This window comes from Diabrotica virgifera, chromosome 2 (assembly GCF_917563875.1).
Source record: "Diabrotica virgifera virgifera chromosome 2, PGI_DIABVI_V3a".
Lineage (NCBI taxonomy): Eukaryota > Metazoa > Arthropoda > Insecta > Coleoptera > Chrysomelidae > Diabrotica > Diabrotica virgifera.
This window is the reverse complement of record NC_065444.1, coordinates 51,969,126-52,041,214: the sequence shown is the minus strand read 5'-3', so window position 1 is coordinate 52,041,214 and position 72,089 is coordinate 51,969,126. Positions and strand designations below refer to the sequence as shown.

The window sequence follows — 72,089 nt, the reverse complement described above, 5'->3', positions numbered from 1 at the left end:
CGGGCTCCTTTATTTTGATGGACTTACCCAAGTTTTTTATGTATTTTGACCCGTAGAACACGAATGTTTTGGGTAACAGTTGATCCGGATGTCGATAAGATTGTTATAAACAAAGAACTTGAGGAATTATATAACATCGATTTTTCGCAAAATAAAACATTTTTTTGTATTTCTTGGGCAATTCTAAGCAAAAAATGTTCTTACAAGTTTTTTCGTAGGATGCATAGTTTTCGAGATAAACGCGGTGGAACTTTCAAAAAATCGAGAAATTGCAATTTTTGAACGCGAATAACGTTTAATTAAAAAATAAAATAGCAATTCTGCTGACAGCATTTGAAAGTTTAAGTCAAATTATATATTTATTTATTTATTAAGCGCAACAGGCCTTGTAGGCCTAGGGCTAAAATGTTTACATTTCTGATTACATAAATAATATAGTAAATAACTTAATATAACTTACATAACTTATAAATTTTATTTAAATACACTTCAGTCTTTTTATACACTCCTTCACAACCTCTCTCCATCTCCTTCTGTCCAATGCTAGTTCTTTCCATCTCTCAATGTTACTTTTCTTCAAATCTTCATATACACTGTCCTTCCATCTTTTCCTTGGCCTGCCTTTCCTCCTCTTTTGTATTGGTCTTCGTGAAAGTACCATTTTTGGCATTCGTTTACTTCCCATTCTCTCTATGTGCCCCAAGTATCGTATTCTCTGTGCTTTGATCGTCGTCGTAATCGTTGGCTCTTGATATAGTTCTTCCAATTCTTTATTGGTTCTTCTTCTCCACTGACCTTCTATTTTCACACCTCCATATATTGCTCTTTGCATTTTTCTCTCCCATCTTTCTAACAGGTCTGTTTCTGACTTTTTGAGCACCCATGTTTCGCTTGCGTATGTTACTGTAGGTCTGATAACAGTCTTATAAATTCTTATTTTTGTTTTTCTTGATACGTATTTGGATTTCAATAATGTGCGTAATGCTCCATATTTTTTATTTCCTTTAGCTATTCTTGCCTTTATCTCCCCTTCTTCATGACCATTTTCATCTATTTTGGCTCCCAGGTAAATAATTTCTTTGGCTCTTTTAAACGAGTATGTTTTTTTTCCATCTATTTAAGTCAAATTATACCGGTTTTAATTATTTGCATTGCTAAATAATTTTTTTATTATTAAACAAAGCTATTTATTTATAAGCCAAAAAATTGTTTAAAAATTTAAAACATTGCTGGGGCCCCTTAAATAATCCGATTTTAATTCTGTAAAGTGTATTAGATAGGTACAGCACCTCTTTATATGTAAAAAAATTAGCCAACTTCTAAATGGTCTACTTTTTGTTGGGAAAGATTTTAAAAAATTTGAACTTTTTTAAAAACATTTAGATTGCAAATTTATTATGCAAATATTAGATTATGCAAAACTTATTCGGCCGATTTTAATGAAATTTGGTATACGATTTAAATATTTTACAAAGAATTTCCTAAGCGAATTACTAAGGTTCTAAGTGCCACCAAAGTGGTTAAAAAATATTGAATAACAACAGACTTATTTTGCCCCCTTATTTTGTATATATTGCTATATTGCAGAAAAGGTAATACCTTAAGACATTTTTTACCAGTCGTATATCATTCTGTACGACTTTGTTCCAAAACGAATGGTTTTAAAGTTATAAGCAAAGAAAGCAGAAAAAAATCGATGTTCTCGAAATTTTTAAATTTATTAATTTTTTTATTAATGTTCCGGGCATATTTGAGAAGGAGCATAAATCAATTATTATTACTGAAGGTGTCACCTAACTTTATCTGCAAAAATCCGAATGCCACCTCTCACATCCAAAAATAGACGTTTTTTCGCAAATCCTTACTGGTCTAAATGTAATTCCAAGGTACATAGTTTATTTCCATTAAGTACCTACATACTTGTTTAATACTGATATCGTCAATTTTATTTTACATCTGATTGGTTCTTTACTGATTACTATTGTTTTAGTTTTCTGAGATGAAATTGTTATATTGAATTATTTTGCTCTTATGTTAAATTTGTGGACTATTCTTTGCAGACTATCTTCATCTTGAACTATCAATAGTGCGTCGTCAGCGTTACAGGGTATTTTAACTTCTCTGTTCACCATTCTGCATCCTCTTCCTTTGTTGACGCTTTTGACGATCTCATCCATGATTAAATTGAAGAGCATAGGACTTAATGAAACTTTGACCAACAGATCAAAGAGCGAATAAAGTTCAGAAACTAGAAAGACAAGAACAACTTAACGCAACACCAAAATGGAGAGAATTGGAGAAGATCATAAGGAACATCACACAACAACTGGAGGGCGATACATCCTCTTACACTCTTAGAGAAATTCATGGATATCAAAAGAAATAAAGGCATTTATATCGGAAAGAGAAAACCAGAATAAAAACGAGCAATATAAAAACGTAAATAAAACAATCAAACAAAAAAATGAAAGAAGCGATGAAATTAGTATCAGAAAAATGAGGAGAAATAGCATGTTTTTAAAAACAACATGATAGCTTTAACATGTACATAGGTACAGGAAAATTGACAAAGTACATAGGTAGCTCTCATATATAGAGAGTGGGCCAAAGAAAACAGTCCACCTCGATATTTGGCAGTATTTATAAGATTTTAAGAAAAATGACGAAACAGGTCGATTTTTGATTTAAGGGGGACACATTTTCACGGTACATACATTTGTCATTTGTCAACCCCCTCAGTTCCACTTCCCCCACCTCTTATTTTTAAATAGGGAATAGGGGTCGTGTGCTAGCTCATTTAAAAGGTTATTCAATTCTCTATTCAGTAATATAAACATTAACATAATTATTTATACAGGATGTCCAAGAAAAAAATATTTTAATTAAATTAATTGACACAAAGAGAAGAATGTATGTAATTTATTTAATTCAACATACATTCTACTGCTGTCAAAAAAACTGAAAAAAATATTTTTTGATAAATAAACATGGCTTTTCGCTTAATTTCAATTTTCAAGTTGCCACCCATCTGCCTCTTGGTAGGTTAAATATTGAATTTAAGCGGAAAACAATATTTATTTGTCTCACAATAAAACACTGAAAAATGTTTGTTTTCTATACTTCCACAAAATTTATTACAACTATGTTATTACTCCAGCTGTTTCGGCAAAGTGCCTTTCTCAAGTGATATATTTTACAATGTGTTTGCCTTTATAAGTCTTTAACTGAAGAGGTTGAGGAGTGGGGAGCTCCTTAACGGTTACCAGACTACACAACAAACATGAGTTCTCCGTATATCATAAACCTACCCATACTGACACAACTATACACAATTCATCATCCCATCCTACACAACACAAATTAGCAGCCTACCATAGCATGATACATAGACTGACAGAAATTCCTATGACAAAAAATAACTTCGAGACAGAACTAAATATCATTAGACAAATAGCAGTAAACAAAGGCTATAACGAACAAACAGTTAACAACATTTTAAACCAAAAACTCCATAAGAAAGCCTTGAAATTAGTGTATCCACCACCACAGAAAGAACCCAGTACCTTCTGCTCTCTCACATATACTGGCAAAATAACAACAAAAATAGCCAGATACATAAAAAAGAAAGGAATAACACCAGCTTTCAGAACTAACAACAACTTAAGCAAACATATTAAAAACAATAAAAGCCGAAAGAGAAAGCAACTACAGAGTGGTGTGTACAAACTAACTTGTGACTGTCCGAAAACTTACATCGGTCAAACTGGCAGAACTTTTGACAAACGGATAGCAGAACACAAAAGGGCTTTCAAAAATAGAAAAACAGACACTTCTACATACGCACTTCACCTTCTAGATCATAATCATTCTTTCAATGAAGAGTTTCAAATTCTACATATTCAAAATAAAGGCCTTAAGCTATCACTTTTAGAATCAATGGAAATTAATAAATTGAAAAATACAGATATAATTCTGAATGACCAACTCGAGACAAACAGCTCCCCACTCCTCAACCTCTTCAGTTAAAGACTTAAAGGCAAACACATTGTAAAATATATCACTTGAGAAAGGCACTTTGCCGAAACAGCTGTAGTAATAACATAGTTGTAATAAATTTTGTGGAAGTATAGAAAACAAACGTTTTTCAGTGTTTTATTGTGAGATAAAATGAACTCCCATCAAGTAACGGTCGAATCCATCAAATATTTATTTGTCAAATAAACATTTTTCTCTGTTTCCTGTCAGTAGTAGAATGCATTTTGAGTTAAATAAATTATTCTTCTTTTTGTGTCAATTAATTTAATTCAAAATAATTTTTCTTGGACATCCTGTATAAATAATTATATCAATGTTAATACAACTGAATAGAGAATTGAATAACCTTTCAAATGAGGTAGAACACGACCCCTATTCTCTATTTAAAAATAAGGGGTGGGAGAAATGGAAGGGAGGGGGTTAACAAATGACAGATGTATGTATCCTAAAAATGTTTTCCCCTAAGATCAAAAATCGACCTGTTTCTTCATTTCCTTAAAATGTAATAAATACTGCCAAATATCGAGGTGGACTGTTTTCTTTGGCCCACTCTGTATAAAAAAGAATGTATTGGAAACATAATGGGGAAAAATAACAAAATAATAATTGAAAATATAAAGAAAATAAATTGATGGGAAGAATATATAAAACACCTATTTGAAGACGACAAGAAAATAAAGATAATAGAACCAAGACAAAGAAATTGGTAGTCGGCGAGTGGCCGAATTAATCACTACTCGATCAATTAACGGAAAGTGGCGAATCAATACTTGGTCCCACAGGCAGGACTGTTTGGCCTTAGATCAATATTCCAAAACCCAGTTTATAAGCTTTTACTAAATCAGTACTCCAACCAGGGGCGGCTTGTGATAGTACAAGATGGTGAGGCACACTACACTTGAGGATTATTATTATTATGGTTAGATTTTCTTTAATAGCCGGAAGGTCGATTTTGTGACGTCATAACGTCACAGAACGGCACCGTATTTATTTTAAGGCTTGCAAACGATATTAAATAACAATTTTATTCGCAAAAGAATAGCTACGAAAGTTCTAAGTCTCTAACAGGTTCATACTCATAGTAGCTGTTTTTTTAGCTAAAAATAATAATTAATATGATACCACATATCAAAGCAGCATGAATCAGATGTTTCGTCGTTGGCTCATCAGCGTTGAACACTTGAACAGCCATATTAAGCAAAATTTACATTATATACTACATGAAAACAACGGACAACTGATTCCAGTGGCGTAACTGGGGGGGTTGGAGGTTATAAGCCTTAAATCCTTAAAGCCTTAAATCCATACCCCCAGAGACCCACCAGTTGTAGCCCCCCTTAGGATCATTCTGGTTTGGCCGTTGACTGATTCTGTTATTATTAATCACTTGCCAAAATGAAATTATGGTACGCAAACAATATACCTGCAAACACGTGATAATTTCATTTTAGAACCAATTTTATTATATTGTAAATGTATTGCATATATGCAAATAGAAACAAGCAAGTAAGCAAATTACGGTTATATTATAAGATTGTTTTTTTATGTTAAATAAACTAAGGGTTAAATTTAATTTTTTTGGTTTTTTATTTATTTTATAAACAGCGTACTTAAAAGTAAATGAATTATTATGAAAGAAATCATAATTTCTAATTTTTTTATTAATTTATTTATCTAATTGACATTGGCAAATGACTTTCAGCCAGTCAGAGCATAATAACATATTCTAAACATCTATTGTATCTCTTATACTAATAGTAAGTACACGTAACTAGAACAAACTGCTCTAACAAACTACCTAACTGCAAAACCACGCTAGAGGCATATTTTTGCCTGCCTCCTGCCTCTGAAAGGATACTTAATCCCGCTTCCAAAAATTATGCTCAGTCATGCTGCCGGCCGATCTCCGTCGGCTTCGTAATATGCTAGACGAGGTACCATCAGAGGCAGTGCCTCTAATCTAATGGTACCTTGTAGAGTAGGTATATCGGTGTGTTATGAAGAACGGGTCAGGGCCGTACTAATTTTTTTTTATCATAAAAATGAAGTTAATAAAAAAAGTTTTATAATAAAAATTAAATTATTTAGCAATTTTCAAAAAGTTAAATTGTATTTAAAGAATTATTGATGATGATATAACGAAAATAAAGTTATTTAGCAAATTTCAAACAGTTAAATTGTATTTAAAGAATTGATGATGAAATAACGAAATAACGTAAATAGTCGATTGGTATACTGGTGAGGCACTGCCTCACCTGCCTCATAGGACCAGCCGCCACTGACTCCAACTTGAACTCCCAGAGCCAGAGCGGTTGGTCCTCGGACAATACCCAAGGGACAGGTAGAGTTCCCACCAGATCAGTACTCTGGTAGAACTCGATTCTCTGTTTTATAAATTTGTCGGTGTTTCATCTCTAGCGCGCGTCAAGTAAAAGTGATAAGGTTTTCCAGGAAATTTTCTTAAAAAATTCTGAAATAAAAATTTTGAAAAATTGATCATAACTTGTAATTTGTATTACAACAAATTGTGTTGTATTCACATTTAAAAATATTCATTAGATAATTGTGGGGAAGGGGAATCACTTGGAGAGAGAAAAGTAACGAATACCAATATTCCAATATATCAAAAAAGAAAACCCCACGGCTTCGAGAGGAAGTGAAGATAAAATGTGAAGAAAAGAAGAAAGCCTTTTTACAATACAGAACACAACAAACACAACAGGCATACAACCACTATAAACGAATTAGAAACGAAACAAACACTTTAGTCAGACAAATAAAAAGGGAACACTGGGAGAGCTTATCAAAACAGATGGAACACAACTTCTACGGAACACAAAAGGAAATATGGAGAATGATCAGAGGACAAAGAAAAGAGACGAACGAACTAATAAAAACGAAACACATTCAGAAGGAAACCTGGGCAGACTATTTTCGATCTCTGTTTGCTAGAGATGACGATAACGAACCACCAACACCTGAAGTGACAACAAACGAAGAAATAAATATTGAAGAAGGAGAGGTAACGGAAGCATTAAGGAAATTAAAAAATAGAAAATCACCAAGAGAGGACAGAATATCGAATGAAGAGTGAAATACGCCGATAGCATAGGCAACACACAATTCAGCAATAGTAAATTATTGAATAAAACATCGTGTACAATTAAATATGGGAGACGACAGCGAACAAAAACTGAATAAAATGATGAAAATGTTGGAAAACCTCATAACCGAAATTCGGGAAATAAAGCAGGAAAATTCTAAACAGATAACAGAACTAATTGATATGAACAGAGTTTTAACTGAAGAAAATTTCAGAATGAAAAAAGACATAGAACTGCTCGCAACAAAAGTAGAAAAGAACGAAAGAGACAAAAAGAGAAAAAACATTGTCATTACTGGTATAGAGACAGACAACGTCGGTAATAAATGTCTAAAGGAACAAGCCAAAAGTATCATGACAGATTTGCTAGAACTGCAAGTGGACCTGAAAGAAGTATATAGCATAGGGAAAAACAAATGCATCATAGAATTAGAATCATTCGGAGACAAACTGAGAGTAATGGAAGCCAAAAAGAAACTGAAGAACCATCCACATAAGAGAATATATATTGACCACGACCTCACTAAAAAAGAACTAGAAACGCAATCTATAATAAAAAGGAGGGCATCAGAGGAAAGAGAGAAAGGAAAAAGAGTGAGAATTGGATATAAAAAATTATGGGTTGATAACATACAATTCGATTGGATTGAAAATGAAAATAGATTAGAAAAACACTCATCTACGGAAAAACAAAAATTTAGGTCAAAAAACTGATGACAATAGACGAAGAAATGGACCGACAAATGGCAACGAAAAAGGAAACGAATAAGGATATGATCTTAACAGACACAACAACGAGCAACACAAAAATGAAAATACTGAAAATAGCAACGTGGAACATCAGAAGTATCAACGATAAAGAACGAGAACTCATACAGGAATTTGAAAGCTACAAACTAGACATCCTAGCAGTAACAGAATTAAAAAAGAAAGGACAGGGAACCATAGAACAAGAAGGGGGACATTTACTGTTATACAGTGGAGTAAAACCAGAGCTACGAGCGGCCGCAGGGGTTGGTTGCATTATAGCAAAAGAACATATAAAGCACATGACAAGATGGGAATTTATATCTGAGAAAATATTAAAAATTGAAATGAATATAGATCAAACTAGTAACACAACAATAATAATTGTATATGGACCAGGTGAAGATGAAGTTGCAAGTAAAAAAGATGACTTCTGGGAGGAGCTGACAGATATAGTGGAAAACGTAAATGGCAGACTAATCATCATGGGAGATTTTAACAGTAGAGTAGGAAAAGGAAATGACACAATAGATGTAATTGGAATGCATGGAGAGGAGACCAGAAACAATAATGGAAATAGGTTGATCAATTTTTGCATGGAGAACAACTTGATAGTAACGAATACGTTTTACATGCACAAAGATATACACAAATATACCAGAGAAGTTAGAAGCAGAAATGAAAGATCAATAATAGATTATGTACTAATCAACAGACAAAATCGAAAAGAAATAACTGACGTGAAAATTAATAGAGGCGCAGAAATCTACAGTGACCACTACTTATTAGTAGCTAAGTGGAAAATTGAGGATAATAACCATCAAGAAATAACAAAAATGACAAGCCAGAACAAGAATAGGAACGAATCAATCAGATCCTATAAGTTACAAGACAAAAAGATTGCTGAACAATATAAAAACACTACAGAAACACACATCGAAAACAGAAGACAAATATGGCGAAGTCTGAATCTAGAAGAACTCTGGCTAGAATTTAAGGATACCATCCTAAAGGCAGCAAAAGAAACATGTGGTACAATAGTAGTAAATAAAAATATAAAACAGACAAGGTGGTGGAACGAAGAAATTAAAGATCAAGTGAAAAGAAAGAAAAGTTTATGGAAACAATACCTCGGAGACAGAACAGATAATAATTACACGCTATATAAAGAACAACGTACTAATGTCAAAGAACTAGTAACCCGAGCCAAACAGAGATCCTGGGAAGAATTTGGAACAAAATTAGAAGAAAATAGCCAAGGAAATCAGAAGTTACTCTACAGAGTTTTGAAGAACCTACGAAAGGACAAACAACCAAACATAAGACAGATCAAATCAAAAGATAATGTACTACTGACAGATGAAGACGAAATTATGAAAAGATGGAAGGAGCATTTCCTAGATCTACTAAATGGAACAACCACCAGTAATGAGTCACATGAACAAACGACCACCCCCAACGTAGAACACGACGACGAAGACGAAAATATCGATAAGAATGAAGTACTGGAAGCCATCTCGCATCTAAAAGTAGGAAAATCAGCAGGCCATGATAAGATCACACCAGAAATGCTGAAAAATCTAGGGGTGTCAGGGGTAGAGATGTTAACAGAAATTCTCAACAAAGCATGGCACTTGGGTACTGTACCAGAAGATTGGAAAACAGGAATTATATTGCCCATTTTTAAGAAAGGGGACACAAGAAATTGCGGCAACTACAGAGGTATTACGTTGTTAAGTGTGGTGTCAAAATCGTACGAATATATTTTAAACAAAAAACTTAGTTCCATAGTTGAACACAACCTAGCAGAACCACAAAGTGGGTTCAGGAAAGGCCGGAGTACCCAAGACCACATCTTTACGATCAAACAAGTAACAGAAAAAACGAGAACTACTAAAACTGAAGTATATGCAGCATTTATAGATTTAGAAAAAGCATTCGATAAAGTTTCACAATACAAAGTATGGGAAAGTCTCGAACGAAGAAATATTGATCTCAAACTGAGGCAGGCTATACAAAGCTTATATAAACGTAACAAATGCTACATCAGGAAAGATAATACCCATTCTGAAACTTTTGAGATAAATGATGGACTGAAGCAGGGAGGAGTACTGAGCCCCACACTATTCATCGTACTCATGGATGACATCATAAAAGTAATGGAAGCAAAGACACGCAAATTACACATTGGTTACCACAGACTAGAACCTATAGGAATTTCAGTATGTGCATTTGCAGACGACCTGATGTTACTAGCACACAGCGAAGATGACCTCAAAAGGAACCTAATAATGTGGAAAGAGGAGCTGGAAGAGAGAAATATGAAAATAAACATGGAGAAAACAAAGATAATGGTCATGGGGAATGAAGATAAACAAGTAAATATAGAGATAAATAACAAGAAACTAGAACAAGTAACAACATATAAATACTTGGGTGTGAAAATAGAGAATGGAGGAAGATCAGAAGAAGAAGTCAACGAAAGGATAACCATGGCGTCCAGAATGTACCACAGCTTAAACAGAACATTCATTGGAAAGAGAGAAGTAAGCAGCAGGACAAAGATGATGGTATATAAAACAATCTTCAGGCCAATCCTTACCTATGGTAGTGAGAGCTGGGTGCTAACACAATCATCGAAAAGCAGAATAAACTCCATGGACATGAAGTACCTAAGAAAAGTAAAAGGAATTACAAGACGTGATAGAATAAGAAACAGCAGTGTGCGAGAAGAACTACAAGTCGAACCAATAACACAAATATTAGATAGGAACAAGCTTAAATGGTTTGGACATTTGTGTAGAATGAACCATGATAGACAGGTAAAACGCATATGGGAGGCAAAAGTACAAAACAAGAGAGGAAGAGGGAGACCAAAGAAAACCTGGAACGATGAAGTGGTAGAAATTCTGAGGGCGAAAAATACAACGTGGACTGAAGCGAAACGAAGGGCCAAGAATAAGCAAGATTGGAGACGATTTATATATATGATGTAGATGTATGAAATGTATTTGTAAACACCTTACACCGTTAGGTAGAAAGGTTTAGATTATATATTATATATTGTTGTGATCTTGATTATTGATATGAGATAATAATTTTATATGTCATTTAATTTAATCAATGCTTTAATAATAATCTAATTAATTTACCAGATCACATATCAATATGTTTTCAATCTCAGGGCTTTTTTATAAAATTAATTACTTACATACGTGGCTTCTAAGTATTTCTTAATGGTTCCTAATCGGGATAGGAAAGAAAAGAGTAGAATAATAACACATATGGGTTACAATTGTAATCAAAATATTGTTTATTTTATTTAAATGGCAATCACTGCTTAATATTTGCTATATCTTATTATTCTTAAACATAACATTTATACATGGGAATCTTATTTCCTTTTGATTTCCAATTGAAAGTTTTTATTAACATTTAACTATTATGATTTATCAGCAACAATTCTATTTAAGTTTGATGAAGCTTTTCTGATATTATTGATTATGTTTCCTCAATTTTAAATGTGGTATTTACTACGAAAAAACCCATACATTCATGTCCAAACAAATGAGACTGACCTTTTTTTTGGTGCACTGAGAATGTCTTCACATAAGACCCGTTTCCTGCTGTCCTTGGCTGCAATCAAACCTCGTCCTGGCTTCCAGTAATGTTCTCCTCTGAAACTAACTCGTATAGCTCTCGTTTCCTGCTTCTGTTGTGATGCTGTCTTCTACCTTTTTCGAAACTGCAATCAGCTACCGGGAACTCTTGGCTCAAGGAGGTTCTTTTACTCTCAACCTGGCCTACCTCTCGTTCTACGATAGATACTCCACACTCACGGAACTACACAGGCTTTCTCACTCTCCGTACACTACCGTCTACTACTCGACTTCACTTCTCGACAGCTCAAAACATTCTGATCTCTATTTGTCATTCATTCCCCTCCTTTCTAAATATCCCTTCCAGATTCACAAATCAAAATTCCACCACCAACTCTCATTCGCAGTATTCCTCAAAACCAATTTTTAAACTTTCTAAATATGCTTAATGGATTTCAAAGAAAATAGTTAATTCCCATTCTAAAAATTACTTTCTACTAATTACAAAATTTAATGATCTATTATCTACTTTCACTAAGTCTTCTTTAGCATCGGCTAATGATTGAACCTTCCGCGAACAACGATAATGACCTATTTTCGATTTCACTTTAGTTTTATTTTAAGCGCATTGTTCCGAGTATCGTTTTAATCACTTCTTAAAATTAAATATAACAATTTGTTGTATACAGGTTGTTCTAAATTTATATGCCCGTGGTTGAGAAAATTAAAAATATTTTATATTAAAGTGACTTTTGTTTATAATTATCAAATTTTAATTTTTATATCAAATAGAAATATAACAAATCCCCGCCTTGTATTCGATAAAATTTATCTGCATTTTTAAATAAATTTTCTCGAGGCAAAACCAACTCCCTGTATATTTCCTTACTTTAATCTACGTCTTATATCCTAACTTACTATCTACTTCATGTAATTCTGTCTTTCATTCGTGATATTTGTATACATCGTGAATATTATAAATTCCTCGGATCTTTTCCGAGTTCCTGTGCCTCAACTCATAACTATTTATCCCATTTTCATTATTCACGATGTACGGGCCTTCGAAAACAGGCATCAACTTTGCGCAAATGCCCCCAGGAAGATTTGATACTCGTAATGCCCTCACGAGTACTTTTTCACCCTTTTGGAAAGTCACTGGTCTTCTTTTTCTATTTTGTTCCTGTCTTTGGATATATTTTTCGTTGCTTCGCCGTAATCTTCTCTGTACGGTTTCAATCACCTGTTGATATTCTTTTGGCTCTTGGTCTTCCCATGGCCTTATCGGCAGTACACCCTTCATGATGTATTCTGGGGTCTCTTTTGTTACTGTGCTCGGAATTGTATTTAGATACCTTTCTATTTCCGCCATTTTCCTGTCCCAGTGGCGATGTTGACCATCTGTTGCAATGCGAAGAAATTTCGTCACTTCCTGTATGAATCGTTCCGAAGGATTACTCTGTGGATGCCTGATGCTGACAAAATTTGTCTCTATTCCTCGTTCTCGAAGTTGTCCCTTGAAACGATCATTTCGGAAATACGTTGCATTGTCCAGTAGAATCTTTTTTGGTGTTCCTACTATGGCTATAAAATTGTCGATTTTTCTTAATATTTCCTCCCCCTTTGTGGTGCGGCAACTATATAATTTTACGTATTTTGAAAACACATCCACCATTACCAGAATATGTTTGTTCCTTTTAGTGGTCATAATTAGATCGCTTAACATATCTATTGCTACAATGTCTAGTTTGTTTCGGGCTTCAATATTTTTGGCAACATTTTCGTTTTTGAAATTCCGACTCTTATATTTTTGACATACATTGCACTTCTGGGTAATTTCCTTTGCAATGCGGTAATCCTGTCGGCTTATGTAATTTTCCCTAAAAACGAGCCAAACTTTTCTGCTACCGATATGCCCATTGTCCTCATGTAATTTCTTTATTATCTTTTCGGCCAATGTCTGTGTCACTAAATATAGTTCCTTTCCGTCTATTCTCTTAAAATATATGTTATTTTCTACTTCCGCTCTTCTTTTTTCTCTTTCCTCTAGGTCTTCCTGGTTTGTCCTTATCTCATTTAACGAATATATCCCTTCTTCTTGTATTAATCTATTTAGTCCCACCTGTAGAGTAATTGTTTCCTTTTTTCCGGTGTCCTCATCCCGTGTTAGAGCGTCGGCTATTATGTTGTCTTTCCCTTTTATATATCGGAACTCAAAATCATACTCCTGTAATAATAGAATGCCTCTATGTATTCTATTATTTACTAATCTATTCTTCATGATATGTACTAAAGCTGCATGGTCTGTTTCGATTGTGAATTTTGCTCCCAATAAGTAAAACCTCAATTTGTTTACGCAATATAGTACACTGGCAAACTCCAATTCTGTAACACTATATTTTCTCTCATGTGTTTTAGTCACTCGAGATATAAAACATATCGGCACTTCTTGGTCGTTTTGTATTTGAGACAGAACTCCTGCAAATTTTTGTATGGACGCATCAGTTCGGAGTATAAAAGGTAAATTGTAAATGGGGTGGTATATTTTCGTTCCTTTTGCGAATTCTCGTTTTAATGTTTCGAAAGCTTCCTCCTGTTCTTCTTTCCAATTCCATTTTATTCCTTTTTTAAGCAATTTTATCAGAGGGATTTCCTTTTGGCTCAAATCGGGAATCAGCTTTTTAAAATAATTTATCGTGCCAAGAAAACCTCTCAATGTTTTCAAATTCGTTGGTCTTGGATATTCATCTATGAGCTTGACTCTGTCTTCGGCTAATCTTACTGTTTTGGTGTCCAATTGAAAACCCAAATAAATGACTTCTTTTTGAAAAAATTGACATTTTTCAATGTTTAATTTCAATCCCGCTGTGTCCAATTCTTTCAGAATTATTTCTATGTGTTCCAGATGACTCTGAGTATCTTGTGAAAAAATTAATAAATCATCGATATAATGAACTATGAAATCTTCATGGCGATTCAAAATGGTATGTAGAGCTCGGACGAGTGCAGCACAAGCACTCTGCAATCCAAATGGCACTACCTTAAACCGGTAGACAATACCATCAATAGAAAAAGCGGTGTAGTTTCTACACTTTTCAGCTAACGGTATCAACCAAAAACTGTGTTTTAAGTCAATTTTCGAAAATATGTGTGACCCGGTGATTCTTCCAAAAATGGCCTCGATGTTTAGAGGTGATTCATATTGTGATACAGTGTGCTGGTTGATATTCCTGGCATCTAAACATAATCTCAATTCTCCATTGCTTTTCTTTACTATCACAATCGGGTTAACATACGGTGAATCACATCTTTCGATGATTTGATCTTCCAACATTTTATTTATTTCTTCTTTCACCTCTTGTCGATACTTGTATGGAATCGGGTAAGTCTTTGATCGAAAATTTCCCAAGTTTTTCACCTCAAATGAATGTTCGTACTTTTTAGCCACTCTGTTTTCCTCATTGATCAAATTTTCGTAGTTTCTTAACATCAACCGCAATTCTTTTTCTTTCCCTTCTCCACATATCAATTTTCTGTCTTTTTTCTCAGATTCTTCACACATGTTTACCGTGCATTCTGCATCCTCGTTTGCATATACCTCCTCTTCAAATACCGCTGTTTCAATCATATTCTTTTCACTTTCATTTTTTAGCTTTATTTCTTCTTCTCCTGAGCCCGTCTCTTCTTTTGAGGAATCCCAGGTTTCCTTTGTTTCTGATACTCTCAAATTTTCTTCTTCTGGGCTCAACTCTTCTTTTGAGGAGCCACAGGTTTCATTTTCTTTTATCTTTTTCTGACCTTTTCTCCTTTTTCTTCTTTGTCCTTGTTTCGCTGCCAAATTCATTTCCACTGTTTGTTCTTTACCTGATTCGTCCGTATTTTGTTTCTCATGTTCCTTGTCCTGTTCTTTTTCTTTTTCTTCTGTTAGTTTCATCGTATTATTTTTAAAATCTATCACTACATGTTTTTCTGCCAATTCGTCCACTCCTACTATCATGTCATGTGACATGTTTGGCATTATTACACATTGTAGTGCATACATATTCTTGCCCAGTCGTACCATTACTCGTATGCCTTCATTTATAGTTGCCAATGTCCGTTTGTTTGCGCCCACTAAATTTACCCTAGGTATTTTATAAATTAAATTTGTTAAGTTAACTTCTTCTATTAGTTTTCTGTTGACCAATGTTATTTCAGATCCAGTGTCTATCATAATTTTAATTGGTTTCTCGTTGATAAATCCATCCACAAATTTTAAATTAACTCCATTTTTCTTTTCGTTGTTTCCTGCCAATTTAATAAACTCCTTGGGGTGACAAAAGATTCCTGTTTGATTTTTGGTTTTTAGTGAGCGCCGTCGTGAAAAAACGCCGGTTGCTCATCGTTGTTTATATTTTCGTCATAATGTCTCTCTCCGTCATATTCATCTGTCTGGGTATTATTTACTTCTCTTCTATTTTCTCTTGGTCTGTCGGATCTGTTTCGGTTTTCTCGATATCCCTGTTCATTTTGTCTACCATTATTTCTGTTTTCTTGATTTGAGCGTGTGGTGTTTCTATTCTGGTATTCTCGATTTCTGTCCTCATTCCATTGCCTATTTCTTTGTTCATAATTTCCTCTTCCGTTGTCTCTATTTTCGTTTTCCCTTCTGGGATTAAAATCTCGTCTTGTATAGTCCCTCCTATTTTGATTTCTATCTCTGTAATCTTGTGTTTCTCGGGGCCTGTAATCTTCTCGCGACCTTCTTGATTTTCTTTCTCTTAGACGTGATTCTCTTATTTGTAGGAATTGGCATAAACTATCTATGTCTTTGTAATTTTGCAATGTGATATGGTCTTCCAGCGTCTCCTCGAAATGTCTTGCAATCAGTTCGACTAATTGTTCCGATGAGTAATTATATTGTAAATGTTTTGCATTATTGTAAATTTGCAAAGCATATGTCCTTTCTGATACACCCATCCTATCATTGTATTTCCCATTTTGCAATTCCTTGTTAATTTCCAATTGTTGGACTTTTCCCCAGAAATAATTCAAAAATTTTTGTTCAAATTGTTGCCAATTGCCGAATTCTTCTTCTTTACTATCGAACCATAGGCTTGCTTCATATTTGAGATGGTTTCTGATAGTTTCTTTTGCTGTTTCGAAATTTCCGATGTGTTGTATTTTCTTTTTCAGGCTATTTATGAACGGCACTGGGTGTAATCTTCTTACATCCCCGCCAAACCTTATCTTCACGTCATCTGTGCTATGTATAACCATTTCTCTTCTTTCTCCTACATTTTGTTGCGTCCGGTTTTCGGTGACTTGTTTTTCTATTTCTGTGATTCTTTTTTCCACTTCTTCTCTGTCTACTTGAATAGCATTTTCCAACTTATTTTCCAAATTTTCTATTTCCTTTTTCTGGCAATTCGTTATTTCCTTTATTTTGCTTTTGATTTCTTTAATCTCTGTCTCTTGTTGTCCCATATCGTTCTTGATCATTGTCAAACATCCTTTTACTTCCTTTTCATACTTTCCTATGCGTTCCTCCATTTTCTTGTTGTTCTCTTCTATTGCTTGTTTCATTTTTTGTTGTGTTTCATCCATTTTTTGATCCAATTTTTGTTGTGTTTCATCCATTTTTTTATCCACTTTTTGTTGTGTTTCATCCATTTTTTGATCCAATTTTTGTTGTGTTTCATCCATTTTTCGATCCACTTTTCGTTGATTGTCATCCAGTTTTTGTGACTGGAGTTGCATCAGTTGTAATAGTTTATCTATTCCTGATAATTCTTGCTGTTCTGATGCCATGATTGTCGTGTCTAAAATATCTTCTTGGTCTGAATGTTCTTTTTGTTTTTTGTTGTCCTTGCTTTGGCTTCTTGTCACAGACATTTGTTTTCAAGAAGTACTGTCCCCGCCAAATATGAAATTTTACTAGTATGTTACCAAGACGACTTTTTCTCACCCAAATATTATAAATTGTCAATAAATATATCAAATGTAATATCGTAAAAATAAAATATTAAATCAGTTATGTAAAATTTGTACCTAAAGAGATCTAAAATTTTATGTTATCAAATGTAATTATCTCACTTTTTACCACAGGCATATAAATTTTCAAATACCGGCTTTACTCTTTCTATCCTTCAAATTTGCCACTAGAAATACTTTACAATGCCCTCCACGTTGGACGACAGTTGTTGTGATCTTGATTATTGATATGAGATAATAATTTTATATGTCATTTAATTTAATCAATGCTTTAATAATAATCTAATTAATTTACCAGATCACATATCAATATGTTTTCAATCTCAGGGCTTTTTTATAAAATTAATTACTTACATACGTGGCTTCTAAGTATTTCTTAATGGTTCCTAATCGGGATAGGAAAGAAAAGAGTAGAATAATAACACATATGGGTTACAATTGTAATCAAAATATTGTTTATTTTATTTAAATGGCAATCACTGCTTAATATTTGCTATATCTTATTATTCTTAAACATAACATTTATACATGGGAATCTTATTTCCTTTTGATTTCCAATTGAAAGTTTTTATTAACATTTAACTATTATGATTTATCAGCAACAATTCTATTTAAGTTTGATGAAGCTTTTCTGATATTATTGATTATGTTTCCTCAATTTTAAATGTGGTATTTACTACGAAAAAACCCATACATTCATGTCCAAACAAATGAGACTGACCTTTTTTTTGGTGCACTGAGAATGTCTTCACATAAGACCCGTTTCCTGCTGTCCTTGGCTGCAATCAAACCTCGTCCTGGCTTCCAGTAATGTTCTCCTCTGAAACTAACTCGTATAGCTCTCGTTTCCTGCTTCTGTTGTGATGCTGTCTTCTACCTTTTTCGAAACTGCAATCAGCTACCGGGAACTCTTGGCTCAAGGAGGTTCTTTTACTCTCAACCTGGCCTACCTCTCGTTCTACGATAGATACTCCACACTCACGGAACTACACAGGCTTTCTCACTCTCCGTACACTACCGTCTACTACTCGACTTCACTTCTCGACAGCTCAAAACATTCTGATCTCTATTTGTCATTCATTCCCCTCCTTTCTAAATATCCCTTCCAGATTCACAAATCAAAATTCCACCACCAACTCTCATTCGCAGTATTCCTCAAAACCAATTTTTAAACTTTCTAAATATGCTTAATGGATTTCAAAGAAAATAGTTAATTCCCATTCTAAAAATTACTTTCTACTAATTACAAAATTTAATGATCTATTATCTACTTTCACTAAGTCTTCTTTAGCATCGGCTAATGATTGAACCTTCCGCGAACAACGATAATGACCTATTTTCGATTTCACTTTAGTTTTATTTTAAGCGCATTGTTCCGAGTATCGTTTTAATCACTTCTTAAAATTAAATATAACAATTTGTTGTATACAGGTTGTTCTAAATTTATATGCCCGTGGTTGAGAAAATTAAAAATATTTTATATTAAAGTGACTTTTGTTTATAATTATCAAATTTTAATTTTTATATCAAATAGAAATATAACAATATATATATATATATATATATATATATATATATATATATATATTTATTTTATAAACAGCGTACTTAAAAGTAAATGAATTATTATGAAAGAAATCATAATTTCTAATTTTTTTATTAATTTATTTATCTAATTGACATTGGCAAATGACTTTCAGCCAGTCAGAGCATAATAACATATTCTAAACATCTATTGTATCTCTTATACTAATAGTAAGTACACGTAACTAGAACAAACTGCTCTAACAAACTACCTAACTGCAAAACCACGCTAGAGGCATATTTTTGCCTGCCTCCTGCCTCTGAAAGGATACTTAATCCCGCTTCCAAAAATTATGCTCAGTCATGCTGCCGGCCGATCTCCGTCGGCTTCGTAATATGCTAGACGAGGTACCATCAGAGGCAGTGCCTCTAATGGTACCTTGTAGAGTAGGTATATCGGTGTGTTATGAAGAACGGGTCAGGGCCGTACTAATTTTTTTTTATCATAAAAATAAAGTTAATAAAAAAAGTTTTATAATAAAAATTAAATTATTTAGCAATTTTCAAAAAGTTAAATTGTATTTAAAGAATTATTGATGATGATATAACGAAAATAAAGTTATTTAGCAAATTTCAAACAGTTAAATTGTATTTAAAGAATTGATGATGAAATAACGAAATAACGTAAATAGTCGATTGGTATACTGGTGAGGCACTGCCTCACCTGCCTCATAGGACCAGCCGCCACTGACTCCAACTTGAACTCCCAGAGCCAGAGCGGTTGGTCCTCGGACAATACCCAAGGGACAGGTAGAGTTCCCACCAGATCAGTACTCTGGTAGAACTCGATTCTCTGTTTTATAAATTTGTCGGTGTTTCATCTCTAGCGCGCGTCAAGTAAAAGTGATAAGGTTTTCCAGGAAATTTTCTTAAAAAATTCTGAAATAAAAATTTTGAAAAATTGATCATAACTTGTAATTTGTATTACAACAAATTGTGTTGTATTCACATTTAAAAATATTCATTAGATAATTGTGGGGAAGGGGAATCACTTGGAGAGAGAAAAGTAACGAATACCAATATTCCAATATATCAAAAAAGAAAACCCCACGGCTTCGAGAGGAAGTGAAGATAAAATGTGAAGAAAAGAAGAAAGCCTTTTTACAATACAGAACACAACAAACACAACAGGCATACAACCACTATAAACGAATTAGAAACGAAACAAACACTTTAGTCAGACAAATAAAAAGGGAACACTGGGAGAGCTTATCAAAACAGATGGAACACAACTTCTACGGAACACAAAAGGAAATATGGAGAATGATCAGAGGACAAAGAAAAGAGACGAACGAACTAATAAAAACGAAACACATTCAGAAGGAAACCTGGGCAGACTATTTTCGATCTCTGTTTGCTAGAGATGACGATAACGAACCACCAACACCTGAAGTGACAACAAACGAAGAAATAAATATTGAAGAAGGAGAGGTAACGGAAGCATTAAGGAAATTAAAAAATAGAAAATCACCAAGAGAGGACAGAATATCGAATGAACTCCTAAAGTACGGAGGACAAGATCTGAACAAACATCTATTAAAACTAATCTGTTATCTTCTTCTTCAAGTGCCGTCTTCTAATCGGAGGTTGGATATCATCATCACTATCTTTACTCTATCCACCGCTGCTCTAAAGAGTTCTATAGAACTGTCACTCGTATAGTCACTTGTATAGAACTAGACACTCTCCTTCTTCCTATACTCCTTCCGCCTCTTATCATTCCCTGTATTATCAGTCTTAGCATTTCATATCGCGGTCCCCTCATTACGTGTCCCAGATATTGTAACTTTCTTATTTTTATTGTGTTTATTATTTCGCATTCTTTACCCATTTCTCGCAGTACTTCCGTGTTCGTTTTCCTCTGTGTCCATGCTATTCTAAGCATTCTTCTGTAACACCACATTTCAAATGACTGTAGCTTATTTATGTGTTCTTGCTTTAATGTCCAGCTTTCAAGTCCATATTGTAGTATCGAGAACACGTAGCATCTCAAAGCTCTTGCTCTCAGTTCTAAGCTAAGGTCTTTGTTGCAGAGAACTGTTTTCATTTTTACAAACGCATTTCTTGCTATTTCTATCCTGGTCCTTATTTCTGTTGTTTGATCATTTTTCTCTGAAATCCAGGTTCCTAGGTATTTGTATTTATCAACCCTTTCTATCGGTACATTTCCCAAATGTATGCTTGTTTGTATGTTTGTTTTCTTAGTTATTATCATGTATTTGGTCTTTTTTATATTCATTTTTAGTCCATATTCTTTACAGAAATTGTTTGTTTTGTTCAGTAGTAGTTGGAGTTGTTCAGCAGAGCTTGACTAATCAAAAACAAGCAGAGCTTGTTCAGCAGAGCTAATCTGTTATAAAACTGTTATAATTATAAATTAAATTATTAGAAGAATTTTTTTACTAAGCGACAACATTTTTGTTTAATTTATTAATATTTTGTATTTTGATAACGATGTCCGAGGTGGAAGTCGAAACGTCAATAAAATCATTTTTCAAGTTAAATTGTGGCTTATTTTCCAAGTAGAATATTAAATTACATAAATGCCACAAAGAAATAGCTTCAGAACCATTAGAGGTTTTATTTCTCCGGAAATAAAACTTCGAATTGTTTTAAGCAGATGTCGCTACGGCATCCATATCGATTTATTTGTTGTACAGTTCATCCAGAGGTAGCCATATATACCCCTATGAAGATCTCTAATAAGAGAGAAACGTACGTAAGGGCGTTTATGGTCCTCTTTGAACACACTGAAATATAAGGTATCTCTTAATTTCGTTTTACAGCGAATTATTTTAATAAAATAATAATTCCTTTGATCCCTATGGCCACATTTAGTCGCACGTCCTTGGAGTAGCGTAGAGATAACTGCACGTCGGTGTAAAATACTCTCCAACACTTCTACAAGGACATGCACATTAGTTACCTTCTCCATGTGAAACCTAATCTCGACTATGGAGAATTATTATTCCGCCGTCCCCGTACCTAATCCATTTTTCAAGTCTTGAGACCGGCGACATGACATAAATCTGATGTTAGATGTGTTTATTTAAGAATTGTTGGATTTTAGTTGAGCTTAGATCGTTAAGGAGATACCATTGTTGTGTATTCACGTTTTTAATTGCAGGAAACGTGTTTTTTATTTACAAGGAAACATGGATTATAGGCTTCTTAGATATGTAAATATAATTAATAATTTTAATAGTAGTAATTGGCTAAAGCTAAAAAGCTAAACAGTCAAAACCTAAAACTGCAAGAAGAGTCTTATCTCTTCCCAACTAACTTTTACTTCGTGCAATGTAAGGAGATCATTTACGTACAAAATTCTTGAATATTGTATCATAAAAATAAAATTAAATTTGAAGCAAAAACTTCTTGTTGTCCAGTCATGTTTCTATAGGCGGGATTACGAATTGCGATTTTTTCTTCGTCTTTCTCACTCAAACTCTTTAATCCACAACTTATTGTTTTAGGAATATTTTTATACTCTAGCCCAGGGGTCACCAATTAATTTCTCCGAGGGTCCGTTTCGAAAACCTATAACACTTCCTGGGTCCGGATTTATGGTGCCTGTGTCTGACTGTTCTGATTTGGTTTCTTTTTGGATTTTTGTTAAAAAATATCCCCTATAAACAAATCAGAAGGGTGCCGGGTGAAATTTTTGGGCAGAAATTTTTAATATATTTTTTTAACAAATTCAAAACATCACCTTGGATATGTTTTTAGCATTTTTGGGTCATCTTAAATAAAAAAGATTTGTCATTTTATCAAAACTTACGAGTTTTCAAGCATCGCAAATGCATATTTTCGCATTTTTCAGATTTTAAATCGCTTGTAACACGAAAACTATTAACTTTTTAGAAATATGACAAGAGAGCTTTATTGTTTATAATGGTAGGGGTAGGGGAGCCCAAGCGGGGATTTTTACAGTTACTCGAGCGCGTCAGATTATCATATGGGGAGAAACCAGGTACCCTGCAGATGTACCTCTACCATATATTGGCTCTTAACAGGGGAGTTCGTTAAAGGGGGCCCGAAAAAAAATCTATCCTTAAAAAAACTCGAAATTGTCAGATTAAGATAAGGTCAGTTAAGTACATGCAAAATAGTGTATATTTCAAAAATCTGACGATTTGAGCCGGGCGTAAGGAAATGAGCGAGTCCCAAAGTTTCACAAGAAAAAAGCGAATATTTCGCGAAATGAATGACAGATCGAAAAACTAAAAAATATGACCTCAATATTTTTTAAAAATCTATTGAATGATATCAAACACGACTTCCCACGGAGAGGGGTGGGGGGTAAATTTAATATTTTAAATACGAATCCCGCGATATTTCGCGAAATGAACATCAGATCGAAAAACTGTAAAATACACTTTTTAATATTTTTAACAGATCTATCGAATGGCACCAAACACGACCAACCACGGAGGTGGGGTGAGGGCCTTAAATAGGAGCCCCATTTTTTATTGCATATTTGGCTTTGTTACGAAAAAATAAGTAACTTTTATTCGAAATATTTTTTCGAATTATGCATAGATGGCGTTATAATCGGAAAAAACGATTGTTGGAAATGGAAAATTAAATTAAAAAATGGCAAGCGCCCACTAAAATGGAAAATGTTACTTAACTTTTTTTGGTTTTAGGACCTACTCTTCACAACCCAATATGTCTCCAAAGCGCTCGAGTGACTGCACATTTAGCATACTTTGCTCCCCTACCATAATTACCCAAGAAACCTAAAAATACATTTTTCGAGGTAAAAAATAATTTTGAATTTGCTTAAAAAATTGTTTTACCCGGCACCCTTCTGATTTGTTTAAAGGGGACATTTTTGAACAGGAATCCGCAAACATTTTTCATACGAAAGTGGCCTCACACATGGACTAATATGGAAAGGAAAACTAATAATATCTGATTGTTTTTTGGTCACTGCATACTTATCTGTAAGTTTTCCTGGTACAATAAATAAAATATAAATTCATTGTGTATTGTTTTGATGTTTTTATCAGTATATTTTGAAAACAGCAGTATTGTAAATTGTTACGAGTGACGAGGGCATTTAGCACAAAATAAATAAATTTTTAAATACAGCACATAGAGACTTGCGTCATAGCAATCCATTTTTATCAATTTACTGCCGAAATCTCTCAAACTCCAGAAGAGGACGCCCCTTGCAGTGAGCTTGGGATCCAGGTGCACAGGGAGTCGGCGTTGATGGCATATTCGGGTTTAGCGACCTCAAAAACCCGTAAGTAATCCGTTTGCATCAATTTGATACCGAAAGCCTTCGAAACTCCAGAAGATGACGTCCCTTATAGTGGCCTTGGGCACCAGGTGATCCTAAGGTCTATCCTGATGGCATCTTTGTGTTTAACTACCTTAAAACCCCTCGAGAAGTCCAGTTACATAAATTTAGTGCCGAAATCCCTCGAAACTCCAGAAGATGACGTCTCTTGCCGTGACCTTGGGCACCACGTGATCCGGGAATCAGTTCTGATGGCGTAATCGTATTCAGTGACCCCAAAAACCCCCCAAATAATAAATTTTGTTCCTTAGTATACTGATCTTGACTTTATTTTTATATTTATGCAATTTTGGATGCATTTTATGCACTTTACAGTTCAATTATGCATTTCCACCCATTTTTGAATAGTAGACTTTTTCCTGGCGTCATCCTGAACATAATGCAAAAAACTGCAAGTCTCTAGGTGCTGTATTTAAAAATTTATTTATTCGGGTGTTTTTAGTGCTAAATGCCCTGGTCTATGAGAATATTTTAAAAATTAGGAATTTATATTTTGAATGCTAATGAAGTTTTTAGACATCTTCAATTTTGTAGAAAGGAAACTGAGGAATTTAAAATAAATAATCATAGGACAAAATGCTATAGTCCTGTCGCCAAGGGGGGTACAACGGCCTCCTGTATTCAGTTGGACTTACCCAAGTTTTTTTTTTATGTATTTTGACCCGTAGAACACGAATTTTTTGAGTAACAGTTGATCCGGATGTCGATAAGATTGTTATAAACAAAGAAGTTGAGGAATTACATAACAGCGATTCTCGCAAAACAAAACATTTTTTTGTATTTTTTGGGCCATTCTAACCAAAAAATGTTCCTACAAATTTTTTCGTAGGATGCAAAAATCGAAAAATTGCAATTTTTGAACCCGAATAACTTTTGATTAAAAAAGAAAATAGCAATTCTGCTTACCGCATTTGAAAGTTTAAGTCAAATTATATCGGTTTTGAATATTTGCATTTCTAAAAATTTATTTTTTTATTGTTAAAAAAGCTATAAACACATAGTGTTTCCCGTGCCTATTACACGCGTTTTAATGCATGCTACCATTGATTAATAACTACATGTGGGTGCTTTATAATCAATGATGCTACGTAGAAATAGCCTAGCTTGCACTTGTACCTACTCTACCTACTCGTTCGATTTTAAATGAGAAATCATTGAAAACATCACTCAAGCACTAGGTGTTTATAGCTTTTTTTAACAATAAAATAATAAATTTTAAGCAATTCAAATAATTAAAACCGATATAATTTGACTTGAACTTTCAAATGCGGTAAGCAGAATTGCTATTTTCTTTTTTAATCAAAAGTTATTCGGGTTCAAAAATTGCAATTTTTCGATTTTTTAAAAGTTCAACCGCGTTTATCTCGAAAACTATGCATCCTACGAAAAAAATTGTAGGAACATTTTTTGGTTAGAATGGCCCAAAAAATACAAAAAAATGTTTTGTTTTGCGAGAAATCGCTGTTATGTAATTCCTCAACTTCTTTGTTTATAACAATCTTATCGACATCCGGATCAACTGTTACCCAAAAAATTCGTGTTCTACGGGTCAAAATACATAAAAAAACTTGGATAAGTCCATCTGAATACAGGAGGCCGTTGTACCCCCCCTGGCGACATGACTACTAATTAACATGTTATCTTTTTTACATTAGCGTCAATGCAAAGTGTTTGTTGCAAACTTATTAAATCTGATAATTATAAATGCACATCTGAAAAGTACATTTAACATATAGTAGAGAGGAAATGAATACAAAAAAAAAGCACATGACAATATATTACAGCTTACTTAATTACAAAATTAATGATTAGTAAGTATAACAATAAGGGGGAAAACTCTTAACAAAATTAAATTATCAGAGAGAAAAATGACATTTTCCTATGTACAACCTGTCTGAAGTTTGGAGTGAGTTTAGTGCAACTGGGTCTCATTAGGGAGTTGAGATATTCATCTGTTAAGTGAGATCTCTACAACTCTACATACCCATTTTTAATAAAGTTCATTCTTGATAAAGCGACTTCGCACACATAAGTTGAGCCAAACATGGTACACAATTTCATGGCCAAACATTTTCAAAATTGTCAAACACTAGGTATATTCTGAATTTATTGACGGTCCGCACAAAACTAGCTCAGGGTCCGGATGCGGACCGCGGTCCGCTAATTGGTGACCCCTGCTCTAGCCTTTGCGATTTATACTTTTTCTACTACTTTTGCTGGACGTATTTTATAAACTACATAGTTGATCCACCTTTCGTCTTGCTGTAAAATGTTTACTCTCTGCCTTCATTTTCTCTCCAGGAATATGATCCATTGTGTGATGCGTGATGCGTTGTGCTGATATGCATAACAGTCTTGCCTACTTTTGGGATCTACGATTTGATAGTTTCTTATTTTTGGAAAGCAAATATTGAGGAATATTGGTCAGGCCTTTTCGCGCTTGTCAATTATTCATAGGCAATTCTTTCTTGTTCTTTTGAATACATAATTTCAACCATTGTTGTTCTACAATATTTCAATAAGTCTATAGCCAAACTGTAACTAGTGAAGCCAGTTATCTAGGGTCATACAGAGAGGGGCTAAATTATGGAATAAATTAATTTTATCTAAAATGGACCACCTTGGAGAAAAATCGCGAAACAGGTCGATTTTTATTTTTAAATTATAATTTTTTTGCATATATTTCATACTAGTGACGTCATCCATCTGGGCGTGATGACGTAATCAATGATTTTTTTAAATGGGAATAGGGGTCGTGTGGCACCTCATTTGAAACGGTGTTCAATTCTCTATTCAGTAATATAAATAATAATATCATTATTTATAGAGGGTGACCAAAAAAATAATTTTTGAATTAAATTAATTGACGCAAAAAGAAGAATGTATGTAATTTATTTAACTAAAAATACATTGTATTGCTGTCAGTAAATAGAAAAAAATTCTTATTTCACAAATAAACATTTCTTTTCGCTTAAATTAAATCACAAACAGCCTCCCACCTACCACTTGGCAGTTTGAACATTTAATTTAAGCGAAAAGCAATGTTTATTTGCCAAATAAACATTATTTCCTATTTTCTGAAAGTGATAGAATGTATTTTGAGTTAAATAAATTGCATACATTCTTCTTTTTTCGTCAATTAATTTAATTCAAAAATTTATTTTTTGGCCACCCTCTATAAATAATGATATTAATGTTTATATTATTGAATAGATAATTGAACACCCTTTCAAATGAGGTGCCACACGGCACCTATTCTCATTTAAAAAAATCATCGATTACCTCATCACGCCCAGATGAATGACGTCACTAGTATGAAATATATGCCAAAAAATTGTAATTTAAAAATCAAAATCGACCTGTTTCGGGATTTTTCTCCAAAGTCGTCCATTTTAGAGAAAATTAATTTATTCCATAATTTAGCCCTTCTCTGTATATTATTATTATGATTTGTGTCTTTGATTGTATCATTCACCACATCATATGGTGATTTGCTGAGGGAGAAAGTCACATCGGGTTTCTTTCCAGTATATACCTCAATTTTTCAAGATTTGGTCATTTTTTAAAGACCCATAGAAAAAATATTGTTCCTCTTTTCCGCACTCGACTGCTTGCCGAACTTTCTGCACTTGTTAGGAAAATAACTATTTCAGAATGGAAATCGAAACATCAAATATTTTCTGGGTAAAAATGTAATTGCCATTATCAAGTGTGGTTAATTTCATATAAATACAATATAGTCCTGTCGCCAGGGGGGGTCCTTTGGTGGGATGTACTGGGAATTCTCTTATTGAGGTATCCGTTGGTGTGCTGGAAATTTGGGGCACGTAAAGATTTGTCTTGGAAAATCCTCTAGAGATTAATTCGATGTTTATTGATGGCCAGGCTGAGAGTCGTGTAATAGACCCTTTTGTATGTTAGGTAAGCTGAAGTCATTTTTGTTCAGTTTATTGGTTCTCAGTTTTAAGAAGTTAGTTCAGTTATTTTTATTTTCTTTTTCTTTTGCTAGGGTGTTCCGGTAGTACAAAATTGTACGTATTTATCGATCCTGTTTAAAGAAGTAATAGAAGTACATTTATTTACCAGATTTACATTTATTCAGTATATTGGAAATAATAAATTTGGCAGATTTATTTAGAAGTTCGATATTTGACGTGACATTTTGACAAAATTTAAGGAAGATTGCAGTGTAGTCCTGTCGCCAGGGGGGGTACAACGGCCTCGTTAATTCAGATGGACTTACTCAAGTTTTTTTTATGTATTTTGACCCGTAGAACACGAATTTTTTGGGTAACAGTTGATCCGGATGTCGATAAGATTGTTATAGACCAAGAACTTGAGGAATCAAATAACAGCGATTTTTGGCAAAACAAAACAATATTTTGTATTTTTTGGGCCATTTTAAGTAAAAAATATTTCTACAAGTTTTTTCGTAGGATGCACAGTTTTCGAGATAAGCGCGGTTGAACTTTAAAAAAATCGAAAAATTGCAATTTTTGAACCCGAATAACTTTTGATTAAAAAATAAAATAGCAAGTCTGCTTACCGCATTTGAAAGTTTAAGTCAAATTATATCGGTTTTGATTATTTGCATTGGTAAAAATTTATTTTTGTATTGTTTAACAAAGCTATAAACACGTAGGGTTTCCCGTGCTTTTACATGCGTTTTAACGCATGTAACGTAGAAATAGTCTTGATTGCACTAGTACCTATTCTACCTACTCGTTCGATTTTAAATGCGAAATCATAGAAACATCACTCACGCACTAGTTGTTTGTAGCTTTGTTTAACAATAACACAATAAATTTTTAGCAATGCAAATAATCAAAACCGACATAATTTGACTTGAACTTTCAAAGGCGCTAAGCAGAATTGCTATTTTATTTTTTAATCAAAAGTTATTCGGGTTTAAAAATTGCAGTTTATCGATTTTTTGAAAGTTCAACCGCGTTTATCTCGAAAACTGTGCATCCTACTAAAAAACTTGTAGAAATATTTTTTGCTTAAAATGACCCAAAAAATACAAAATATTGTTTTGTTTTGCCAAAAATCGCTGTTATTTGATTCCTCAAGTTCTTGGTCTATAACAATCTTATCGACATCCGGATCAACTGTTACCCAAAAAATTCGTGTTCTACGGGTCAAAATACATAAAAAAAACTTGGGTAAGTCCATCTGAATTAACGAGGCCGTTGTACCCCCCCTGGCGACAGGACTAATATTTGATGTAATTTTGTGATTTGTTCCACAAAAAATACATTAGTCTTTGTATTTTATTTACAAAATGTACTCGTTGGTTTCATTAACCGATGTAATTATTCTTTAGGCACCCATTTAAAAGCACGAACTACAAACAACGACGCCGACGTCCGTCTAGTAATATCAGCAAAACAATTGCCATAATGGCATACAGTTTACCATTCCTCAAAGCGATACATCTTTAAAATGGCTTATTCCACAGTGCTTGCAGCATATCCCACTAGGCTCCTTATTTCGCCGGGCATAGCCATCAAATTGCTTCCATAAATTCAACTAAGTTCACCCCGACGACTTGGACCACAATTCATCTGATACGCTTATCTCTTTTTCTCTAAAGTGGAACAACCGAAGGCGATGTGGCGTTCTTTGTCTCGCTTCGAAGTTAATTAAACTTTTGATCGTTTTCGTGTGCAATGAATGTTATTTGTCTTTTGCGGTTTGGATCGCGCGTTGGATGTACCTGCGAAATTTTAGAGGGATGAATAGAGGAACGGCGCCATGTTAGTTTAACCGCACACCGATCGAATTAAGCTCAAAGACTGTGGCTTTCGACTTCCGTGCAATTGAGCAGTTAATGTCTGTTTTTGCAATGAGGATCTTAACAAAGGAAATTAATGAGAATATATTCGCCAAAGCACAATTTTCTATCGTAATCTAAACAAACCGTATATAATTCACTATTTCTGTATAACATTTATAGTCCAGAAAGCCACTGCGCATCCGCTAGGAAAAATATTCTAATTCGGATTTTTTGCACAATCTTACTCAAAAAGGGCTCCTTTTAACAAATTTGCATGTTGCCAGGACCAAAAGGTGGTCAAAAATTTTTTAAACGTTTTTTTTTTTGTTTTTTTCCTAAAATTATTATTTTTGCATGGAAAAAAGTTTTTTTAGATTTTTTGGATCATTCCAAACAGAAAAGGTCTTTAGTGACTTTTCTCTAAAAATGATAGTTTTTGACATATAAGCGATTGAAAATTGAAAAATTGCGAAATCGGCCATTTTTAACCCTCAAAAACTATGTGAAAAACTGAAAATTTGAATGTTGCCAAGGTAGGTAGATATTCTTTAAACATCGATTGATGAAATCCCGAAGAGTTTTTTGCAATACAATATTCAAAACTCCTTTGTTTTTTAATTGCTAATCAAGCGTGCGCGACACTATTTTCCACCGACAGTATGGTGCAAATGAAAGGAATAAATTCGTTATTTCGTAAACTGGCGACTTTAAGGAAAAATCCCGAAACAGGTCGATTTTTATTTTTAAGTTATAATATTGTGGCATATATGGTATACTAGTGACGTCATCCGTCTGGGCGTGATGACGTAATCGATGATTTTTTTAAATGAGAATAGGGGTCGCGTGGTAGCTCATTTGAAAGATTCTTCAATTCTCTATTCAGTAATGTAAACATTTACATAATTATTTATACAGGGCGTCCTTCTACTTCTTTTTTGTCAAATAATTTAATTTAATAAAAAAATTTTGGACACCCTGTATAAATAATTATGTAAATGTTTTTATTACTGAATAGAGAATTGAAGAACCTTTCAAATGAACTAGCACATGACCCCTATTCTCATTTAAAAAAATCATCGATTACGTCATCACGTCCAGATGGATGACGTCACTAGTATACCATATATGCCACAATCTCATAACTTAAAAATAAAAATCGACCTGTTTCAGGATTTTTTCTTAAAGTCGCCAGTTTACGAAATAACGAATTTATTCCTTTCATTTGCACCATATTGTCGGTGGAAAATAGTGTCGCGCACACTTGATTAGCAATTAAAAAACAAAGGAGTTTTGAATATTGTATTGCAAAAAACTCTTCGTGATTTCATCAATCGATGTTTAAAGAATATCTACCTACCTTGGCAACATTCAAATCTTCAGTTTTTCAATTTTTAATCGCTTATATGTCAAAAACTATCATTTTTATAGAAAAGTCACTAAAGACCTTTTCTATTTGGAATGATCCAAATAACCTAAAAAAACTTTTTTACATGTAAAAAAATAATTTTAGGATAAAAACAAAAAAAAAAACGTTTAAAAAATGTTTGACCACCTTTTGGTCCTGGCAACATGCAGATTTGTTAAAAGGAGTCCTTTTTGAGTAAGATTGTGCAAAAAATCCGAATTAGAATATTTTTCCTAGCGGATGCGCAGTGGCTTTCTGGACTATTAATATTTTAGGAGTTTTTCATAATCATTTACATATTGTTGTGATCTGCTTCTTATTAATTGTATATTAATTATTATTTATTTGATTAATTATTTAATTGTCGCAAATCATACATCAAAATTGAATAAAAAATCTCAGGGTGTTTTTTATACTATTAAAAAAAATCCAAATTATCTCACGTTATACTTATCTTCTCTCGTGGGTTCAGTATCTCTGAGTTGATCCTAATCGGGATAAAATAGGGAAAAGAAATAAAGCAAAATATTAAAATAAAAATACAGAATTGTCTTTTATTTATCAAATTAATACTCTGAAATCTATCGAATCTAAAAACCTGTGGACACAGATGTCCGAATGAAATTTATACTACTTAAATTTATTATCGTTACAAAAAAACAATTTATCGGTTTGTTCCCGATGACTTTGGTAAAACAAACTAAACCAAACAAATTTATGTCTTCGCAAGATTACCTATATTTACTATTTATATTTTGAAATATTGGAATTTTAATTCATATGCTTTTTACTCAAAAATTTATTTCCCGAACACAAAAATCTCTTTCACATAAATTGACTGACCTTTTGCTTCCCTCACTCGGATGTCTTCTCGTGACCCCAAACAGCTCTCCCTCGTTGATTATGTTAAAGGCTACTCATCAAAGCCTCTCTCGGTTGTCCAGCTTCAAAACTATCAGCATACCAGCACTAATTCTCCAACAAACCCTGTCTCTTTGACACGTTCTCGATTCAAACAAAACTCGAAAATTTCTCTGCTCTCCTTCTCAAAATAATACAGAATCAAAGAGGTATTTCGTCTCGATTTGATCTGTCTCTCGTTCCACTTTTCAACACTATTCTCCACTATCAACCAGCCACTGATATATGCTAACTATCTACTCCACTTAACACGTCGAAAACCGCTTCTTCTCGCTGCCAACAACATAATGAATAATTTTTCAAACTCTCTCAATCATCCAATCCATCTTTTCCCCTTCCACATTCCAAGAATCAGAACATTGACTTTTCCATTTGACAAACAACAGTCACCCTCAAATTTGTTCCGACAATCCTAATTACTTTCGGAGAAAACTCTCCCACATATACTCGTATTGAAATGAAGATATTAAAATTCCAACTTTCTTTTCAATTATCAATTTCGAGAAATTATACAGTAAACAATTTTTTTCCATTTTAAATCTAAATACATAGTTCTTTTCACTTTAATTATTCACAAAAGTCTTTAAGGGTTCCTCGGAAAACTCGTTAAAAGTGAAATCTATTTACATCCTAACTAAATTCTAATAAATTTTAAAACAGCTCAATATACAGGGTGTATCAAATTTATGTGCCCGCGTTATTAAAAAAAAATTTAATTTAATTTTATTTTGCTTTTGATTGATAAAATGCAAACATAATAATATATACGTTTATATATAAACATTTATAAATATGAGTATTTCTAAAAATAAGTCGCTATAGCTATATCAACAATAAACTTTTAGATAAAATGTTTTTATCCAAAAAAGGACTTTTTTTATTATATCCAAGAGAGATCTGCAGTCTGTCTAGTAGGCAACAACCGTTTTTTCTGAGAAAGAATCTGGTGACATACTAAACCTTTGTTTGTGTGCATTTATAAACATTTAGCTTAAAAACTAAACTAAGGTCTGTATGATGTAGATCGGTCGAATGTCAGACCTTTGGTCCGTCAGCCTACGGACTTCATTCTTCATTGGCATCGCGCACGTCAGTGGCGCACCCAGAATTATCCTCTAGGGGGGGTTAACTTGGGGGGGGGAGGTTGACTTGGGTTTGGTTCGGACAAATAATCCATGACAAAAAATCCCCACAAATTATAAAAAATCCCCAGACAAAAAATCACCGGACAAATAATCCCCGAGCAAAAAATCCCCACAAAAAATCCCGGACAAATAATCCCCACAAATTTTTTTCGACAAAATATCCCCACAAAAAATCCTCATGAAATATTTGTTATCGAATAGTTCTCTAAAAGTTTTCCCGTGAACGCAATCGCCTCAGTGCATAAGAGTTAAAGCAATAGCCGTGAAACCGCTTTTCGGCACGACAATAATTATTAAGTAATTAAGATTAAGCATGAATTATTGCAATTTAGATTACCAAATTTCGAATTCCAATTATATGCCGAAAACTTCAAATTTTACATGACAAACGAGTGTGAGTTTTTTCAAAAATTGTGGAAGATATGGCGAATGAGCTAAGGCTGTGGGAATCATGTTGTAATTATTCGCTTAAATCTTTTGCTGACTCTGCCTTGAATAACTAAGTTCAAAACATTGTCTATTATCTGTGTGCATCCATGAAAAATTTTTGCGCTATAAGAATGTTTAGCTTTGTTATGAAAACGCAGAACACAGGTTTTTGACATAGCTTTTGAAAGCTTTTGAAGCAGGTTTCTGAAATGTTGCTTGGAGTGAATTGAAACTGATGACTAAATATTTTTCGTTATGTATTACTAAAAAGATTACTACCATCCGCCGAAGAAATAGTTGGTGACTACCAGTGTGATTTCAGTCCCGGAAGATCGATTTTTGATCAAATATTTACTATTAGACAAATGCTTGAAAGGATTGGGACTATAATCAAGACGTGCATCAGTTCTTTATAGATTTCAAACAGGCTTATGATTCAATTAATCATCCTACACTATGGAATGCAATGGTCGAGCTGGACGTACCCAAGAAACTAACTGCGGTAACGCAAATGTGTGTAAGTAACTTCTTTGCACAAGTTAAAGGAGGTGGGGAAATATCAAATGCTTTCTGCGTAAATTCTGGACTGAGGCAGGGAGATCCGTTTGTCCCCATTGTTGTTTAACCTAGCCTTAGAATATGCCATGCGAAAAATTTATCCAAAAAACAAACCAGACATAGCTACTCGGGGAGAGGTCAGATGGGAGAAAGTATGTAGGACGGACTAGAAAAAGGTGGAAAGATGCAGTCAGAGAAGATCTGGAGAAAATGGGAGGGAGACAATGGGAAATAGTGGCACAAGACCGACACATGGAAGGCAATAGTAAACCACTCGCAAGGATATTCGAAGAGTTATAACGCCATTGATGATGTTAATAACTAAATATGTTTGACGTTAAATTTACAAAAATTAACAGGTTTTTTGAATTACAATCAAGATTATCGTTTTCAGGACCAGGAGTTCTCATCACGAATAGGCAACGTTTTGTACATAGTTATTCAAAGCAGAGTGAGTAAAAGATTTAAGCGAATAATTACAACATGGTTTCCACAGTCTTAGCACATTCCCCATATCTTCCACGATTTTTGAAAAAACTCACTCGATTGTCATGTAAAATTTGAAGTTTTCGGCATGGAATTGAAATTCGAAATTTGGTGATCGAAATTACAATTCATGCTTAATCTTAATTGCTAATCATTATTTTCGTGCCGAAAAGCGGTTTCATGGCGATTGCTATAGCTGTCACGCATTGAGGCTGAAAAACATTTGAGTCGATTGCATTAACGGGAAAATTTTTAGAGCATCTTCGGCAGCAAATATTTCTTGGGAATTATTTGTCCTAGCTTCGCTTGGGCACCAAAATTTTTTTGTATTGTTTCTGAAAGACAAGTTACATTTTCATACTATTCTTTATATTTTTTTATGTGCCCTGGGAGGGGTTTTAACCCCCAAAACCCCTCCCTGGGTGCGCCACTGGCGCACGTCATCGCGCCTCCTCAGTCCATAGGTGCAGCTCGCTGGACAATGTTTACTAATTTTTTACACGGTGATTAGTCAGGTTGGGCATCGCTGCTTCCTTTAGTGCAGCATATTGGACTTCCTACTTATCAGTAAAATTTACTCGTTTGCAAAATTTTACTACAGCGCCTACTTCGTTGGTTTGTTGTTACACGTGGTGAAACTTGTGAGGTTCTGAGCGGCGTCTCCACAAAAATCCAGTAAGTCGTAGACTAGATTCAGTGTAAATGCGCTAAGAAGACTAGATTCTTTTGTGTAAAATGCAAAATATACTGTATTTCTCCTGAATGAGAATGTTTTTTTCAGTTTCATACTTAAATTAAATGTAAGTTAAGTCCTGATGTTCATTATGCTGGACCTGTCATAATTATGTCTGTCAAGTATTTTTTTTTTAGTTTTTATAGATTTTTGTTTATTTTTTCACAAATCAAGAGAGAAAACAGAAAATATTGCTAAAATAATAAAAACTCTTTTCTTGGGACTGAGGAGGATACTTGAACGGCTAACCTATTTGAGTGCACTCTCTCACTATAGTTGACACTAAAACGATGTATGTATGGCTTCTTTGATGGATTCTAAAGACCATCAATAATACCTCACAGTACTTTATTTTGGAACCTCTGCAAGATGGATATGTTGGAGTTGCTAGCAGGTCCACACAGCTGAATGCCGTAGGTTAACATAGGTTTCAAGATTGTTTTAGTCCAGAAAGCCACTGCGCATCCGCCAGGAAAAATATTCCGATTCGGATTTTTTGTACAATCTTACTCAAAAAGGACCCCTTTTAACAAATTTGCATGTTGCCAGGACCAAAAGTGGGTCAAAAATTGTTTAAACGTTTTTTTTTGTTTTTCTAAAATTTTTTTTTCCATGGAACTAGGTTTTTCGGATCATTCCAAACAGAAAAGGTCTTTAGTGACTTTTCTCTAAAGTTGATAGTTTTTGACATGTAAACGATTAAAAATTGAAAAATTGCGAAATCGGCCATTTTTAACCTTCAAAAACTTTGTAAGAAACTTAAAATTTGAATGTTGCCAAGGTAGGTAGATATTTTTAAACATCCATTGATGAAATCCCGAAGAGTTTTTGTAATACAGTATTCAATTCTTCTTTGTTTTTTAATTTCTAATCACGCGTGCGCCACACTATTTTCCACCGTTGCATGTGTATGCAGTATGGTGCAAATGGAAGGAATAAATTCGTTATTTCGTAAACCGGCGACTTTAAGGAAAAAACCCGAAACAGGTCGATTTTTATTTTTAAGTTATGATATTGTGGCACATATGGTATACTAGTGACGTCATCCGTCTGGGCGTGATGACGTAATCGATGATTTTTTTAATGAGAATAGGGGTCGTGTGGTAGCTCATTTGAAAGGTTCTTCAATTCTCTATTCAGTAATGTAAACATTTACATAATTATTTATACAGGGTGTCCAAAAAATTTTTATTAAATTAAATTATTTGACAAAGAGAGAATTAAAAGGACACCCTGTATAAATAATTATATAAATGTTTATATTACTGAATAGAGAACTGAAAAACTTTCAAATGAGCTAGAACACGGCCCCTATTCTTATTTTTTTTAAAATCATCGATTACGTCATCACGCCCAGATGGATGACGTCAGTAGTATACCATATATGCCACAATATCATAACTTAAAAATAAAAATCGACATGTTTCGGAATTTTTCCTTTAAGTCGCCGGTTTACGAAATAACGAATTTATTCCTTTCATTTGCACCATACTGTCGGTGGAAAATAGTGTCGCGCACGCTTAATTAGCAATTAAAAAACAAAGGAGTTTTGAATATTGTATTGCAAAAAACTCTTCGGATTTCATCAATCGATGTTTAAATAATATCTATCTAAATCTAAACGGGAACTGGTGTATGTTTTCAAAAGACTGATAGTGTGTAAATTAATTTATTAAATCAGCTAAGTACTTTCAGCATATTAATGCCATCATCAGAGCTATCCTATAAAAAGACTAAGTTGAAAAATCTTATTCATAAAAATTATAAAGTGAAACTTACGTCTTATAGGTGTAAAAACCTCAAAAGAAGAGAAAACTTCGAACAAACACATTCTATATTTTAAAAATTAACCCAGGGATATAACCACTGGTTAGGGTAAAAAACCCTTAAATGTTAAAAATCACATTTAATGTGTTTTTTTTAACAAAATGGCCACCATTCGTACAAAGAACAGCTGTTACTGACAATATTCAAAACGACAGCCTGCTGACGGAAACAATAGTTCCTAGCGACATCTGTGTTATTAAAATTATTTAAAATTTTTGAAAATGACTAAGTTGTCATATGTAGTTAACTAATTGGTATGACGTTAAAGTTAATATGAAAAACTAAAGTTAAATTTAAATGACAATTGTTAAGTTTAAATTAAAGTTAAATGTGAAAATAATCAAATTATCAAAGTATTATTAATTATTAAAAAAACCAAACAACCAGTCAGTTCTGACCAAATATAGAAGTGAGATAGATGAAAACCAAGGAGAAGCACCGTTGGACAAGCTCAGAGTTCCAAAACTGTTTGAAAACAATATTATTATTAAAAAAGCCAAATCGAAAATATTTAATTTAATTGTAATCAATGAAAGAAAATTCAAATATGTTATAAAGTAATGTTCAAAAAACTAGAGCAATTGTTGGGCATGCTGAATATAACAGTATTAAAGAAACTTCTTAAAGATTGGATCAAATTTACAATTTAATTGAACCTGGGTGTTAACACAATTTTGAGGATTTCTTTTTAATTCCCTGCTAATTTCTAAGTCTTCTAATAAATTCATTTTTGTATAGTTGTTAATGGGTATACTATGTAGAATCCTACTATCTCTTTGGGGACTGAAGTTATGTTTAGAAGCATGTAAGTGATTGCCAAAACTAGATTTGTCAATCTTAGACAAATGTTCTTTGATGCGTGTTTCCAAAGGTCGCATAGTTCTCCCCACATAGGTAACAGGGCAGTCTCCACAGGACAATTTGTATATACCACTTTTTGATGTTTTTCCAATTTTATCTTTGGTGTGAGAAAAAATAGATTTGATATTTTCCTTACATTTGAATGATAGTTTAAGGTTGGGGATGTTATTTAGGATTTTGGCTATATTATCTGAAGGATAACCTATGTATGATATTGATCTATACATAACTGCTGTAGTGGAATTATTAAGAACAGGATTGTAAGCTAGGGATCTATTCCTTTTACTCCTTAATTTGTTGAGGATGTTATCAACTAAAGTAGGGGAGTAACCATTACTATATGCAAGTTGTTTGATAATATCTAATTCTGAATTGAAATTAGTATCTGATAATGGTAGACTAAGTAAACGATGGATGTAGCAATAAAAGGAAGCCATCTTCTGTTGAAAGGGATGGTTAGAAGATCTAGGGATGGTATGGTCAGTCTGAGTAGGTTTTCTAAAGACTGAAAAAATTAATTTACTGTCCATCCTAGTTAAAGTAAGGTCTAGAAAATTTATAGACTTGTTGGACTCGGTTTCTAGAGTGAAATTTATAGCTGGATGTAAATTGTTGAGCAAATAAAGAATATTTTCAGCATCTGTAGAATTGCCATCTATAATAGCCAATACATCATACAATACATTTGGTCAGAACTGACTGGTTGTTTGGTTTTTTTAATAATTAATAATACTTTGATAATTTGATTATTTTCACATTTAACTTTAATTTAAACTTAACAATTGTCATTTAAATTTAACTTTAGTTTTTCATATTAACTTTAACGTCATACCAATTAGTTAACTACATATGACAACTTAGTCATTTTCAAAAATTTTAAATAATTTTAATAACACAGATGTCGCTAGGAACTATTGTTTCCGTCAGCAGGCTGTCGTTTTGAATATTGTCAGTAACAGCTGTTCTTTGTACGAATGGTGGCCATTTTGTTAAAAAAAACACATTAAATGTGATTTTTAACATTTAAGGGTTTTTTACCCTAACCAGTGGTTATATCCCTGGGTTAATTTTTAAAATATAGAATGTGTTTGTTCGAAGTTTTCTCTTCTTTTGAGGTTTTTACACCTATAAGACGTAAGTTTCACTTTATAATTTTTATGAATAAGATTTTTCAACTTAGTCTTTTTATAGGATAGCTCTGATGATGGCATTAATATGCTGAAAGTACTTAGCTGATTTAATAAATTAATTTACACACTATCAGTCTTTTGAAAACATACACCAGTTCCCGTTTAGATTTATATAGAAGTGTGTACAAGTCAAACAGTCTTTTTCTATTCATTATCTACAGTATGGTAGTTGACTTTAGTAAATACCTAAGACTGTCAAAGAAGAGAGAGTTGCTGAACATCGACATTTGGTTCATCCACAAATGCATTAAATTCAAAGTTACACCAACTTTTGCAAAATGTAAGGTACCTTCCACTGCTACTCTTAATTTTAAGTCACAAATAGAAAGGAAATTTCTTCAAAAAGAACTTTGTAAACATCATGCTCATTTAGATAAGATTAATGTTCAGCTTAAAATACTTTATGACAACATTGTAAGAGAGGTTCCGTTTGATAATTTCAGAGATTCCATAGCCAATCATTTAGATAATTTAGAGTACATAAAACAGTCCAAATTCAATAGAGTAAATAACAAGCTTCACAATTTGATAAAAAAGAAAAATAATCTCAACAGTAATAGTCAAAACACTAATAGATTGATGGGTTCCTTTAAGTTTAGATTTCACAAACGTACAGTTAACTTGTCAACTTGCTCTTTCACTAATAAAGAACTTGATTTTCTGTCCAACGGGTTAAAATTCTCTACTCTAGTACCTTTTAACAATAAAATGGTTGAGGAATTTTCAGTTGACATTGATACCGTAATAGAAAGCTTACCTTTAGACAACATTTCTAAAACTAACTTAAAAAGCAATTGTTTTCTTTCTTTACAAAAAGATCTGATCAAATTTAATAACAATGTTAATAACATTAAAACCAAATGTTTTAAACAACTCCATTTGATTAGACAATTATCCTTCAAACTGAAAAGTAATAACCTCATCATAACTAAAGCTGACAAAGGCAACTGCCTCATCATCATGCATCATAGTGATTATGTTCAGAAAACTGAAGAGTTTTTAAGAAATAACAACTTTGACATTTTAGATAGAAATCCTCTAAATAAATTAATCACTAACCTAAAAAATACCTTATCTAAACATAAAGATTTCCTACAATTACATAAAACGAAAGAAAAAACCTTCATTTTGTCAAATCCTCAAATACCTAGACTATATGGTTTACCAAAAATTCACAAACCGAATGTTCCTATGAGACCAGTGGTTAGCTTTTACAACACACCAGTTGTTACATTGTCTAAATTCATTAATTCCATTTTACAATCTACAATAACTTTACAACCTTCTTATTCTGTCAAAAATTCTACCGATTTAGTAAATAAGCTGTCAGTTTTAAACTTACCTAGAGACTTCTTTCTAGTTTCTTTTGATGTAAGTAATTTGTTTACTAATGTACCTAGAGATGAAACCATTCCTTTAGTGGAGGATTTACTTATTAAAAGTAATATTAATAGAGTTTCAATTCCTCACTTGTTGGATTTACTTAAATTTTGTTTATCGCAAGATTTCTTCACCTTTAACGATATTATTTATAGACAAGCACAAGGCTTGGCAATGGGGAATCCTTTATCACCTTTGCTAGCAGATTTGTTTCTTAACAACCTCGAGGTTAACATATTTGATAATAATTCTTCGAACCAAAACTCTTTCCAAAAAATCTTATACTGGTTCAGGTATGTTGATGATGTATTGGCTATTATAGATGGCAATTCTACAGATGCTGAAAATATTCTTTATTTGCTCAACAATTTACATCCAGCTATAAATTTCACTCTAGAAACCGAGTCCAACAAGTCTATAAATTTTCTAGACCTTACTTTAACTAGGATGGACAGTAAATTAATTTTTTCAGTCTTTAGAAAACCTACTCAGACTGACCATACCATCCCTAGATCTTCTAACCATCCCTTTCAACAGAAGATGGCTTCCTTTTATTGCTACATCCATCGTTTACTTAGTCTACCATTATCAGATACTAATTTCAATTCAGAATTAGATATTATCAAACAACTTGCATATAGTAATGGTTACTCCCCTACTTTAGTTGATAACATCCTCAACAAATTAAGGAGTAAAAGGAATAGATCCCTAGCTTACAATCCTGTTCTTAATAATTCCACTACAGCAGTTATGTATAGATCAATATCATACATAGGTTATCCTTCAGATAATATAGCCAAAATCCTAAATAACATCCCCAACCTTAAACTATCATTCAAATGTAAGGAAAATATCAAATCTATTTTTTCTCACACCAAAGATAAAATTGGAAAAACATCAAAAAGTGGTATATACAAATTGTCCTGTGGAGACTGCCCTGTTACCTATGTGGGGAGAACTATGCGACCTTTGGAAACACGCATCAAAGAACATTTGTCTAAGATTGACAAATCTAGTTTTGGCAATCACTTACATGCTTCTAAACATAACTTCAGTCCCCAAAGAGATAGTAGGATTCTACATAGTATACCCATTAACAACTATACAAAAATGAATTTATTAGAAGACTTAGAAATTAGCAGGGAATTAAAAAGAAATCCTCAAAATTGTGTTAACACCCAGGTTCAATTAAATTGTAAATTTGATCCAATCTTTAAGAAGTTTCTTTAATACTGTTATATTCAGCATGCCCAACAATTGCTCTAGTTTTTTGAACATTACTTTATAACATATTTGAATTTTCTTTCATTGATTACAATTAAATTAAATATTTTCGATTTGGCTTTTTTAATAATAATATTGTTTTCAAACAGTTTTGGAACTCTGAGCTTGTCCAACGGTGCTTCTCCTTGGTTTTCATCTATCTCACTTCTATATTTGGTCAGAACTGACTGGTTGTTTGGTTTTTTTAATAATTAATAATACTTTGATAATTTGATTATTTTCACATTTAACTTTAATTTAAACTTAACAATTGTCATTTAAATTTAACTTTAGTTTTTCATATTAACTTTAACGTCATACCAATTAGTTAACTACATATGACAACTTAGTCATTTTCAAAAATTTTAAATAATTTTAATAACACAGATGTCGCTAGGAACTATTGTTTCCGTCAGCAGGCTGTCGTTTTGAATATTGTCAGTAACAGCTGTTCTTTGTACGAATGGTGGCCATTTTGTTAAAAAAAACACATTAAATGTGATTTTTAACATTTAAGGGTTTTTTACCCTAACCAGTGGTTATATCCCTGGGTTAATTTTTAAAATATAGAATGTGTTTGTTCGAAGTTTTCTCTTCTTTTGAGGTTTTTACACCTATAAGACGTAAGTTTCACTTTATAATTTTTATGAATAAGATTTTTCAACTTAGTCTTTTTATAGGATAGCTCTGATGATGGCATTAATATGCTGAAAGTACTTAGCTGATTTAATAAATTAATTTACACACTATCAGTCTTTTGAAAACATACACCAGTTCCCGTTTAGATTTATATAGAAGTGTGTACAAGTCAAACAGTCTTTTTCTATTCTATTAAATAATATCTACCTACCTTGGCAACATTAAAATTTTCAGTTTTTCACATAGTTTTTGGGGTTTAAAAATTGCCAATTTCGCAATTTTTCAATTTTTAATCGCATATATGCCAATGACAAAAACTATCAACTTTAGAGAAATGTCACTAAAGACCTTTTCTGTTTGGAATGATCCAAAAAACCTAAAAAAACTTTGTTCCATGCAAAAAAAATAATTTTAAGAAAAAAACAAAAAAAAACGTTTAAAAAATTTTTGACCCACTTTTGGTCCTGGCAACATGCAAATTTGTTAAAAGGAGTCCTTTTCGAGTTGGATTGTGCAAAATATCCGAATCGGAATATTTTTCCTAGCGGATGCGCAGTGGTTTTCTGGACTATTTGGTATAATAATATTTTGTTGTTTATTGAGAGTTTTGATCTGCGACCGATGAGCCAATACATGTTTTTTAGTTTGAGACCAAGTTGCTTGCGCGTAGTGAATATGTATTTTGCCCAAGCCAGTCGTCGATCCAGGTGCATGCCGAGGTATTTGGCGCTATCAGATTGTGGAAGTTGACAATTAATAAACTGAACAGGAGGGCACGTTTATCTGCGGAGGGTAAACGTCACGTGTGTTGATTTCAATCCATTTGATTTAATACCCCGTCTTTTTAGCCAGTTGTGGACCTTGTTCAGACTAGTTTGCACGATCCTAGAGGCTGATGTTGGATCAGTGTGGGACGCCAAAATGGCTGTAGTATTGCTTCATCAGCAAATGTTGTACGTGTAGTGGTAAGTCGTGTTGATGGCACGTCTGCAGTATACAATAGATATAGGATCGGTCCAAGCACTTTACCTTGTGGAACTCCTGAATTTAGTGGATGCAACTCTGTATATTCACTTTCATGTTTTATTTGGAAGAGCCTATCTGTCAGGTATGATTTTAGAAGTTAAAGGTATAGATGGGCAGTAGCTTCTTCAGTTTAACTTGCAATCCTTCATGACATATCTTGGATAAATATTTGAACTGCCAATTTTTCCATCATGTCTTACAAACAACATCGTGGCAGCGATTGTAATATTTTGACAATAACATTTGTATGACGTACATTCTTCAGTAATAAATCACGTGTTAGAAGGATGATTCATTTGTAAATTAGTTAGCTACGCCTTCTAATATATTTAATTAAGATAATTTCATGCCTCTGACGTCGCACCTTTAAGTATAAAGAATCAAACAGGTCATTCTACTACTCGTTGCATAATTTCGAATCACGAGAGATAATAAAAATCCTAAAATTATTATAGGTATAACAACTTGTTCCAACTTGGTCCAAATAACCGTAATTTCATATTAAATCGGAATATAATATTGAACTTCCCACCAAAAATGATTGGCTACATGACCGCCCTAGGCCATGCTGTAAAGTACTTAAATATTTTGAATTAAAAAACGGGATTCTAGATGTACAAAGCTCAAAAAGCCTTTTAGTCCAGACTGTATCGTCGCCCCCGTTAGGTAAATTATTCCCATTCGATTTTTTTTAACTAACTTACTCATAAAGAGGTAGTTTACGAAACAGAAGTTGAACCTCGCGAAATTGACACAAGTCCGGGTTTATTTTTTTTCTGGTATATCAAGGGGTGCTTATTATGAGACTAACTTTTTCTTAAAAAATTTCGCATCGGAACCCCAATTTTCATCCCTTTAAAGTAGGGTGACCAAACGTCCCGTAAAAACGGGATTGTCCCGTTTTTTAATGATTTGTCCCGGTGTCCCGAAAAAGTCTCTCGGGACGCCTAAATGTCCCGTATTTACATTGGGTTGATTTTATGCATCTGACTATATTTTCTCTCTTTAATTCTTCTTCAATTTCGGCATTTGATTTCATTCTTATTTCTCCCTATCTTGTTACATTGTGGCCCAGTATTGTTCTCATTATTTTTCTTTCAAATTTCAGAAGGTCTTCCTTCCTCTTTCTTGTTAATCGTCATTGTTTCCATCCCATATGTAACAACAGGTCTTATTAAGATCTAATTGTCTTACATAGATTCATCTTTGTTGTCTTACTTAGAGTTTTGTTTCTCAGCAGATTTCTATTCAATCCATATTTATGTTCTTTTGGCTTTCAGAATTCTTTCTTCGGATCTCTCTTTTCCGGTTTTCCCTATTGTTACTCCTAAGTAACTAAAGGTGGATACAGTTTCAAATATTTATGGTTCTGTGTTATTGTAATTGTATGGCCTTACTTCTTCATCACAGTCTTCCTTTGCAGTGAATAGCATTTTTTCGTAATATTCTTCCCATATTCTACTGTTCTGTTTGTCTTCAAATGCGATTTCTCCTTTTTGGTTTTTTAGTCCTCTTGTTTTAATGCTAGGCGTATTTTTGGTTGCTCTGACTTTTTTGTAAAATTGTTTTATTTTATGGTCTTTCCTGTCCTTTTCAATATCCTCCAGCGGAACCAGTCATTTTCTTCTTTTTATTTGTTACGTTAGCCTTATTTCTCGCTATTTTGTATTCTTTCTTGTTTTGTTCTGACGGGTTGTTGATTCATGTCATTCTGGCGGAGTTTTTTAGTGTTCTGTCTGTTTCGCAGCCTTGATGTAATTTACGTTCATGTAATTTACGTAAGTAAATTGAAAAGGATTTATATTTTCCAAATAAGCTAAAACACCATGTTTCAATAATTACATCTCGATGGAGGCCCCTCCTTGGCAGTGCTGCACCCAAGGGGGTTAACCCCCCGAGCATATGAAAAATATGGTACCCCGTCAAAATAGCCCCGTCAAAAAAGCCCCGACAAAATAGCCCCGACATAATATCCCGCACACAAAATAGCTCCGACAAAATAGCCTGCAGACAAAATAGCCGCGGAATAATAGCCCGCCGACAAAATAGCCCCGACAAAATAGCCCCGACAAAATAGCCCCGAAAAAAAGCTCCCTTCAGAATTCATCATGAAATAATTCCTTAAAAATACATTTTTTCAGAAATAGTAATTATCCTCTATTCACATGTTTATCTTAACCACATTAAATAAAAGTTGTCTTTTCAGAGAACTCGAGTCCTGTCTTTCCTGCCTCTTGGAAGTTTGAACATTTAAGTTAAGTGAAAATAAATGTTAATTTATGATATAAACATTTTTTCTGTTTTCGGGCAACAGTAAAATGCATATTAAATTAAATAAATGAAATACATTCTTCCTTTTTGTCAAATAATTTAAATTAAAAAAAAGTTTTTGGACACCTTATATAAATAATTATGTAATTGTTTATAAGAGGCTATTTTAGCCGGGGCTATTTTAGCCGGGGCTGTTTTGACCGGGGCTATTTTGTGTGCGATCTATTTTGTCGGGGCTATTTTGTTTGCGGGCTATTTTGTCGAGGCTATTTTGTGTTGGGGCTATTTTGACGGGGCTTTTTTGACGGAGCTGTTTTAACCGGGCTATTTTGACGGGTCACGGAAAAATATATAAAGAATAGTAGGAAAATGTAAATTATCTTTCAAAAACAATACAAAAAAAAATTATTTCAACCCCCCCCCAGGTGCGCTACTGCTCCTTGGATGTGTCCCGTTTTTTCAAGTTTATGATTTGGTCACCCTCCCTTAAAAGGGATAATTTGTGGTTTTTGCGAAACGTATCCCTTCCTGTACGTTTTGCAAAAAAATTACTTAATAGTAAAATGAAGAGGACTATATTATTTCCTACTATTTATTTCCCGACAGCATATGTCTATCACCCACCGTTTAGCGGGGGTCACGCCCCAAAGTTGACAAATTTCTAAAAAAGATGTTTTTAAAAAAAATTATTTTTCCCTAAATGTAATGAAAATTAAGAAGAAACCTTGCGGCAATTAATCACAAGTAAGTGGCTGATTTTTTGGTATGGGTTTTATTTAAGGGCAATTTCAATTTTTTTAATTACAGGGTGTGGCATTTTAAAAAACCCCTTTTTATACCATCTGAACCGCTTATGCTAGAGTAAAAAAGCTCGCAACGATTATCCATGTAATGGTGTTATTTACAAATTTGTATAATGCACCCCCATTTTTTCCCAGGAACCACTCCAAAAAAGGAGAATTAATAAAGAAAGTGAGTTTCTTGGAATCCTTTACACCATGCCCTTTATTAAAATGTTTCATATTCTATCATTTTGTGCACGTTCTTATTACCCATGCATGGACACCAAAAGCGATTTTTGATGCAGCCCCTGTAGCAAAAAAAATGGGGAGTTGAAAAAAAAATTTTTTTTTGCTTTTTGACCCATATGAGCATATGCTCCATTAATAGAGGTTTTCATCAATATATATGGTTATTGCAACATCCCTGCGGAAACTGCCCCTATCCTTGAAAATATACTGCAGAAATTACCCCTATCCCTTGGTTTTTTACGATTTTTTCATTACCTATGCATTTTTTTTTATAAAGCTTATAGAGAATTAAGGACCACTATTTTATCTACAAGTCAGGTCCTATGCATTTTTTTCGTATTAGCAACCGTTACGGCACAGTGGCGCTGTAAACTTCAGAAATGCCTTGGCGGGCTCCAGTTTTTTTTTTCGTCTCCTATTAATTTTATTAATAACGTACTTTATGGAAAATAAAAGAACACACTGTCTGCTACACATTATGACCTATGCATATTTTACTTTCTTTGCACCCTAAAGCCACAGTGGGGCCCAAAATCAATTTTTGATTATTTTCTTTATAAATTCTCCTTTTTTGGGGTGGTTCCGGGGATAATATGGGGGTGCATTATACAAATTTGTAAATTCTACTTGTAAAGTGGGTAATCGCTGAAAGTTTTTTTACTCTAGCATAAGCGGTTCAGATGGTATAAAAAAGGGGTAAAAAATGTTGTAATTATAAAATGGGCAATTGCTCTTAAATGAAACCTATACCAATAAATCAGCCACTTATGTGTAATTAATTGCCGCAGGGTTTCTTCTTGATTACCATTGCAGTTAGGGAAAATAATTTTTTTTAAAAACATCTTTTTTAAAAACTTGTCAACTTTGGGGCGCCACCCCCGCTAAACGGTGGGTGATAGACATATGCTGTCGGGAAATAAATAGTAGGAAATATAGTCCTCTTCATTTTACTATTAAGTAATTTTTTTGCAAAACGTGCAGGCGCGGATACAGAGGGGGTCAACCGGTCCATGGACCCCCCTATTGTATTTAGTCTATAAGTATTTTTTTATTATTTATTATTTTTTTCTGTCAATTAGAGCTCAATTCTTTTGATACCGTAGGTATCTGAGATGACTGACTTTTATCCTTAGAGTCAGCGTGTGTCGTATGTCTAAATCTGGACAATAAAATATTTGCGGTACGTCTGACCCCCTTATTATGAATTTCTAGATCCGCGCCTGCAGGAAGGGCTACGTTTTGCAAAAACCACAAATTACCCCATTTAAAGGGATGAAAAAGGGGGGCTCCGGGGCGCAATTTTTTAAGAAAAAGTTAGTCTCATAATAAGCACCCCTTGATACACCAGAAAAAAATAAAACCGGACTTGTGTCCATTTTGCGAGGTTCAACCTCTGTTTCTTACACTAAGGCTACGGCTCCACGGGCTGGAAATTGACGCTAGCAGTAGCCGCAAAACGAACTTAAGGTTCCACGGAACGGAATAGGAGTAGCCGAACTGAACCGACTACGCACAAGTCCTGTAGTCGGTACAGTTCGGCTATTTCTATTCCGTTCTGCGGAACCTTAAGTTCGTTTTGCGGCTACTGCTAGCGTCAATTTCCAGCCCGTGGAGCCCTAGCCTAAGGTCCTTACAAATTCACAGATTTCCAGGCGGTACCGTAGTTGAAAAATTGTTTAATAGTTATTTATGATAATATAAGTGTTAAAAGTACACGTTTAAGGCACGCATGTGAAAGTTTGCAGAAAGAGCGAAGCGAGTTCTGCAATTCACATGAGTGCCTTAAAAATGTACTTTTTAACACGCATAGCATACAATATTTTTTCTACAAACCTAATTACAGGACAATATCTACAAAAACTTTTACTTGAACTTGACTGACATACCATTTTTATATTTTTTTGACATTACATCAAAATTGCTTATACGGTCAATACGAACTGCAGTGCCATAAAAATTTTAAAGCACTAGTGCCTTAAAGTAGCATTTTTAACGCTCGTATGGAGTGCTAAAAATTGCGTTTTTAGCACGGTTGTAGAAAAACGATTTTTTTAAACAAATTCACAAAAACAATTTTACTTTGTCGGACAGTTTTTTTAGATCTCTTGGGTCATTCGGAGCATAAAAGATCTGTTGTAATTTTTCTCTAAAATTGATTGTTATCGAGTTATAGGTACCTATACGATTTAAAATTTCAAAAAAGCGAAAATGACGATTTATTCAGGGTGTAACAAAAATACAGGTCATAAATTAAATCACATATTCTGTGACCAAGAATAGTTCGAATGAACCTAACTTACCTTAGTACAAATATGCACATAAAAAAGTTACAGCCCTTTGAAGTTACAAAATGAAAATCGATTTTTTCGAATATGTCGAAAACTATTAGAACTTTTTTATTGAAAATGGACATATAGCATTATTATGGCAGGAACATCTTTAAAAAAAATTATAGTGAAATTTGTGCACCCCATAAAAATTTTATGGGGGTTTTGTTCCCTTAAACCCCCCAAACTTTTGTGTACGTTCCAATTAAATTATTATTGTAGTACCATTAGTTAAATTCAATTTTTTAAAACTTTTCTGCCCATTTATATTTTTTAGATAAGGCAGTTTTTATCGAGTTGCGGCTTCTTTTTTAATATGTTTACATAAAAATTTTTTGTGGGTGTTGTTCTTTTAAACCTCAAAATTTTTTGTGTACGTTCCTATTAAGGCAAGCGTCCACAGACCCGCATCGTACGCATCGGACGCATCGTACGCAACGGATTTTAGTTTGCCTTGTACAGAAACTTATGTAACCGCGTCCACTGATCCGCATCGTACGGATCGCATTATCGATTGTCAAACTAAAATCCGTTGCGTACGATGCGTACGATGCGGGTCTGTGGACGCTTGACTTTAACCTGTTACTGTACTGCGGTACCATTAGTTAAACACAGTGTTTTTAAAACTTTGTTGCCTCTTTGTATTTTTTCGATAAGGCACCGTTTATCGAACTGTGGCTTCTTTCTAATATTGTTTAAAATATACCTAAAAATGTAAATCATAAATAAATTTTCATATTATTACCAAGTCTCCATAATCGTACTTAATTATATACAAATATGTGGTGGATTTGACAAATATTCAAAATATCTCGATAAAAACTGACTTTTCGAAAAAGTACTAAGAGGCAAAAAAGTTTTTAAAACATTGTGTTTAACTAATGGCACTGCAATAATAATTAAATTGGAACGTGCACAAAAGTTTGGGGGGGGGGGGGTTTAAAGGAACAAAACCCCCATAAAATTTTTATGGGGTGTCCAAATTTCACTATAATTTTTTCTTAAGATACTACTGCCATATTAATGCCTCATGTCCATTTTCAATAAAAAATCTCTAATAGTTTTCCATATATTGGAAAAATTCATTTTCATTTTGTAACTTCAAAGGGCTGTAACTTTTTTTTGTGTGCACATTTGTACTAAGGTAAGTTAGGTTCAATCGAATTATTTTTGGTTCCAGAATATGTGATTAAATTTATGACCTGTATTTTTGTTACACCCTGTATATATGGCTTAATAATTCGGTTGAAAATTATTATTATGAAAGTCAGAAAGTGACAAATCAAAGTTTAAAGCCCCTCCTACAAGATCCTGAAGAAATTTTGTCATTATTTTATTCATCATCATCATTATTCATCATGCAACCTCTTCTGTCCACTGCTGGACATAGGTCTCTCCCATTCTTCGCCACTCTTCACGGTTCTGTGCTTCTTGTTGCCATTTCTTGGATATTCGGTTAATGTCGTCCATCCAGCGTGTTGGTGGTCGTCCTCTGCTGCGTTCGTCTTCTCTTGGGCGCCAGTCAATTAGTTTTCTGGTCCATCTTGAGTCTTTCAGTCACGCTATGTGACCTGCCCAATTTCATTTCAGCTTGGCTATACGTTCAACGACATTATTTTACGCTATTATTTTATTACTATGCTGTTATTTTTAATTATTAACAATGAGCGCTATAGAGCGTATTGAGGCGGCCATCAATGTGAGTGCTAGTGGGATTCGCCATTGGACGGCTGGAATGGTGCACCTCTTTCGCAGTCACCATTGACTCACCAAGTTTGTGCAAAAAAATCGAATCGGAATAATTTACCTAACGGAAGCGACGATATAGACTGGACTAAAAAGCCTTTAAGAGATGCTTTTACCTTCACTCGGCAATAAAAAGAGTAAATAACTCTTACCATAAACTGGCCGACTCGTAAATTTTTTGCAAGGGCGAATATTATCTACCTGCTCTTTTAAAAATGCCTTAGAGATGTTAAAAAAGCATTTACCGACAAAGAAAAAAGAGTCAAGAATGTAATAAAGTTTTTTTACAAATTAGGTTTGCAAAGTAGGTACCGTTATTTTGAATAAAGAGCTATGAATTCACAACAATTGAGTGTGTCGAATTATTTCGTATCATAACTAAATTTTTCAAACCTTTTATTTTAAAGTTAATTAATAATAAATGGACCGGCGTAGCTCAGGCGGTAGTATGCTTGGCTTGCGTGCTGGTACGCCGGGGTTCAAATCCTAGCGCCGACAAGAACAACTAGAAATTTAAAAAAAATGTCTATAGGCCCCAGGTCGACTCAGCCTGAATAAAATAAGTACCTTGGGTAAAACCAGGGGTAATAATAGGCGGTTGAAGTGTAGCACTGGCCCTGTTACATTCCTTGTATACCCTAGGCCCTAGACTAGACAAAGCAGACTACTCTGCTATAATCCCAAAGCCGCGCCAGCGGTATAAAACGGGAGACTATTATTATTAATAATAAAAAAAAACAATGAGTAACAAACAAAATAAGGACTGAGCAAACATGGAACCGGATGGAAGTAGAATGCTCAATAACAAAAAAAAAATGGAAAAAAGTAAATACAATGTTATAAAGAATGTTAAAAAAAATCAGGTCATAGGTGGTCAGAAAGTGAAATGGAGTAGGAACCTACAGGAAGAAGGCGGACAGGATGACCAGTTATGAGATGGAAAACATATAATATAGGGAATGTGATGTTGAAGAGAAACTGGGTGACTGGGAGGTAGAAATCTGTAGAGGAGTAAAACGGCGAACTCCTAATGGAAAAATGACGAACAAGAAGAAGAAAAATGTGTAACTTGGATGAAACGAGTTTTTGTACTGATTTGCATATTAATATAATAATCCGTCCAAAAAATAAGCCTAGTGCACTAGAATAATCAGTCTCCCTGGAGATATATTAAAGAAACTTTTAGCATATCCACAAAAATAAGGAAAATATTGATCCACCGAACTCTAATCAAGCCCGTACTCACTTGCGCGTGTAACGTGGACGATGACAAAAAGTGATGAGGAAAAGGCGTGCAGAAAAACGGATTTATGGCGAAGGCGTATATAGTGAGACTAGTAGTGTTTGGTAAGTTAATCAAAATTAACAGGATAAGGTTGCTAAGCCACTTAGAGAGAATGAACGAGATGGAGTCGTCGAAACACATTTATAGCCAAAGACTGGATGGAGTGAGGAGAAGAGGCAGGCCCAGAGCACCATTTAAGGACCAGGTAGAAGACGACTTACGAGTGTTGAGTACAAAATTAGAAAACCAAGGCGAAGGATAGGAAGGAATGGAAGCTGATTCTAGAACAGACCAAGCAAGACCCACCATGGGTTGTAGAATGATAATGATATAAAGATCATATTGCGTATGATCGAAGCGAAGATCGGTGGGATATGCGCATTTTATCAATGAAATTCGATATTTTTAAGACATTCCAAAAGCCGCTACAGATAAAATGTTTTAACAACGCATTAATCATTCAGAATTAGTCGACGGATATTATTACAGTTAACAGAACATTACATTAACAGAACCCAATTAAAAATTATTTTGCACATCATATTTGAAACATTTTTGGGTTGAAAAATCTCATTTTTGTTGGCAAAAAAATATATTAATTTGTCTGCACTAAATTAGATACCTTCTTGATAGTTTCTTTAATATCTTTAAATTTGAGAATATTATTTTGGGAATATTGGGATTTTCCCATTGATTTTTTAATTTAATTTTTTTATTATAATATACTTAATCTTTGAGATTCACTTTTTTTTCAGACATAATGATCTCAACAATAGTCATTTTCGAACAACCAAGAACTCGGAAAAGAGTAAGTACCAAGTATATAATACAGGAATTATATAAATATAGCATATATTTCTTCTTCTTCTTTTTTACAGACATGCCTCTGTTTTCAATATGACTCCGGTAACTTGTCATTCCATCTTGGTCTTCCCAATGATCGTCTTCCTATTCGGAACTGTCTCTCGCCATCTTTACAACACTATTATTTATTTATACACTTCTATTTCTTACCCAGTCCTTGATCTTCTCTTTTCTACCGTGCATCTCCGTCGTATATCTGTACTTCGATATCGATTTTTCTAAAAGTTTTCATCTCTGCTGTTTCTAGCATTCTTCTTGTCCTCTCTGTGTCAGGTCGTGTTTCTGCCGCGTATTTCATTATTCGTCTGATGGCTGTTCTGAAAATGATGTCTTTCATTTCTTTCGCAATATTTTTATTTCTTCATTATTTTGTTTCATTTAGGCAACAGGCAGCTCTGTTTGCTCTATTCACTTTATATTCCACTTCTGTTTCGAGATTTTCTATAGATTTGGAGTTATTATGGAGGTTCTTTTTCGTTTGGTATTTTTATTTTGATTAAGTACTTTGATTAAGTACGATTCAATCAGTAATTAGTGAAAATAAATTTTTGTTTATAAAACACTGAAAATTTTTAATTTTGCACCTGAGTGTGTTTTTTAAAATTTATGAAACCAATCTATAAGTAACTTAACGTGAAGTAAAAACTCCCTGGTGTAGTTGGTATAAAATATTTAATGAAGAATTAAAATTTTAAAAATCCAATAGGATTATATTCATCAGAACGTTTTCGGACTTATCAGTCCAGCATCAGTGAACTTCCTGCCCTTGCAAAATAGCCACAAGGATAGGAAGTTCACTGATAGTGGACTAATAAGTCCGAAAACGTTCTGATGAATGTAATCCATTTGGTTTTTTAAAATTTTAATTCTTCATTAAAAATTTTATAGCAACTACACCAGAAAGTTTTTACTTCACTTTAAGTTATTTAACTATATGTATTAAATTTAAAATCAAGATGCAGTAGAAATAAACAAACCAAGACACGTTAAATGCTACTAGGAGCACTCCCAAATCATACTTTACAATGTATATATATATTGTAAATCCCAAATCATGATTTCCAAAGTTTATACATTGTAAATTATGATTCGGAAGTGCTCCTAGTAGCATTTAACGTGTCTTGGTTTGTTTATTTCTACTGCATCTTGATTGTAAATTTAGTATAAGTATAGTATACAGCCAACTTTCGGGAACTAACCCGTCTTATTTATAACTATAAGTGTTTTACTTATTCATTGTTTTTTTGGTGCTACTATAATATGCGGTGTACCCCGAGGATGCGGTCTATTTGTGCATATCTATTATAGTTACGGTGACCATATGTACTTATTTAAGTAGGACAGTACTTATTTTTAAATATTGTCCTAATGTACTTTAAAACCTTTCTAAGGACACGCGAATGTACTTATTTTTTCTAAAAAATGAACATTTTTATCTTTTACTACTTTTAAACAAATTTCTTTGTATACTGTTCAGGTATTGCAGCTTTTGGGTCTTGATAGTTTCCAATATTTCCATTCTTTTGTTGACTCTTCTCCTGACTTCGTTGTTTGTTACAGGCTCGGTCCATGCTATCTTGAGGTACCTTCACCCACAGTTCAAATGCTTCCAAATTTTTAGTAGTCGACGCGTTAATTAACCATGCTTCTATCCCGTAAACTAGAGTCGAGAAAATATAACACCTTGCCAGCCTAACTCTTAAGTCTTAATTATTTCAGTTCTCTTGCACAAACTACCTTTCTCATTTTATTGAAGTTGGTTCTTGCCTTCTCTATTCGAACTTTGATTTCTTTGGAGTAATCGTTTGTGTGATTAATTATGGTGCCAAGATAGTTATAGTTTTCAACTTGTTCTAAAGTTTTACCTTTAATTGTCAGGCTTTAATCATTATTTTGGGTTTTGATAGCCTCATAAATTTAGTTTTCTTGATGTTTACTGATAATCCATATTGTTCTCATACACTATTGTTCTCTCCATATTGTTGCCCGCTATTACGATAGTGTCGTCCGCATATCTAATGTTGTTAATTGGCGTTCCATTTAGGTACCTTTATTCCTGCTGTTTCTCCCTCAAGAACTTTTTTCATAATTTCTTCAGAGTATGCATTTAATAGTAGTAGTGACAATACACACCCCTGTCGCACTCCTCTTTTAATTTCGAACTCTTCTGATGTGTGTTCGTTAATGCGTATGTGTGCCTGCTGTTTATAATATAGATTTGTTATAATTCAAAGGTCATTGTATTGTAATTGTTTTGCTTTGAGGACGTCCATTAGCTCTTTGTGGCGGACTTTATCGAAAGCCTTGTTGTAGTCTATGAAACGGACGTACATATCCTGGTTCACATCCAAGCATCTCTGGATTAGTAGTATAAATCCAAATTGGGCTTCTTCAATATCCATATCAAGTGTTTGGTAAATGCGTTTATGAATGATCTTTAAAAACATTTTAAGTGTGTGAGACATCAGGATTATGATGCGGTGGTCGCACACAAAACTTCACTGCGCAAGTGAAACATTTTTACAAAAAATGTGTAACCTACCTAGAAAACTAGAGTACAAATTTTCATGAATTTAAACTATTCAAAAGCATATATCTAAAGCGGGCTCTACATTCTCGGCGAAGTAACTTCGCCAAAGTTGACCGAAGTTCGAAGTACCCTCTCTACATACTCGTTCTAGATCGCGAGGAAGTGCGATACCGACAAAGATCCCTTTGACCGGACCAACAGAGAATGGAAGTAGAACGAAGTGAGGCAAAGTTACACAAGGTGGCCGTCTACACTCTCGTACTTGTTGAACCTCGATCGACTTCGGCGAGAGTGTGGAGCTCGCATAAGAAGTGAAATAACATGGAACGATGTTTGTTATTCTCTCGAAGCTTTTAAATTGTAAGGCAACCATGTTAAACGAAGATCAACTCTTTGACGAACTGGGAATTTCGAAAGACGTGGCTACAAGTGAAAAAATTGCTGAGTGGAACAGAGGAGAAAAAAATAGTCAGGATCGATGGCTTAAAGTTTTTAAGTGTGTAGATCAATTCAATCTGAAAAACTTGCAAATATTATGCGAATTTATTTTTTGTCTTCCGGGTACTAGTGCGGCTATCGAGAATTTATTTTCTGTAATAAATAATTATTATTGGACGTCGGAAAAGTCACAAATGTCCATATCCACTCTCAAGGCAGCGATGCTAGTGTACGCAAATTTTGATGAGACTTGTATGAAATGTTTCATTTACTTCAGTCGAAGCCGGACCTTCTTATATTAATTTTAAGTTCAGAAAAATATGAATGATGCAAAAAACCGGAAGAAGATGAGGCTATTCCAGGTCCCTCATCTAAAAACTCTTAATTACAGGCTTGTAATTTTTTCAAAGTTAATGTAATGTGTTATGTTTAGTTTAATTGATATAATTTTTTATGTCTAGTTACATAGTTTATTTATTTTTAATGCCAAAAAGTTATACTTGTCCAATAACAAGATACATTTTGCGTTTTTAATACATTTTTGTTTTTTTGTACTTATTTTTCTTTAAAAAGATATGGTCACGGTAATTATAGTGTTCAGAATAAGCCAGTTTTGTGTGTGTTTTTTTCAGACAAAGTATGAATCTGTAAAACGAAAAAAATAATTATTCCCATTTATCACCCGGTATCTTCTCACATCCCTCGGTAGACCGCAAGCTATAGCAGAAACACGACGGTAGGTCGCATATTAAAGTGGCACCGTTTTTTTTAGGAAAAAAAGAAAAGTAAGTGAATGAAAATTCTATCATTTTTTATTCTGATTTAAAAGTTTGAAGGAGATAAATAAATCTACAGCAGTATTTGTGTCATTGAAACAGTTCTCTGAAAATTATTTATTATAGTTGACCTAATTCCGCTTTTTAAAATCGCCAAAAAGTTTTGACGACTAAGCATTTCAAGCGTCATCTTCTCTCTGTTCCTGTCCTCACAGAATCTCGCTTCCCAAAAATAAACGGTCGACCTTCGTCTCAATTGCCAATATTTTGTCTATTGTAAAAAAATACCAAACAAAAAGTTTCTTAGAAGTTCCGAAAGGCTTCCTTAACCCATTACAATCGTTTTATTGTCCCGATTCTATTGGGTTTTTTAGGAGTAAGCAGATTCTTAGACAAATTGGCCTTGCATTGAGTTTTAGAAATATTAGTCACATAGACGTCGAAAAGAAACGTTTTTAAGGGTGTATATAACTCTATATTTTTTATCACTCCAAAAATTTTTATCCACTTGTCAAGTAAATGTATTTCATATCATAAAGTCAGTCTCTAGTTCATTGCTGCTTCATATGTAAATTTAGCTTCAAATTCATATTCACCGATTTGTCTTGAAGTAAGCACACCTTTGAATAATGATGTAGTCCATATTCCCTAGCATTGTCTATGAATCTGGATCAGACCATATACACTAGGGTGACCAAATCATAAACTTGAAAAAATGGGACACATCCAAGGAGCAGTGGCGCACCTAGACTTTTTCTCTGGGGGGAGAGGGTTGGTTGGGCGTCGAATTTTTTTGTATTGTTTGTGAAAGACATGTTACATTTTCCTACGATTTTTTATATATTTTTCATATGCCTTGGGGTTTTAACTCACAAAACCCCCTCTGGGTGCGCCACTGCCAAGGAGGGTTTGGAGCGATACCCAAACAGGTAGAAGAAATTAAAACATTGGTCTTTTAGCTAATTTAGGACCTATAAATCCTTTTCAATTTACTTTTGAATTAGTAATTTACGTACGATCAAGACTGAGAAACAGAAAACTAAAAAACTCCGCCAGAATGACATGGATCAACAACCCGTCAACAAAAGAAGAAAAATGACTGGTCTCGCTGGAGGATATTGAAAAAGACAGAGAAAACCATCAAATATAACAATAATTTTACAAAAAAGTCAGCAGTAAAAAATACGCCCAGCATTAAAACAAGAGGACTAAAAAAGCCAAAAAGAAAAACCTTGTTTGAGGACAGATAGATTAGCAAAATATGGGAAGAATATTACGAAAAAATGGTATTCACTGTGAAGAAAAGACACTGCGATGAAGAAGTAAGATTTTCTAGATTCTAGAAAATTCAATTCTCAACTTTAAGTTTGATCTCTCTCTTGTCGTTTCCCCATTACCGAGGATCGTGATTTCTTCCAATATTCCTAACAATGTTTTTCCATTGGTCTCTATCATCAGCTACTCTAAGAGCTTCGCAGAAAGAGTTTCCAGCTGAATTCTTAATTTGGTCGGAGCATCTAGTTGGTGATCGTCTTCTTGATCTTCTCCCCGGAACATTTCCAGAAACAATTAACCTTTCCAAACTATCGTTACCTCTGCGAACCACGTGACCGACGAATTGCAGAATTCGTTGTAGAAATATTGTGGACAGCCTGTTTTTAATCTCTAGTTGGTTTAGAATGGAAACGTTTGTTCTAGGAGCTGTCCAAGGTATGCGCAGCATTCTTCTCCAGCACCACATCTCAAAGGCATCAAATTTTTGGCGCTCGCGTGCGCGAAGAGTCCAAGTTTCTGTCCGGTATAGGAATATTGAGAATACACGGGCATTCACCAGTCTCATCTTGATATTTTGAGAGATAGATCTATCTTTCCATACTTTAGTTAGGCGACTCATCGCATATTTTGCCATACCAATGCGACTCCAAACTTCTGCTTCACAGTTACCATCATTAGTTATATTAGTATAATAGACCCGAGATAGACAAAGGTGTTTACTATCTGGTAGGTATTCCTGTAACACGTGACCCGTCAAAATAGCCTGGTCAAAACAGCCCCGTCAAAAAAGCCCCGTCAAAATAGCCCGAACACAAAATAGCCTCGACAAAATAGCCCGCAAACAAAATAGCCCCGACAAAATAGATCGCACACAAAATAGCCCCGGTCAAAACAGCCCCGGCTAAAATAGCCTCTTATAAACAATCACATAATTATTTATACAAGGTGTCCAAAAACTTTTTTCAATTTAAATTATTTGACAAAAGGAAGAATGTATTTAATATATTTATAATTAAAAAAATTTAACTGTTGCCCGAAAACAGAAAAAAATGTTTATATCATAAATAAACATTGATTTTCGCTTAACTTAAATGTTCAAACTTCCAAGAGGCAGGGAAGACAGGACTCGAGCTCTCTGAAAAGACCATTTTTATTTAATGTAGTTAAGATAAACATCTGAATAGAGGATAAATACCATTTCCGAAAAAATGTATTTTTAAAGAATTATTTCATGATGAATTCTGAAGGGAGCTTTTTTGTCGGGGCTATTTTGTCGGGGCTATTTTGTCGGCGGGCTATTATTCCGCGGCTATTTTGTCTGCAGGCTATTTTGTCGGAGCTATTTTGTGTGCGGGATATTATGTCGGGGCTATTTTGTCGGAGCTTTTTTGACGGGGCTATTTTGACGGGGTACCTGTAACATGTTAGTCAGTTGAATAATGTCGAATCTGTCGACCACCATTACTTTTGTCTTAGCTTTATTGATTTTCAGACCAACTTTATAGCTTTCTATAGTTCTATGCTATTATTTAAACTTCCTTACTGTTTTGGAAACCTACCGAAACTATATATCATTACATATTTATGCTCATATTAGATGATAATTTTATATCTTTTGTTTGTACAACTAAGTTATACCTTTGAACCTCCATTTGAAACCATGCCTATTTGTAAGATCTTCTTGCAATATGTAAAAAAGATCTTACAAATGAATGTGCCCTTACAATATGCCCTTGTATTCTCAATATTTCTATACGGAGCAGAGACTTGGACTCTTCGCGCATGCGAGCGCCAAAAAATTGATACCTGTAAGATGTGGAGCTGGAGAAGAATGCTGCGCATACCTTGGACAGCTCATAGGACAGACGTTTCCATTCTAAACCAACAAAATATTACAAAAAGGCTGTCCACAATATGTCTGCAACGAATTCTACAATTCTATGGTCACGTGGTTCGCAGAGGTGATGACAGTTTGGAGAGATTAATTGTTTCCGGAAACGTTCCGGGGAGAAGATCAAGAGGACGATCACCAACTAGATGGTCTGGCCAAATAAAGCATTCAGCTGGAAACTCATTCTGCGAAGCTCTTAGAGCAGCTGAAGATAGAGACCAATGGAGAAACATTGTTAGGAATATTGGAAGAAATCACGATCCTCAGTAATGGGGAAACGACAAGAGAGAGAGAGGATTGTCAGTAGTTTAGCTAAGTTCATTTCACGTCATTCTAAAACAAAAACAGAAATAGAAGTAATTTTAAAAGACATGGTGTTTATTTTAACAGCGTACTTAACTCTTTTTAATTTTTAATTATCGTGTAAACGAGGCCTAATACATAATATATTATTGGAAATCTTCCTTTTGAAAAATTTCTGGGATATGCCCATGTATACGGTCTTCCGGTGCGGTCAATATTTTGACCTCAAAAGGGCTATTTACTAGTTTCGGACAAGGATATGAGGGTGTGTGTTTCAGATTTGTTGGGGGTGAGAGGCATCTTGTTTGGCTCAACCGATTGCATGTTTTGTCAGTTTAAAATTACCGGCAAGAGGTGTAAATATGTATGGATTATCGGCTGAGTCAGGAATACGTGAAATAAATAGCGACTATTCGAAATCATGCCGTTTCTTCACTTTTTTAGTCAGTCAGTCTGTGAATGGATATCATCGGTATGTTAATAATTGGATGTGGTGTATATTTTACATGGTGAGGTTTTTGGGGATAACAGGTGCCAGGTGGTGATTTAAAGTGGCTATAATTTATAAATAGTGTAGTGGTCGAGAAAATGTAGTTTTGGAAACGTATTGCAGTTACAATGTGAGTATGTTTTCTGTATTATAGAAAATAGATATGGTATTTTAGTAAATAAGTAACAAGTATGTTTGTTACAACGCGCAAGTGCGCAAGGAAAAATAAATATGTAAGTAACATACAGTATACACGTAACCTTTACTGATTCTAAAGAAGTATATAACAACGGGTAGAAATAATTCCTTGTAAGAATTAAATAATGTTTGATATTTTCCAAAATTTATTGTTGTCTTGTTTTTCTTTTCAGAGTTTCTCGTACATCATACGCAAAGTTTTTATATAGTAATATTCCCTCTGTGTCAAACCACCTTCCAGTTTACCCAGCCTCTTTATTTTGTCGTCACGGTGATATGACCATAGAGCATAGAGTCATGGTCATGAGTCATAGAGTATATTAGAAGGATGTTTGTAAACACGAAGCTAAAGATGTATTGTTAACCTGCTCAGAAAAACTCTGAGTAATTGTTTGTTATTTTGATAATCAAGTATTTTTCATGAACACCACATTTCAACAGTGTCAATTATTCTTCTGCTATTTGCATATCTGGTGGTCCAGGTTTCTGAATCATAATAATCTAAGAGCTAGTGAACTTTGAACCCTCCGAGTAACGGTCTTCCTGTAAGGCTAGAAATTTGTATAGTAATAATTCATAGCACACCAAGGCTAAAAACCATGACCTGGCAGGCATCAGCCCTGCACATGTATCTACCAGGTGAATCGAAAAGTGCATAGTTAAGGGGAAAAACTTTTTCCTGTAAAGATTAAATTTAAGTATGTGTTTGAGTAAGTCATTTAGAAAAAATGTGTATGTACAATGACTAGTGTGACCAACTAGCCCGAAAAATCCGGGACATGGCCCGAATTGTGAAGTCGTGTCTCGGCGTCCCGGACAAGGCTTCCGGGCCATCCGAATTTTCAACGTTTTGGTAAAATTCTATTTTGAAATTTTGAATACGTTATTCTTCTAATTCACATCAAATTGAATTGGTGGGACGAAAAAAACTCGACAATTTCTAGAGTTTAATTCTAATACCACATCCAAAACGCATGCATTTTATATCGGTGGACTTTTTTCGTTTCTGTTTTTTAATTATCGTCTTTTGAAAAAAAAAATGGCCTGATTTTCATTGAAAAGTCCCAGATTTCAGGTATTTTTTTCAGCCTTGTCCCGGATTCGACTGAATTGGAGTTGGTCACACTAACAATGACTAATGACAGGCGATTATGAACAGCATGAGACCTTGCCAGGCGAGGGGAAACATTAGGCAGGCATGCCAGGTCATGGTTTTTAGCCTTGGTGTGCTATGCATTATCACTATAGCTTCACTTCTAGCCTTACAGGCTGATGATTCGTCTGATTTTGTCAAATTTTTGTTTTAATATGATGAGGTTGAGAGTGGTAGCAAAGAATATAATATACTCTCTATAGAATATATACTACTTTTCGTCTATATTGTTTAGTGGAAGTTACGCCAATCCAACTAATGAGGCAGCTATCGTGGACGCACATAAAATCACTTTAATCCTACATGAATTGACTCCCAACCCCATACATGAAGTGGCTCCCGCTCATTACGAAAATCCCACAAATTAAGTATTTTTCTGAAACTTGGATTTTAAGGAAAATATGCATAATATACACCAGAAAATAGAAATATAATCGTAACCAATTTAACACAAGCAGTTATGCGCCGGGAGCTGTTAAAATCTCTAAGAACTCTCGGCTCTCGGCTAGAGAACATGACAGTGTCACCAATGAATATAGACGCTTAATGTCAATAAATAAATATTCGTTGGTGTCACAGTGGAATGGGTGCCACGTCATTGGATAGTCATCATCAGCAATCTTCTTTGTTTACTTTTCTCTTTCTGTTTCTTTTTTCTTCTTTGGAAATGTATAAATACCATCATAAAAGATAACAAAGCATGTAATCTCGAACCAATAAAAGAGGTAAATTAAAAACATAGGTACTATGAAGGGGTTTGGCAACAGCATCAATATCACCATCCTTCCATTAATATTTTGACGTACCTTTCCATATACTACACACCGGTTGTGACATAGGTATGCGTCCGTCTAGCTAGAGACTAGCTAGAGGGTTGTACTGCTGCGATCTTACTAGATGTAGATGTCTGATCATTATTTTTATGAGATATCTATCTGTTTGTATTTGTGGCACATATGCCACCGAATATTCTGCTTTGGGATTTGGGATTAGTCGTTTAATGTTGAGCAAGAAGTTTTCGTTCTTGGAAAGTCTACCTGTTTTCAATTCACATGTCAGCATATGCAGTATATGGGTTTTGTATTTGTATAATGTTATTCTTGTTTTCTAGCTTAATCCTACTTTTCATACGTTTACATATGAAAATACCACACGACACTATAATAGAGGTGGACATATTATGAAGCTCATTAGTCCTGTCGCCAGGGGGGGTACAACGGCCGTCTTAATTCAGATGGACTTATCCAAGTTTTTTTTATGTATTTTGGCCCGTAGAACACGAATTTTCTGGGTAACAGTTGATCCGGATGTCGATAAGATTGTTATAAACAAAGAAGTTGAGGAATTACATAACCGCGATTTCTCGCAAAACACAACAATTTTTTCTATTTTTTGGGTCATTCTAACCAAAAAATGTTCCTACAAGTTTTTTCGTAGGATGCATAGTTTTCGAGATAAACGCGGTTGAACTTTCAAAAAATCGAAAAATTGCAATTTTTGAACCCGAATAACCTTTGAATAAAAAATAAAATAGCAATTCTGCTTACCGCCTTTAAAAGTTTAAGTCATATTTTATCTGTTTTGAATATCTGCATTGCTAAAAATTTATTTTTTGATTGTTAAAAAAAGCTATAAACACATAGTGTTTCCCGTGCCTAATACATGCGTTTTAATACATGCTACGTAGAAATAGCCCCGCTTGCACTTTTACCTTCTCTACCTACTCATTCGATTTTAAATGAGGAATCATTGAAAACATCATTCAAGCACTAGGTGTTTATAGTTTTGTTTTAACAATAAAATAATAAATTTTTAGCAATACAAATAATTAAAACCGATATAATTTGACTTGAACTTTCAAATGCGGTAAGCAGAATTGCTATTTTATTTTTTAATCAAAAGTTATTCGGGTTCAAAAATTGAAATTTTTCGATTTTTTGAATGTTCAACCGCGTTTATCTCGAAAACTATGCATCCTACGAAAAAATTTGTAGGGACATTTTTTGGTTAGAATGGCCCAAAAAATACAAAAAAATGTTTTCTTTTGCAATAAATCGCTGTTATGTGATTCCTCAACTTCTTGGTTTATAACAATCTTATCGACATCCGGATCAACTGTTACCCAAAAAATTCGTGTTCTACATGTCAAAATACATAAAAAAAACTTGGGTTAGTCCATCTGAATACAGGAGGCCGTTGTACCCCCCCTGGCGACAGGACTACATGTAGAATGTCCAAACTAGAGATAGTTGGAAACGAACGTATAAAGAAATCATCATGTATTATAATTTATATAAGACGTAGATAAAAGAGCTGAAGGTATGGTAAACTGGTACCAGCTATACAAGAGACTCATTCTCATTCATTAACATTCAGCTCAGTGGGTTTTTATTGTTGGAGGTGTGGAATTCCTTAAACAAGGGATCTACCTGTTTTATAAAATAATCCCTTGTTTATGTAATTTCACACCTCCAACAATAACACTCTTCCGCTGAACTGAATATTAATGAGTCTATTGTCTAACTATGTCTAGGAATATTAGAGATTGATTGATTAGAGAAATTTAACTGATTCTGTTCACTGTTCAACTGTTTAAACAATTTCAGCTTCACTGCTTTAAAATATACATATTTATTGTAAATACCTTGTTTTATACTCAAACTATTTCATTTGAATATGCAGCAGATGACCTTCAATAATAAAATTACACCCTTGTTTGCTGACAGGGGAACAAATATCAGATAATTTCACCTATTTTCGTAGTCGTTACAATTATTTTAAAAGCAACAAACTTCTGCTTTTAAAATCATTTCAAAACAAACCCATTAACTGACATACCTAGTTTAAAGTCTTTATGTTATGCACCGGGGCTCCAGTAACTGCCATTTACTGAAAATAACATGAGACCAACAGAACCGGTTCACCAAACTGAGATTACACATACTGGGAGGAACTCGAGTGCGTTCTACCGGTTTTTTGAGGAATTAATTCCAATGTGATGAATAACCGTTCGCCAACTCTTGGTAGGACTGTCACCAATAAGATTTTTTGGAATAGTGCGGTTTCGGTCCAGTTAAATCCAAATTTATTAGTTAAATACTTTTTTTTAAATATTATTTCAATCGTAAATAACAAATTGTAAAAATATTAAATTCTATACGGAGAATATAGGCTAGGGGGCAGGGCGATTAAAGTCCACGCAGTTCATAGTTTAGAAGTTTAGAGAAATAAGGAAAAAAACATCCTGTTGGTGACACAACCCCCTCCAGGCCGAAACCAAATTTTTTGAGTAATATGGACATCTATAATAATAACAATAACCTGTATGTTTCCTGCAGCCGATTTTGATGATATACATAGTTATAAACAAATGAAGATCAAAAAACCGTAAATTTTCGCTTTTTTCGTCTATTACCAAAAAGTTAAGCACTTTAAACAAATTTGAGAGTAAGAAACTCATAAATCATATAAAAAACTTCAATACGGCGTTCGCTGAATATGTCTATCTTTATTGGTTGCCTAGAAAATTGCAAAATAAATAATAAATTTTGAGTTTTTATAAATATTCATAACTTATTCATAACTGTTTATTCCAAATAAATATTTTGGCAACACTATGTCAGAAAATTATGGGGTTACAGTAATACTTCGGACAGTTTATGAAAGAAGAAGATTTGCACTATTAATTTAATAAAAAAAATAACAAAAAATAATTCCAAATATTGCCAAGTTATTTTACAAGAACATGTGAATTAAAAAGGAGGGGGCTAACTTCGGCCCTAATTGTTGTGACAATTGTTTTTCTTTGTAAATGTGTATAGAAATTCAGTCTTTCTAAATATGAAAAAATAATTTTTCCACCTACCTCTACCGAAAGTATACTTTTCCGGACCTGATTGTAGGGAGCAAAGTTGTACTTTTCCTCCCTAGGGAGGAAAATATTTTTCCTCCCTAGGGAGGAAAAGTAAAAGTGACGTCATGGTATTTCATTCATGAAATATAACTTATTGACGCCCTGTACAATACCTATTTTCTATTACGTAAGTATCTATACATTTTAACGTTTATTTAAAAACACTCTGTATTTTGCAGAATGGTAAAAAAACAGTAAATTGTTATTCTGATTTAACAATATTTACATTAATAATTTGACTTATATTTGACAGTTGACAGTTATATTGTACCTACTTGGTAGTTTTAGTTCTAATAAATTTTGTTGGTTAGTTACATAAATAAATTAAGTAAAAATGAAAAAATGACTTGTTATTTGAGGAAGGTGGAAAAACCATATGTATAACATGGGAGTAAAGTGCCTTTTCCTCCCTTGAATGATTACTGCCCTCCGCTACGCGTCGGGCAGTAAACTTCATTCTCGGGAGGAAAAGTAGCACTTTCCTCCCTTCTGTAGTAACGGTTGAGAAGTTATTCTAATTGTTTATAAGTAAGCAAAAAATCGACATGTTTTCAAAAATAATTTTTCACTGTTTAATGGTTATTTATGATGTAAGTGTTAAAAGTACACGTTTAAGGCACGCATGTGGTTTACTAAAGAAATTAGAGATTTATTAAAAGAAAAAGATAGATATAAAAAATTAAAGCTTGTTTCCAATTACTATGTAGATAAATATAAGGAATTAAGGAGTAGGGTCAATAAATTGATTAAGTTAGAGGAACGTAAGTATATAAGTAATATTGAAAATAATTTATCTACAGATATTAATTATTTTTGGAATCATGTGAATAGTAAGAAAAAAGATATCTCAAGTTTCAGCAATTACACATTTAAAGGGGAACAAATAACAGAGGAAAAGACTGTAGATGCATTTGCAGACTTCTTTTCATCTGTGTATTCATCAATTAAAGCCTCATATAATCTCAATTTTCCTGAAAATACTGTACATAGTGACAACTTTGTAATAAAATTCATAACCGATGCTGAGTATAACAACGGAGTAAAAAAGATAAAACCTAAGAAAGCAGCTGGGACTGATGGGATTCCGCCGTATATTCTTAAAGCATGTGGTGAATGGTTAGAAAAACCATTGCTTCATATATTTAATTTAATAGTTTCCTCTAATAGCTATCCTGTAATATGGAAAACTGGTATTGTAACTCCTATATTCAAAGCAGGTAATAAAATGAATGTAGAAAATTATAGACCGATATCGATAATGTGTGCACCAGCTAAACTATTCGAGCAAATTATTTATTCTAGTCTATATCATTATGTCGAAAAGTTTTTAGTATCGCAGCAACATGGTTTTGTAGCCAGTAAATCTATTAGTTCAAACTTATTTATTTACATGAATCGAGCATATGAAACTTTAGAATCAAAGTCCCAATTAGATACTGTATATACAGACTTTCGTAAAGCATTTGATACGGTTGACCATGACGTGTTATTATCAAAATTAAATAAGTTTGGTTTATCAAAGAATTTTATCGAATTAATAAAAAATTATTTGCAAAACAGATCTTTTATAGTTAAACACAATGGAAATACCTCAGGTAAATTTGAAGCTAATTCGGGAGTGCCACAAGGTTCTAATCTGGGGCCTCTTTTATTTGTACTTTTTATTAATGACTTACCATCAGTTTTGAAACATTCAGAATGTCTTCTATTTGCTGACGATTTAAAACTCTACAAACGCATACAAACTGTTAGAGACTCTGTATTATTACAAAAAGATCTAAATAATTTGCTTGAATGGAGCTATTGCAACAAGTTATACTTTAATGTGAAAAAATGCTGTATATTTACCGTAGCACGTTTAAAAGATCCTATTATATTTGAATATAAAATTAATGAAGAAACTTTACTGCGTTGTACAGAGGTAAAAGATTTAGGCATCACCTATAATAATTTATTATCTTTCGCTGGCCACATAAATAATATCACGAAGTCTGCAAACCGATTACTAGGGTTTATAATTAGACAAACCTTTAATTTTAGAAATATAGCAACTCTTAAAATTTTATACTATACTTTAGTAAGGGCAAAATTAGAATTTGGAGCTCATATTTGGTTTGGTGAGTATCAAACTGCATTAGATACACTGGAAAAAATTCAAAATAAATTTTTAAGATATATTTATTTAAAAAAATATCACATACGACCAGATTATACTGAAGTTAGAACCACTCGCCTTAGAAATGAGTTTAAAATATTATCATTAGAAGACAGACGGAAACTTACAGCTTTAATATTTTTACATAAAATAATTAACAATAAAATTAATTCACCTGAAATTCTAGCTTTGATCAGGTTCAATGTACCATCAAGATTAACTCGCAATATGGTAATGTTTAATATTCCACTATTATCTACTACCACCAGGGCTCCTCTGGTGACCATGTTTCGACTAGCTAATAACATCAATACTCTAACTGATTTAGATTGGGCAGTCTCACAAAATGTATTTCGGGGAATAGTGTTACGACAAATTATTAATTTATCGGCATAGGATTAGTAAGTGTAGTCTTATGGATAGTATATAAGATGGTTTGTATTATCTGATATGTTAGATTTACTACTTATTTTGTTTTTTTTGTTATTTTTATTTTTTATGTTATTGTATATTTATTTTTAGAAAAATTATTGTATTTTATCCTTGTAATTAGACCTTACAGGTCTGTTAGGATAATAAATAAATAAATAAATAAATGTGAAAGTTTGCAGAATGAGCGATAACGAGTTCTGCAATTCACATGGGTGCCTTAAAAATGTACTTTTTAACACGCATATCATATATTTTTTCTACAAACGTAATTACAGGACAATATCTACAAAAAATTTTACTTGAACTTGACTGACATTCCATTTTTATATTTCTTTGACATTACATCAAAATATAATACGGTCAATACGAATTGCAGTGACATAAAATTTTTAAAGCACTAGTGCCTTAAAGTAGCATTTTTAACGCTCGTATGGAATGCTAAAAATTGCATTTTTAACACGGTTTTAGAAAAAATTTATTTTTGTAATTTTTGTTTAATTAAGTTAATAGTATAAATGTTTTTCTTTCATAAACTGTCCGAAGTATTACTGTAACCTCATAATTTTCTGAATTTGGGATAAACAAATTAATTAACTTTTAAACTATTTGATCAATTGCTTTAAAATTTAAAATATAATTTAAGCACAAGAAGTCTCAGCATTTCGTGTAATAAGAAGGTTCTAACTTATAGTCCTGTCGCCAGGGGGGGTACAACGGCCTCCTGTATTCAGATGGACTTACCCAAGTTTTTTTTATATATTTTGACCTGTAGAACACGAATTTTTTGGGTAACAGTTGATCCGGATGTCGATAAGATTGTTATAAACCAAGAAGTTGAGGAATCACATAACAGCGATTTCTCGCAAAACAAAACATTTTTTTGTATTTTTTGGGCTATTCTAACCAAAAAATGTTCCTACAAATTTTTTCGTAGGATGCATAGTTTTCGAGATAAACGCGGTTGAACTTTCAAAAAATCGAAAAATTGGAATTTTTGAACCCGAAAAACTTTTGATTAAAAAATAAAATAGCAATTCTGCTTACCGCATTTGAAAGTTCAAATCAAATTATATCGGTTTTAATTATTTGTATTGCTAAAAATGTATTATGTTATTGTTAAAACAAAGCTATAAACACCTAGTGCTTGAGTGATGTTTCAATGATTTCTCATTTAAAATCGAACGAGTACGTAGAGGAGGTAAAAGTGCAAGCGGGGCTATTTCTAAGTAACATGCATTAAAACGCATGTATTAGGCACGGGAAACACTATGTGTTTACAGCTTTTTTTAACAATCAAAAAATAAATTTTTAGCAATGCAAATATTCAAAACAGATATAATTTTACTTAAACTTTTAAAGGCGGTAAGCAGAATTGCTATTTTATTTTTTATTCAAACGTTATTCGGGTTCAAAAATTGCAATTTTTCGATTTTTTGAAAGTTCAACCGCATTTATCTCGAAAACTATGCATCCTACGAAAAAACTTGTAGGAACATTTTTTGGTTAGAATGACCCAAAAAATACAAAAAAATGTTTTGTTTTGCGAGAAATCGCTGTTATGTAATTCCTCAACTTCTTTGTTTATAACAATCTTATCGACATCCGGATCAACTGTTACCCAAAAAATTCGTGTTCTACGGGTCAAAATACATAAAAAAAACTTGGGTAAGTCCATCTGAATTAAGAAGGCCGTTGTACCCCCCCTGGCGACAGGACTATTAATATTTACATAAGTTATGAATATTTATAAAATCTCAAAATTTATGACTTATTTTGCAATTTTCTAAGCAACAAATAAGAATAGACATATTCAGTGAATGCCACATTGAAGTTTTTTATATGATTTATGAGTTTCTTATCCTTAAATTTGTTTAGAATGCTTCACTTTTTAGTAATAAAAGGAAAAAGCGAAAATTTACCGCTTTTTGATCTTCATTTGTTTATAACTATGTATATCATCAAAATCGGCTGCAGGAAACATAAAGGTTATTAATATAGATGACGAAACTACTCAAAAAATTTGGTTTCGGCCTGAAGGGGGATGTGTCACGAGAAAAATCTTATTTCTCAGGACTATCAGAGCAAGTCCTTATGACCTGCTGAATTCGAATTTCAAACTTACTTTTGCATCGGAAGTAACGGGAATTGTAAACGGAAATGCAATTTGTTCCTTTAAAAAAACCTAAAAAATTAATTATGATGTTTGGGAAACCTTGATTCAAAAAATTAGAACCGGAGATATTGCAAAATTAGTCGCAAACATTGCAAAATGCCGGTATTCAGGCGACTTTTCACTTGTAAATTGGCTGCTTTTTGAGTAAAATAACTAATAGCTCAAATTGAAGGAAAAGTAACAGATTTAAAAGTAAACCTTAATTATACTTATAGTATAATTTTTTTATGAGGTTTACTACTAAAACTTACGATTATAGCATAGCAGGTTACATAATTGTATTGTAAAGTCCAAGACAAAGAATATTATGAATTATTAGTATGCCTAAATAATATATTTTTTAATGCCATAAAGCAATTTTACATACTTCTCGCTCTTATTTGAGGATCTAGCCAAAAATAACAGCGGTTAGCCACGAATATTCTTTTTTTTTCCTACTATTTTTTGCATATGTGCTGTTTTTCAAAGCAAGTTTTGCCAAGACCAAGACCCACCCCGAGTTGTGTAAGACTACGAGAAGAAGAAGTGTTGTTTTTGCAGTCCACCAGTAACCCTAAGTAGCATAATTCTTTTACAGTTTCTGTAGTTTCATGTTGCACTTCAAGTTATTTTGTTGCATTTTGCAAAGTTTAATACTTCATTTAAAATGTAACGTAGCTATCTTGGTTGGTTGAAATTTGAAATATATTTCTTTTATGTTTTAATCTATAAGTGTCATCATATATTATTTCGATTAATATTCGTATAGCTAGAGCCAATTTTGTAATGTCTCTCTATTTTCTTCTCCATAAGTACCTAAAGTACCTACATACTTCTATAAATCGCAATAGATATATGATGTGTCATTTAT

At 33.5% G+C, this 72,089-nt stretch overlaps 2 protein-coding genes across 2 annotated transcripts; one reads left to right on the top strand and one right to left on the bottom strand.

The window, feature by feature from the left end:
- Positions 1-37,423: 37,423 nt before the first annotated feature.
- Positions 37,424-39,159, bottom strand: LOC126879507 (uncharacterized). The gene is made up of 2 exons (XM_050642569.1): positions 37,582-39,159; positions 37,424-37,524 (listed from the first exon to the last, which is right to left on the bottom strand). The coding sequence occupies exon 1, from the start codon at positions 39,018-39,020 to the stop codon at positions 38,238-38,240; it is 783 nt and encodes a 260-aa protein (XP_050498526.1). The 5' UTR covers positions 39,021-39,159; the 3' UTR covers positions 37,424-37,524; positions 37,582-38,237.
- A 47-nt stretch (positions 39,160-39,206) lies between these two features.
- On the top strand, positions 39,207-43,155 carry LOC126879506 (uncharacterized). Its single transcript, XM_050642568.1, has 3 exons — positions 39,207-39,624; positions 39,682-42,946; positions 43,004-43,155. Exon 2 carries the CDS (start codon positions 39,843-39,845, stop codon positions 42,288-42,290), a length of 2,448 nt encoding a protein of 815 aa, XP_050498525.1. The 5' UTR covers positions 39,207-39,624; positions 39,682-39,842; the 3' UTR covers positions 42,291-42,946; positions 43,004-43,155.
- The last annotated feature ends 28,934 nt before the right edge of the window (positions 43,156-72,089 follow it).

What these genes read in the sequence shown, in the direction of transcription:
- LOC126879506 (XM_050642568.1), top strand. Translation starts at nt 39,843, where the DNA reads ATGGTAGTTGACTTTAGTAAATACCTAAGACTGTCAAAGAAGAGAGAG.
- LOC126879507 (XM_050642569.1), bottom strand. Translation starts at nt 39,020, where the DNA reads ATGGACAGTAAATTAATTTTTTCAGTCTTTAGAAAACCTACTCAGACT.